At 42.9% G+C, this 72,089-nt stretch overlaps 2 protein-coding genes across 3 annotated transcripts in view; both read right to left on the bottom strand.

Moving 5' to 3' along the window:
* Positions 1–6,141, bottom strand: part of tgoln2 (trans-golgi network protein 2) — an 11,684-nt gene extending 5,543 nt beyond the window's left edge. The window contains exons 1-4 of one of the 2 annotated variants that reach the window (XM_072682463.1): positions 5,997–6,141; positions 2,440–2,987; positions 1,900–2,406; positions 561–644 (exon numbers count right to left, since the gene is read on the bottom strand). In XM_072682463.1, coding sequence (XP_072538564.1) covers positions 561–644; positions 1,900–2,406; positions 2,440–2,987; positions 5,997–6,048 — 1,191 coding nt within the window. In that variant the 5' untranslated portion in view covers positions 6,049–6,141. Of the gene's footprint in view, positions 1–560; positions 645–1,899; positions 2,988–5,996 lie in introns of both variants that reach the window. The other variant, XM_072682462.1, reaches the window with a different exon arrangement.
* A 16,441-nt stretch (positions 6,142–22,582) lies between these two features.
* On the bottom strand, positions 22,583–70,060 carry tcf7l1b (transcription factor 7 like 1b). Its single transcript, XM_072682461.1, has 12 exons — positions 68,961–70,060; positions 68,733–68,805; positions 68,482–68,609; positions 36,664–36,747; positions 29,538–29,670; positions 29,321–29,423; positions 28,824–28,907; positions 26,538–26,678; positions 25,939–26,098; positions 25,729–25,836; positions 25,476–25,527; positions 22,583–23,548 (listed from the first exon to the last, which is right to left on the bottom strand). The coding sequence occupies exons 1-12, from the start codon at positions 69,144–69,146 to the stop codon at positions 23,034–23,036; spliced, it is 1,767 nt and encodes a 588-aa protein (XP_072538562.1). The 5' UTR covers positions 69,147–70,060; the 3' UTR covers positions 22,583–23,033.
* Positions 70,061–72,089: the final 2,029 nt, after the last annotated feature.

Here is a 72,089-nt window from a genome sequence, read left to right as displayed (position 1 = left end):
GAAGGCTAGCATGTGCAACAGCTACACTGAGGGATGGGGGAGAGGGAGGGCCCGGCTACGGACGGCTGTGGCATCACCAGGAACCCAACCTGCCAAGAGCACATTTTAATACCATGTATACTGCATGTCCAAATGTTTGTGGTCAGACACACACAGCTTGTTTAGACCCTGTAAATAGGAAGTAAATAGGACTTTCAGGAGCAGATAAATAAACATGAGCCTATTTGCACCATGCTTCCTAATGCCAGGGGTGGGCTAGAGGGGTATAAAGCCCCCCAGCATTGGAAGTGTGTTCTCTGTAATGATGGTTGCTGCTCCATTCAATACTTTTGGAAAGAGCTGGGGAGTTACAGACAAGGTGGGGTGGTAATGATCCAACATCCTGACATCAGGAATGTTCTTGTCACTGAATGCAATCAAATTATCACAGCAATGCTCCTCCAAAATCTAGTAGAAAGCCTTCTTCCCTGGACAGGGTATAAACTTTAGCTGAAACAAGAGACAAGCAGGTGTCCCAATACTTTTGTCCATATAGTGTATTTCGTACATTTCGTACTTACATGCTGCTCAAGTTTCTGATAGTCTCCTGATTTCGGTCTCCGTGTGCCTCTTGATCTCTTGCCCTCAAGCACATAAGCAATGATCTGAGAGAGAGAGAGAGAGAGAGAGAGAGAGAGAGAGAGAGAGAGAGAGAGAGAGACTCCAGGTTTCTATGTGCAAGGAAATACAGCCAAATACAGCCAGGCCAGAAGTCACAGAAGGCCTTAGTCCAGTACAGGTTATTACACGGCTGCTCGATAGGTCATTCGCTAACCGCTGTTGTGGTGTTGGATTTCACAATACTGAGCTCACAGATTTAGGGTCTACAGTAGGGTCAGATATGTTGCCTGTGCTGGTATTGAAACCAAGATAATTAACATTTACAGCATTTAGCAGACGCTCTTCTCCAGAGCGACTTACACGGTTACTCGTATTACAGAGGCGGGCCAACCTAGTGTTAGGAGTCTTGCCCAAGGACTCTTATTGGTGTAGCACAGCACCACAGTCACCCAGACCAGGGGAATCGAACCCCAGTCTCCCACATGGTGGAACATTCAAGATACCACACCCTTAAAGCAGCGTCCCTGTCACTAACAGTTCAAACCTAGCAGTAGGTGGTAGGGGTATCTCGATCTGATCCAGTGACTCGCTTTCGAGGGTCAATCCAGGCTGTAGCAGAGTGCCATCTGGCGTCCTCTTGGCGTCTTCTGATTTTTTCTAAAACTACCCCAGTCAGTTTTAATGCTAACTCCCCATTCCACCTTAAATAGTGCCACAGATTTCAACAGCAGAGCGGAACTGCTGTGTTATTTAAGGTGGAACGAAAAGTTTGGGGAGGAGGAGAACTTTAGCTTAGCGTTAGCTCAGAGCCTCATCACAGCATCAGCAGACGGCCACAGAGCAGCAGGTAAAGAGTGCGTTAGCTAATCAGTGATCAGACTGCAGAGCTGTAAAGGAGCTGGGAGCTGTATGGTCAGGGTGGGTCAGTCAGACTGGACTGTGAGATATGAAACGCTACAGAGTTTAAAACAGTCGCTTAAAAAGTTGCTCTAAACAAAGTAGATCGGATTAGAATTTAGTCTGATTTTAGAAACTGGTGCTAAAATAGTGATTTTACTGCTGTTTACTGCTGAGGATTAGCACAGCTTACCTAAATTGTGGTGCTGTATTATTATTTATAGAAACCCAAAGATTAGATCGGATCGGATCAGAGTGAAAAAGCTTGTTCGGGACATCACCAGTTTGTAAGCAGGAAAATTATCAGTCAGTGCTGGACTCTGACCCTCTGTGAGTACAACTGGTAACCCTTTGGTCTACAGGCAAGGCAGAAACTGCACCAATATACATAAGGAGTCCCACCTTGCGCTTGTTATGGTATCCGATGTAGAGGACGGCCACCAGTAGAGCGGTGGAGACGAGGTAGGCAAAGAAGTGGCTGCTCTCGTCCTGCTCTTCCTGAGGGTTAAACATCACCGACTGATCCTTGTTTCGATTGATTGGACTCTTGTGAGTAACATCAGCTGCTAGTTCATCATCACCACCATCTTCATCACCACCATCTTCATCATCAAAACCGTTGTCTTCGGTCTTGACCTTACCGTCCTGGTCTTTCTCCTCCGCCTTCTTCTGCTGTTCGTCTTTCTTCTCCGTTTCCTTCACCTGCTGGCTGTCTTCGGTCATCGTGTCCGTTGTCTGCTGGCTGTCTTCACCCTCTGCTTTGTTCCCCTGCTGCTTGTCCTTGTCCTGTCCTTCCTCCGTCGCCGGCTTCTTGCCGGTGTCCTGTCCTTCCTCCGTCGCCGGCTTCTTGCCGGTGTCCTGTCCTTCCTCCGTCGGCTTTATGCCGGTGTCCTGTCCTTCCTCCGTCGGCTTTATGCCGGTGTCCTGTCCTTCCTCCGTCGCCGGCTTCTTGCCGGTGTCCTGTCCTCCCTCCGTTGGCTTTATGCCGGTGTCCTGTCCTCCCTCCGTTGGCTTTATGCCGGTGTCCTGTCCTTCCTCTGTCGTCTTCTTCTTGTCTTCGTCCTTTTCTTCCTCCGTCGTCTTCTTCTTGTCTTTGTCCTTTCCTTCCTCTGTCGTCGTCTTCTTCTTGTCTTTGTCCTTTCCTTCCTCTGTCGTCGTCTTCTTCTTGTCTTCGTCCTTTCCTTCCTCTGTTGTCGTCTTCTTCTTGTCTTCGTCCTTTCCTTCCTCTGTTGTCGTCTTCTTCTTGTCTTCGTCCTTTCCTTCCTCTGTCGTCGTCTTCTTGTCTTCGTCCTTTACTTCCTCCGTCGGCTTTTCATTTCCGTCCTCCTGCTGGCTGATTGGAATCTGGGCCTCACTTGTCATTCCTTGCCCTTGATCTGGCTCCGATACTGTGGCAACCTGACCCACTTTCTGGTCATTTTGGTTTTGCTTTCCTTCAGCTGTCGCTGTAGCGACGTCTTCTCGTTTCGTCATTGAAGAGTGGGGGCGACCTGGGAAATGAAAAGCAGAAGCATACAGAGGCTCAGCCACACAGAGCTACATATAGGAGTGATTTAAAGTGCGGAGGTCTTCTTCTTCTTCAAGACGTGTGCTTCCGGTATGGAGTCAGGCTTCAGATCCAGATGTTTATTATTTAGCTTTCTATTACAGTGAAAGTGACTGGAGCAAGGAAACGCGAAGGGCGGAAACTACTGTTGCTTCAACCTTCTGACTCACATTAAAATAAGAGACCTGTGCATCAGGAGCGATCCTAAGACCACATTTTCCCTAAACAGTGGCAGAAACAAGCCTAAAAGGGCAGAGGTTGAAGTGGTTTGGAGGTTTGAAGTCAAAAGTATTGCTGAAAATTTGCTTTGCAGTGATTCAGGTTGTAGACAACCAGAACACTAACTAATGGATACCATATTTTTATTTTTAATTAAAAAAAAAAAAGTCATACTAGAAATATCGATATCAGCAATATTAACCCTGGCTTAGAAAAACACAGTGGTATCGCCCAGCTCTGATTATTTATCCAGCACTCTGATTTAGTGTACCTTCAAAACACACGTTTCCAGCCCAATTTCTAGACCTTAAAACGGAGACCCCTTAATGAAGAAACATCTGTGTCATCTATGTAACTATGACGATATGGTAAAATATAAAAATACTATATCACGATACATGTAATCACAGACTAAACAGTCTCACTAATCAGTAACGACAGATTCTTATAAGCTACTATTCAGATCCTCTCCCAGACTGAATACAGTGATTTATACTGTACACCTAATTAACCCAGTCTATACTCAACATCTATACTCAACATCTAATTAACCCAGTCTATACTCAACATCTATACTCAACACCTAATTAACCCAGTCTATACTCAACATCTATACTCAACATCTAATTAACCCAGTCTATACTCAACATCTATACTCAACACCTAATTAACCCAGTCTATACTCAACATCTAATTAACCCAGTCTATACTCAACATCTATACTCAACATCTAATTAACCCAGTCTATACTCAACATCTATACTCAACATCTAATTAACCCAGTCTATACTCAACATCTATACTCAACACCTAATTAACCCAGTCTATACTCAACATCTATACTCAACATCTAATTAACCCAGTCTATACTCAACATCTAATTAACCCAGTCTATACTCAACATCTAATTAACCCAGTCTATACTCAACATCTATACTCAACATCTAATTAACCCAGTCTATACTCAACATCTAATTAACCCAGTCTATACTCAACATCTAATTAACCCAGTCTATACTCAACACCTAATTAACCCAGTCTATACTCAACATCTATACTCAACACCTAATTAACCCAGTCTATACTCAACATCTATACTCAACATCTAATTAACCCAGTCTATACTCAACATCTATACTCAACATCTAATTAACCCAGTCTATACTCAACATCTATACTCAACATCTAATTAACCCAGTCTATACTCAACATCTATACTCAACACCTAATTAACCCAGTCTATACTCAACACCTAATTAACCCAGTCTATACTCAACATCTATACTCAACATCTAATTAACCCAGTCTATACTCAACATCTAATTAACCCAGTCTATACGCAACATCTAATTAACCCAGTCTATACTCAACATCTATACTCAACATCTAATTAACCCAGTCTATACTCAACATCTAATTAACCCAGTCTATACTCAACATCTAATTAACCCAGTCTATACTCAACATCTAATTAACCCAGTCTATACTCAACATCTATACTCAACATCTAATTAACCCAGTCTATACTCAACATCTATACTCAACATCTAATTAACCCAGTCTATACTCAACATCTAATTAACCCAGTCTATACTCAACATCTATACTCAACATCTAATTAACCCAGTCTATACTCAACATCTAATTAACCCAGTCTATACTCAACACCTAATTAACCCAGTCTATACTCAACATCTATACTCAACACCTAATTAACCCAGTCTATACTCAACATCTATACTCATCACCTAATTAACCCAGGCTATACTCAACACCTAATTAACCCAGTCTATACTCAACATCTATACTCAACATCTAATTAACCCAGTCTATACTCAACATCTAATTAACCCAGTCTATACTCAACATCTAATTAACCCAGTCTATACTCAACACCTAATTAACCCAGTCTATACTCAACATCTATACTCAACACCTAATTAACCCAGTCTATACTCAACATCTATACTCAACATCTAATTAACCCAGTCTATACTCAACATCTATACTCAACATCTAATTAACCCAGTCTATACTCAACATCTATACTCAACACCTAATTAACCCAGTCTATACTCAACACCTAATTAACCCAGTCTATACTCAACACCTAATTAACCCAGTCTATACTCAACATCTAATTAACCCAGTCTATACTCAACATCTAATTAACCCAGTCTATACTCAACATCTAATTAACCCAGTCTATACTCAACATCTAATTAACCCAGTCTATACTCAACATCTATACTCAACATCTAATTAACCCAGTCTATACTCAACATCTATACTCAACATCTAATTAACCCAGTCTATACTCAACATCTAATTAACCCAGTCTATACTCAACATCTAATTAACCCAGTCTAATCACACTGTCTGTAATGAAGCCTGCAGTCTCCTCCATATGTGTAGAAAAGCATATTGTGCATCACGATACTATATAATATATTTCACCACCCCTGAATCACAGCGGCCCATTAACACACTGTACAGGGAAGTGAAAGTAATCGTGGCCTGCTGACAGGAGAGCAGTCCCTACCCACTTCCCCCTTTCTCACCATGACCCTTCATTTCGTAACACTGGTAACCCAGCTGCTGAGAGCACACACACACACAGTGAGCTCGACAGTAGCAGATATGAGCCGAGAGGAGAGGAGACCCTCAGACACCCCTCGGTCCCAGCGGCTCTGCTGGCTGTCTGCTCGCGGGCGGGCTAACCGCCTCTACTCACCCCGGCAGCTGTAGAGGCAGAGCAGCAGCAGGAACAGCGCTGATAACCGCATGCTGAGACCAGACCTGCGGCCGAAACACGTTCAGTACAGAAACTGCGGAGCAAACCAGGCCACGAATATCCGCTTCTGTCAACGACGCAACGTCGCCCACACCGCCGTGTGTTTATGTAAATAAAAGAAAGGTGCCTCCGTGACGTTCCGTCTTCTGATTGGACGCCTGTGTGCCACGACTTTTATTCTATAATTATTTTTTCTATTTTATCTATCTGTCTATCTATCTATCTATCTATCTATCTATCTATCTATAATGCATTTATATTATAGGTAATTATATATTGTCTGTATATATTGTCTCACTCAGCGTGTTCTCTTACTTTTTATTCCATAATTTTATATATATATAGATAGATAGATATATAGATAGATAGATAGATAGTCAGACAGATAGATACAAAAAATGATTATAGAATAAAAGTCGTGCAGCACAGCGTCCAATCATTTTTTGTATATACGGAGTATATATTTTATACAATGTACATTTTATACAATATTTTATACAATGTACAGACAATATATAATTACCTATAGTATAAATGCATTTTAATGATTTTAATAATTATATTAATTATATTAAAAATAATTTGAATCTGGGTGGTTTTTTTATTATTTTTTTTATTATTATTTTATTATTATTTATTTATTATGACGAACGGACCAATAGAAATGCTCCAAATTGACTTGAAATAAAGTTACACCGATGTCTATTGTAAGTTAAAAATAAAGAAAGAAAGAAATAATTTATATATATATATATATATATAAAAGATCAGACCCTACACTATATATATATATATTCTAATTCGTTTTAACCCAACCTCCTCCCGTAGGTCTCTCTCTGTACTTATAATTCTCATTCTCTCTCTCTCTCTCTCTCTCTCTCTCTCTCTCTCTTTCTCTCTCTCTTTCTCTCTCTCTCTCTCTCTCTCACACACACACAGCTGCTCCTCTCTTAGCTCTGTCATGAATAAATAAATAATATAGAAAATGATAAAAAATATATTCATATTATTTTTCTTAAATATAATAATTAAAATAATTATGTAATGTTTTATTATAGATAAGTATATATTGTCTATACATTGTATAAATGATAAACTTGTGTATAAGGTACCTGGCGAAAAACACGTCACTCAGCGTGTTCTCTTAAGCACTGGCCAACCTCAGTGATGTTTACAGCTCCCTCTCTCTGTGCCTTATTCATTAAACTACCCTTCACTGAATGAAATGAAATCAGGCAAGGAGGTGAAGCAGAGGCAGACATTTCAATACCTTTACTCATAAAACAACATATAATCATTTTATTAATGACCACTGACCACTGCACCGGTGTTTATAATAATGATCCACAGGCAAAAGCACACTTACTTACCATGATAGAGCTCAACTGTATTAGGACATATACTGTACCTAGGTTACATGGGAGTAGCTTTATCCAGAACTCACTTAAAGATGGTCAGAAAGAGGGATGGTCATCCAGGAGGGGGCGACAGAGGCCAGTGTAAATGTGAATGCTGCTGCACTGTGTTGCTGTAGTGGCACTGAAGGCAACTTTCAGGCCCATCACTGCTGTTGCTGTGGCTTTTTTTTAGTTAGGGCAGCTGAACCAAACCTCTGACTGCCTCCAGGCCCGCAACTGTGACCCGTCTGTAAAACAACATCTTTCAACAACAGTCAAAATTACACACATGAAGCTCATCATGCCTGTCTGTGAGACGGAGCAAAATGTAGGCCCCGCCACACGGAAATAGAACCCTCTATTATGTCTTTAGTTCAGTCTAAGTATACACACACATACACACACACATAACGTTTTGTATTTGTGACCTTAAGGGGAATTACCTACTCCAATATTTGGTCGGTTTCAGGATTAAGGTGCAGAGTGATATTTTACATACGTACAAAATGTATATGCAGAAAAAATAGAATGTATAGAACATGCTGGAAGAGACAGAAAAGGCTGTAGGTCGGTTTAATTAAGGTCTATCTACAGCCCTTTGTCTCTTCCAGGCCTCTATAATTAAACTCTACCTTGAAAAAAATAAGATAAGATAAGATAAGATAAGATAGTCCTTTATTAGTCCCGCAGTGGGGAAATTCCCAGTGTAACAGCAGAAAGGGATAGCAAGACACTCAGTTACAAAAATTTGGATAAATAATTTACACTATATACACAATATAAATAAGAATTAAAAATTAAAAGAGCAATAACAATATTATTTGGCTGTAAAATTTTGCATTAATGTATGAAGCTATTTTGCATCTCCATATGCTGAAACATCCTTTCGTGAGCCTTTCTTCATTATACTGTAGGTTCTAAAAAAGTGGACCAGTTACCTACTTGGGCCCTTGAGCAAGGCCTTTAACCCTCCTTCTGCTCCAGGGGCTCCGTAGCATGGCAGACCCTGCTCTCCGACCCTGACCGGGATAAAAAAGAGGAGAGTTTCACTGTACTGTGTGAGTGTTCAGAGTGTAATGACCATAAAAACACTTAATCCTAATTAAATACAGTGGCTCAGTGGTCTAATGCGCTGCCACTGTGGCACTATGACGGGGTCACAGGTTCAAATCCAGAGCCATGCCGCTTTTGCTGTCAGCAGCCCGAGTCTGAGAGGGCACAATTGGCCGTGCTCTCTCCAGGTGGGTAGATGGCGCTCTCTCCCTTCATCACTCATAAAGCGATGTTAGCCAGCACAGGCGTCTGGCAGGTGGTGCGGTGGAGCTGGGGTCCCGGCGCTCTCATCAGAGCGTGTTGGCTGCCCGGCGATGCCACAACAGCAGCATTTCGAAAAGAGGAGGTGTCTGGCTTTGCATGTGTCGGAGGAGACGTGTGTTAAATCCTTACCCTCCTAGTGTTAGAAGCATTACTAGTGTTAGAGGGAGCTATTAACGGGTGAGTTAATTAATTCATTAATTAATTAAATAAATACACAAACACATTTCCGTAGCCCCAATACATACACACTCATTCCTATTTCTCTCATTTCTATTTTCACTTATTTATAGTGATGTTGTAACTGACCGCCACTTAACCGTCACTCAAATACGACCCCATTACCTAAATTACAGGATAAAAGTAAACTATTCTTTTAAAACATGTAATTTAAGTAAATTGTTAGAATGTAAATGATAGGTGGATAGCTCAGGTTTGTTCAGCAGCTATAATTATATGAACAAAACAGACTGAACCTAAACTGCTGTATTTAGTTCCCTTCCAAACCCACTAGGGGGCGCTAGTGCTGTCATGAGTACAGACCTACCACGTCTGAGGTGTAAAATGAGCTGTAAAAGCTGCATGTATGCCAACTGATACCACTTAAACACTGGCTAAAATGTTTACTGGTGTTTCAGTTGTACTAGGAGGGGTTTTGGTTGTCAAATGTGTTTACACTACTATACAATGTGGCTCAAATGTGGCTCAGACCACCTTCTGAAGTGGTTTAAGTGATCAGGGTTTTATCTGTTTTTTTTTGTTACTTTCCACCTGGTGACATTCAGTCCTGTTACATTTGACCTTTTTACATTCAATCCTGTTACATTCAATTCTGTTACTTTCAACTCTGTTACTTTCAACCATGTTATTTTCAACCCTTTTACATTCAGCCCTGTTACATTCAATCCTGTTACATTCCATCCTGTTACTTTCAGCCCCGTTATTTTCTACCCTTTTACATTCAACCCTGTTACTTTCAACCCTGTTACATTCAATCCTGTTACTTTCAGCCCCGTTACTTTCAATCCTTTTACATTCAACCCTGTTACTTTCAACCCTGTTACATTCAATCTTGTTACTTTCAACCCTTTTACATTCAACCCTGTTACTTTCAACCCTGTTACATTCAATCTTGTTACTTTCAACCCTTTTACATTCAGCCCAGTTACATTCAATCCTGTTACTTTCAGCCCTGTTACTTTCAGCCCAGTTACTTTCAGCCCCGTTACTTTCAATCCTTTTTTACATTTAGCCCTGTTACATTCAATCCTGTTACTTTCAGCCCCGTTACTTTCAGCCCCGTTACTTTCAACCCTTTTACATTCAACCCTGTTACTTTCAACCTTGTTACATTCAATCATGTTACTTTCAACCCTTTTACATTCAGCCCAGTTACATTCAATCCTGTTACTTTCAGCCCCGTTACTTTCAACCCTGTTACTTTCAGCCCTGTTTTTGATTCAATGTTTAAAATTTGATACAAAATAAAGAATGAAGACCTTTAGAGCTAAGAGAGGGATTTTATAGCTAAATGCTACCTCCTGACCTCAGAATTACAAATCCAACAATTGAGCTTTTTTTCTTTTAATAAAAGCTACTTTAAAACAGGGTGTAGGGAACAGCCAAATGTCCCCACAACTACAAAATATTCCTGTTTTCATCATCCTGGATACATTTAGTCCTCACACCACACTTCTTAAGTAGACCCAGTTGACGCAGCGTCCAAGTACATTTATAATGCTGTGTGGAGACTTCGGGACAGCAGATGTCTTCTTCAATTTTAATCACAAAAGATTCATGAGCGCTTCATGTATCTCCAGTTCTTCAAGCTGCTGCATCGAGCTTTCCACTTCCCACATGTGTCTCATCCAGGGGAAGGAGGAGTCACAAAATGATGAAGGGGGGTGCGGGGGGGGGGGTGATATCATAGAGGTAACCTGATATATAATTAGCTACAGAAATGCACTCTCTAAAAGATCTACATTCTTGAATAAGGTCCTGGTTAAGAGTTACATTTAATAAATGTTTATTATTATGTTTGAATTATGATCTTAACTTTTACTAAATGTTACATTTATGATCTTTATTTTTTGCTGTGTTGAGAGTTTAAACTTTAATTTCGCTAAATGTTAAAAGTATTATTTGTAGTTGCTACATATTAAAAATAGGATTTTTACTAAATGCTGGGTTTTAGTCCTTATTTCACTAAAGCATTATGTTAATGCTGCTTAATGCTAAGTTATGGTCTAATTTTGCTAAATGTTAAGTTTTGATTTTAATATTTGCTTCATGTTATGTTTATCATTTTTACATTTTCCTAAATATTCAGTTTATTATCTTCACTTTTTACAAAATATTGAGTTTTCATCTTTTCTTTTACTTTATATTTAATTTTCACTTCATGTCAAAAATCTTTACTTTTGCTAAATGTTGTTATTATTTTGATTACCTCTGCTAAATGTTGCGTCTGTTAGGATCATTGCTTTTGTTAGACATTATCTGTTGTGGCCTTTGTGTTTACTAAACATTATGGGACGGTTTCACGGACAGAGGTTAATCCTAGTCATAAACTATAGAGTATTCTTAATGGACATTCTTTACTGAAAGAAAAATATGACTACGCGTATTCTCTCTCCGGGAAACCAACAGTAAGTCTGTGATAATCTTTACTTTTGCTAAATGTTATGTCTGTCCTGATCAGAGGTGGGAGTAGTCTAAACATACACCCAAAGAAAATCTTTTAAAACTTATTTTATGTTGCATTGTTTTTAGGCAGCTGTGAAACCGCCTGTCACTGCAGTTGTATTACTGTATATATTAGCACATACTTCAGAATATCATGTTTTGACTTTAAACAAAGAATAGGATGAAGTATAAGGCAAAGTAGCGTTTCAGTTGGGCTTTAAAGTGGACCCATGGGGTTTGTTTGCCATAGAAACAAAACATATGTTGATGTTAAATACTTATTCAATTTTACTTTAATTCAATTTTACTAAATATTTACTTCACTTTACTTTTTTTACTTTATTTTTATTAAATATTATGTTTAAAATGTCAAGTTTGTGATTTTAGTTTTACTAAATGTAAAGGTTAGGATCTTTAGGTTTTACTAAATGTTACGTTTATTCATTTTTATTCTATCAAAATGAAATGTGTTAAATATTAAGCTTATATATTTATTTCTTTGGTGTTTTTTTTAAACTAATGTTATGTTTAGGCTGTTTGGTTTTACTAAATCTGAAGTTCAGCATTTTTAGTGTAACTGAATGTAAAGTTTTTAATTTCAAGTTTAAGATCATTAGTTTTACTAAATGTTAAGTTTAGGATATTTGTTTTTTAATAAATGTTAAGTTTATTCATTTTCTCTCTATTAAAATGAAATGTATCACATAATTCTTTAGTTTTTATAATCTATAATTTTAGTTTAATTTACTTTTACTAAATGTCAAGTGTAGGATCTTTAATTTTACTAAATGTTAAGTTTATTAATTTTCTCTCTATTGAAATGAAATGTGTAGCATAATTCAATTTAAATAATAACATCTTTATATAGCATAATATAGGTAACATATCATTTATAACTTTAAGTTTATAATCTTTACTTTTACTAAATATTAAGTTTATAATTTTAGGTTTATGATCTTTATTTTCACTGAATGTTAAGTCTATGATCTTTTCTGGTCTTTTTATTTTTATTTTTATACTAATGTTATGTATAGGATGTTTGGTTTTTGTAACTGAATGTAAAGTTTCATTAGTTTTACTAAATGTTAAGTTTAGGATATTTGGTTTTTAATAAATGTTAAGTTTATACATTTTCTCTTTATTAAAATGAAATGTGTTGCATAATTCAATTGAAATAATAACATCTTTACTCATTATATATCATAATATACATAATATATTGTTTATAATTTTACGTTTATAATCTTTACTTTTACTAAATTTTACGTTTATAATTTTAGTTTTACTAAGTGATAAGTCTATGGTCTTTTCTGTATTGAAAGGAATGGGGTGCATAATTCGATTTAAATAATGATTACACATTGAGTCCTTGTTGGATTGAGACCACAGGTTTTAGTGATTTTAGGAACCACATGCAAAAGCCTGTGTAGAGCTGCACCTTTTCCCCGAATGCTTCAGCAGTAAGAGCAACATTGCTTGAAACGACCTTTCTTAAGATTGTGGAAGTGAGTGAATGTACGAGGTTCTACGCTCCCCCTCTCCCCTCCCTGTCCTGCTTGTGAATAACCTGTTCGGCAGGTAGGCCCACTTACGGCCAGAACAGGATCTTACACAACACCTTAATTATCGAAATGTTAATCGTAGATAACTGTTGGAGGCCAAACGACCTGCAGTGTCTGAACACTAATATGGCCTAATTATAGTTCCTGACATTTAGTCCAGAAACCGATCCATCTTCTTCCTCATGTACATTTCCTTCCTTAAGGTCAAACGGGTATAAATAAAACATTAAGGAGGATTCTCGGGCCCGGAGCCAGGTGTTACCTGCCTTCGCGCAGGCTGCATGCTGGGGCACAGCCAAGCGGCGCGAGGACGTCGAGGAAACGATCAATTAACCTCACACAAACACGCCTTTCTTCTCGACCCTAGTGGAGGTCAGCGCTCACGTCAGCCTGCGGAACCAAAATGCCTTATCGGAGTCCGTCCAATCCCATTTTTGCTAAACTAAAGATTGACAGATTAGCTGAGAAAGCTGAGAAAGCACAGTAAACCTGTCTAGTCCCTGTAGAGAAGTACTGCCAATAGAATAGGACTCATTGGCACCATGCTGCCTAATACCAGACGTGGCCTAGAGGATGTATAAAGCCCCCCCTCCCAGTATTGAATAAAGGTTGTTGCACCATCCAGTACTTTTGGGATGAGTTTAGGAGTTGGGCATAATGAGGTGGGGTGGTGATCATCATCCAACATCCTGACCTCACTAACGCTCTTGACGCTGAATGCAATCAAATTCTCACAGCAATGCTCCTCTAAAATCTAGCAGATAGCCTTGGACAGCCCTGGACAGTAGAGACAGTCACTGCAACAGAAGCAGCATCTGCTCTGTTTAACACCTTTAATTTCCGAAGAAGCATGCACATATGAGCAGGTGTCCAAATACTTTCGTCCATACGGTGTATCCGCACAGTAGAGCAGTGCACCATCACTCCAGAGTCTGCTTCATGTTCCTCAAGATCTTTTACAGTCTCTCTTGGATCGTGTCTTGGTCTACCAGACCTCAAATTGACCTCCACGGGTGGAGGACTCAGAGTGTATCTGGTGCCAGATACCATAGACACCTTCGGAGGTCTTCTGGAGTCCATGCCTCTGTAGGTCAGGGCTGTTCTGGTGGGACGAGGGGGACCTGCTCAGGATTAGATTGGTGCATCGGCCTTTAGACTCTAAACATGTCTCGGTTCATGTCTCGGCTAAACGGTTCTAGGCGGAATAGGTGGATATATGCAAATGCCTTAGGTTTTTGTGACATCCCAAACCAACACATTTAAAACTGGCTTAGATTTTGTATATGTAAATGAGCTCTGTTTTCATTGGCTGCCCTGTTTTCTGTCGTTCCAACAGCAGCCTGAGCTGAAACATTTCTTGCAATGAGTGGGCGGGGCTAAACTGATCTACACTGGATAAATTGACAGGTCTAAAAACATGGCTATTTTGAAAGCTTGTTTCCAAACATGTAAATGAGATATGTTGTCATTGGCTGCCTTGCACTGCATTGCATTGCCCCATTCTAAAAGTAGTCTGGCTTGAAACACTCCTTATAATGAGTAGTGTGGGCGGGGCTAAACTGCTGCAGGCTGAATAAATAGATAGGGGTAAATGCTTCGTCTTTTTCTGACGTCACAAAACTGATTACTTAAAAACAGGCTGATTGATCTCGTATAAGATAAAAGAGATAAAACCGGTGTCGATATGATTGACAGCAGAGGCAGTTTTATTTATCACGTGCATGATTCATCATTTTTTCAGGTGCTCTCTCTCTCTCTCTCTCTCTCGTGTTAATATTAATAGGAATACTGCAGGAATGTATAGACAATGTGAAGCGTTTGAGGAACATCAAAGGCAGAACCTGGCAAGAGTTCCAGATCAAAGGGAAGCCCGGGAGCAGAAGCTTGGCCGTGGCCCAGCAGCCTCTAATGAGCAAAATTAACATGTATTAATTCTGACCTTGCATCAAGCAGACAGATGTCTCGTACTGGGCTAAAAAAACAGACCCATAACAAAGCTATAGTCTGGATCATCACGTTACTGGGTGAGGGTTCGTATCCAGCACATCTGTCACTGGGATGTACGGTTCAGTCAAATGATCTCTAATGAAGGGTCGAACCCGCACATCCTCTCCATCATCACCATCATCAACCTGTTTATGTTACTGTGCCTTTAAGGGTTGCTATATGTAAATGAGCTCAGTTCTCATTAGCTGCCCTGTTTTGTGCCCAATTCTAAAAGTAACACTCCTTATAATGAATAGAGTGGGCGGGGCTAAACCGCTGCAGGCTGAATAAATGGATAGGGGTAAATGCTTTGTTTTTGTGATGTCACAAAAACAGTGAATTCAAAATAGGCTGTTTTTACAGCTCAATTCTGTAAATGTAAATGAGCTCTGTTCTTATTGGCTGCCCTGTTTTGTGCCCCATTCTAAAAGCAGTCTGGCTTCAAATATGCATCACAATGAGTGGGCGGGGCTAAACCGTTCTAGGCGGAATAGGTGGATATATGCAAATGCCTTGGTTTTTGTGACATCACAAAGCAACGCATTTAAAACAGGCTTAGATTTTGTATATGTAAATGAGCTCTGTTTTCATTGGCTGCCCTGTATTGTGCCTCGTTCCAACAGCAGCTTGAGCTGAAACATTTCTTGCAAGGAGTGGGCGGGGCTGAAGGAGTAAAAACAGGGAGGTCAAAATGGGCTAGTTTGAAAGCTTTGTTTCCTTACATGTAAATGAGATATGTTGTCATTGGCTGCCTTGCATTGTGCCCCATTCCAAAAGTAGTCCGGCTTAAACCGCTCCTTATAATGAGTAGAGTGGGCGGGGCTAAACTGCTGCAGGCTGAATAAATGGATAGGGGTAAATGCTTCGTTTTTTTGTGTCAGTTTTTGTATATGTAAATGACCTCTGTTCCTATTGGCTGCCCTGTATTGTTGCCCATTCTGAATGCAGTCTGAGCTGTAACACTCCTTTCAGCAAGTGGGCGGGGCTAAACTGTTGTAGGCTAAAAAAAAGGTGGATGTATGTAAGTGCTTTGGTTTGATCACAAAAACAATGAATTTGAAATTAACTGTGCTATTTAGCTATTAGTTCCATATATGTAAATGAGCTCTGTTCCCATTGGCTGCCCTGTATTTTGCCCTTATTTTAAAAGCAGGCTCAGTACAATGAGTGGAGTGGGACGTGTATGTCATTTGTTTGACACTGAAGCAAACAGAACGAGTCAGACTAGAACGTGTCGACACAGACAGTACATAGACTAGACTCAGAGTAATTTATTATTTAATTATGTAATTAATTTTGGAATTACATGTAATTAATGTGCAACAAAAGAAATGAGGATTACTTTCGAGTCAACAGGAAGTCAAAACAGGCCTCTCTAGTTTAAGCCTTATACCCAGACGAGGAGCTCCAGGTCTAGACAAGCTAAGATGCTACTGAAGATCACCGCACCCTGTGGTTAAGCTCAAACGGTCCAACCCTGACATATTTTGTCCTGCGGATGTTTTTCCTCCGATTGTCACTGGATCTTTTGAATTACGAGGCTGGTGTGGGTGTCCGCAAACATTTGGACATATAGTGATCATAGCATAGCATAGTGATGTAAAGTACAGCCTGTAAAAGAGGAAAACAGCGTGTTTCATTCTGAGGCCTAATAACAGGGTGGTAAATCGGCTTCGTCTGAGCTTTTTCCATCCCAACCAAAGTCACACACTGACTGTTTCTACTTCAAATAATCTGAAATATTTTCAGCTCATTGCTGGGGGGGCTTTATACCCCCCACTCTAGCCCTTACCTGGCATTAGGCAGCATGGTGCCAACAGCTCCATGTTTATTTAGCTGCTCCAGGGAGAGTCCTATTCTATTGGTGGCAGTACTTCTCTACAAGGACTAGACACGCTGTGTGCATTTGCACTTCTGTGTCAACAATGAATGCAACTTTAAGTAACTTAATGCATTCATTTAAAGGGGTGTCCGCAAACATTTGGACATATAGTGATCATAGCATAGCATAGTGATGTAAAGTACAGCCTGTAAAAGAGGAAAACAGCGTGTTTCATTCGGGGGCCTAATAACAGGGTGGTAAATCGGCTTCGTCTGAGCTTTTTCCATCCCAACCAAGGTCACACACTGACTGTTTCTACTTCAAATAATCTAAAATACCCAGTAAATGCACCCTATTAAAACTGGTCCCTCGCCCTCACCCGTCTGTGGCTTTTTAACCCGTCGCAAGTTGCAGGAAAAGTTTGTGAAAACGCAGGCGATCGTTTCCTAAGTGGAACGTAATACAGGTGTCACACATCTCAGCGCTGCTGAGGGCCAAAAGCTGCCTGAAAAACGGGTAATAAAGCCTGAAGAAGAGTGAAATGGTGAAATGTGAGCGCGGGCTAATGAAGCCGAGTGCGAAAGCAGGACTTAGCCTACAGCAAGCAGCACAGAGGCTAACTAGCGACTCTCTCAAAGAAAAATGCCGGGGAAAAAAAAAACAAGGGGGTAGAAAACAGGCCGGGGGAAAATAATCACAGCTAGGCCTCTCTCCAGCCAGCCTCTTCAACACACCGAGCATATTAAAGTCACTCAGCCACACGTTCGTTCCCCTGCTCGCTGTGCGGTTGCGTGTGTGTGTGTGTGTTGTGGTGTATGGAGAATAGGCCAGTGTTTCTGCACCCTAGCCTTTCTCAAGCCCGTCTCTGACAACTCATTAGCTTTAATTTGGGTGATGGATCTGGATGTGGAGCTCAGGGCACTCGCAGACACCAGCGAAGCCCCAGAGAGAGCGGCCCGGCCTGGGATGATGCAAGGCATATTCCTGCCCTTCCTAATGACTGCCGAGCAAAATAAAACACAAGCCCTGTGTGTGTGTGTGTGTGTGCATGTGTGTATCTGTGTGACTGACAGGTTTGTACCTCACCCCAGGGCAGAGAGGGAAATGAGCACTCACTGTGTGTCAGCCTGTCTGTCTGGTCCCACACACACACACACACACACACACACATACAAACGCTCCCAAATCATATGGATAGCATGACTGAAAAAGCAGCCCAATTATCGATAGCAAGGAAATGCCCACATGAATGATTTGGGAAGCTCCACACAATGCAAAACAAAAAGTGCTTGCTGATGATGATGATGATGGACAGACAACGTCCGCAAACGTGGCTGGATTAGAAACCGTGGGCCGAGGTGAGCCTGGATTTCGTTACCGTCGCTGTTGCATCACATACTGGCTGTAAAGTCTATAGCTAGATGTCCAGAGTTCGTCTTTAGTCGCTGTGCCGCTCTTTACGAGTCGTTACGCAATTTATTACATGGTTACGAAAATAATTTAGACCTTCTGTGGCGGCCAATGACTGTTGGGAGCATGGGCAGTGCGACGTCTCAGGTCTAGCACCTCTGCTCGCTGGTTGCAGTATGACGTGTTGCTCCGCCCAGGGGAGTCCCAATTATAAGACCCAATTTACTGAGGCACGTGTCCCCAGTAAAACTGTGCAATCCTGGATTGCTACTGGTTACTGCAGGGACTACATTACCCACAATGCCCTAGCTTCTTTCCAAAAGCTTGAGGAGCTAACGCCTTTAGTCCGAGCCAGTTTACTTGGGTCAATTGCAGTAATAGACATTCGTAAACGACGGTCAGCCGCGCAACAGAGAAGTTAGCGATAGCTCATAGCTATGTGTTTTGGTTAAGGCCTCTTCTAACCGTATAACTCACCGACAAAACCGATTAGGCCACTGAAGCCAAGTCTTTAATTAAACTAGCAAAGGCATCAGTTATGCTATGCTAGCTCATCCCATCTAGTCCCTGTAGAGTACAGTAAAGTACTGCCAATAGAATAGGACTCTCTGGAGCAGATAAGCAGTTGTTATATGTTGTGCCTGTTTGCAAAAGCTATATTTATCCAAAATAAAAACCTTATTTTTTTGTACAAATTGTGTGATGTATGTGTCTTACCACCCCGTCACACTGCCTTGTTTTGTCTATAAATTGTGTTCTGTTGCTTTAAATGACACCACAAGGAGGAAGTGCCACCATTTGTGCCTTTGGAGCAGCCAGAAATTCTGATGTTCTTTGACATTGTTTAAGTCTTTTTTTGTTTTTGTTTAAGCCAACCACCCCGTCACACAAAACACTTTATTACACTGCGATAAGCTGTGTGTCGGGGGATCTTGACCACAGAAAGAACTGCTGCGAAATGAAATGTACCACCCTGTCACATTGGCTCCCGTGTCTGATTAAAACTTTATGGTATTATAAGGATTTTATTTATTTATTTATTTTAACGGTTTGTTGAATTTTTACTAGCACTAGCAGTGCTAGCGCTGATGGCAAAGCATCAAGGCTCGGGATTCGAACCCGCGACCCCGGCTAATAAGGATTTCATGCCTGAGGTGGTAAAATATGTTTATCGGAGGACGATTCCAACGCCCGGTATTGTTCACACAGCTAAACACACAGGGTCTGTGTCCAGTGTAAGTCTGTGTCCAGTTTGGGCACATTCTGTGCTAATCCAGCTTTGAAGCCTAAAACACACATCTGCCGACGCCTGAAGAGACCTGAAAGAGGTGTAAGCCCTCACAGGACAAAAGACAGGCCAGTGTGGGTCACTAAGATCAGCGCTCCTCTTTCGATGCTGGGGGTGGGAGGAGGGGGAGGAGGGAATGGATGGGGGGAGGGGGGCGGGTATTGGGACCATCCTTGGCACTTCTCCCCATCTCAAAAGTCCCTTAAAAACGAAGGACCGCACCTTGTGCGTTTTTCATTAATTGAAAAGCCTAATGAGGTCCCCCGAGCTCCATCCTATTACCACGCAGTTAATTACAGGGGTAGCAGTGAGCCAAAGCCACAAATAAAGATGCAGTAAAAGAGAGAGCGAGAGTGTGAGAGAGAGAGAGAGAGAGAGAGAGAGAGAGAGAGAAAGAGAGAGAGAGAGGGAGAGAGAGGCAGGCAGAGACTGACCTGCTTTTTTTTTTGCTGTTGTTTTGGGACTTCGCATTCCAGGAAGGAACAGATGTCTATTATTTTTTTTATTTGTGTTTATTTTTGGCAGTAAATTTTGTTGCTCTGGCACAGCTGTTTATTTTCCAGTGTGGTTTGCCCAAATCCAGACTATTAAAGATTTAGATCGCCTCAAATATCAAGATATTCATAAAATGTAGGCTGTTTTTTAAAGCAGTTTAAAAAAAACAGTTGAAATAAAAGCACAGTGTGAACAGACAGTCCGGACCTGCACTGTTTACTACCAGCTAATTATCAGCGACACGCAAAAACCTTCTAGGCCTCAATTTGTGCTATTTTTACTCTTTGACATAATGTGAGTCTGGAAGTTGTTCTGTACGTTGTGTCCAAATTTCATGATTTATGTGACTTACCACCCCGTCACACTAACTGGTTTTGCTTATAAACAACATTCTGACATTCTTTATTTGTTTATTTGTTGCTTTTTCATGTTAGTCAGGGTCAATCAAGCTCGACCCAACCACCCCGTCACACAAAACATGCAAGGAAAACTCCTTTATTAAGATTTTACACTATTAGCATGTGTGCTAAGTCAGGATCGTAACCATATGAAGAACTGCTGCTATTTTATAGTGATTTAAAATAATATTTACCACCCCATCACGTTGTGTTGTGAATATGGCTCCTATGTCTGATTAATAATGATAATAATACAATGTTTTTATTTATTGTTGAATTTTTCGTTTCACTGCCAATGAACCCGGCTTTTCGTAGCTCCCCGTAACACGAGCAACTTTGTTAACACTCTCAAAAATGCCTGGACAATCATGCTCTGGACAGACGTTATTTCACATTATCGTCACATTATTTTAAATCCTTTCTCTCAGCAATAGGAGAGTTTCTACAGTAGGAGCTCCAGATCTCATCAGAACAGATAAAGCAGGTCAACATGAATCCAGTAAAAAGGAGGAACAAGAGCTTCTCATTCTGAAGAAAGAAAGTAGTGAGATCTTGTCGGTGAGCTAGTCTGAAGAACAGAGCTCGGTTCCTCCAGGTTTCTCCTGGACGCCCCCCAGTCCAGCCAGCACAGCGTGGAGGATGTGTTCAACTCCATCATCATCATCATCATCAGCAGCAGCAGCTCACCTGATTTACCATCATTAAGCCCTGATTTACCACCAAACCAGGTGTTGATCTGAGGAGAACTCTAAATAATACTGGACTCCATGAGAGAGGAGAACTTTGGAGATGTTCTAATGATGAACACAGTGATGGAGAACCACCACTCCTTTCTGTAGAAGTGTTAATATTAGTGTTTATTCTAATATCAGTGTTTTACTGCCCAGATAAGCAGCTGTTCCCTCTGATTTTAGAGTCCTAGAACTTTAGCACAGTACTGTACCTAATACACAGAGGAAGATATTCCCCTATTCTATAGTTACTATCATGGATATGAACCTGAACTTTTACCAGCGTGTATACGGTGTTAAAAATGCTAAATTTGGGTGTTTCTCAACCCTGGTCCTGGAGCCACCATGCCCTGCACGTTAGTGGTTTCTTCGCAACTCTGAAAGGACATGATAATGAACTGATTGGTTGAACCGGGTGCGTTGGGTGAAGGCAACCAATAAATGTGCCAGACAGGACGCCTCCAGGACCAGGGTTAAGACACACTGCTCCAGAGGACATCAACATTAAATATTTATAATATATAAAAAAATGTAACATGTTACTTACTCTTTATGTTGACATTATTTTTAATGATTTCTATATTTAGATATTTATTATTATTATACATTATTTATTTTCATCATTTCCACACTGCACTGCCAAATACCTCAAGCTTTCAAATCCACAGTGTCCCCCTCTCATTATATAAAAGCAGATATGAGAAGATGATGATGGAGCTGGGCAGTATGATGATAATTATCAATATTGTGATTAATGACAACACCGTTGATTTTTTAATCGTTGATACCCTCAGTACTCCCAGACCCCTGACCATCTACATGTTTGATTTCAGAGGATCCTCATTAGTCAGGGTTAATTAGATGCAGAGCAGTGCACTGATCTTGGTTTTGAAAACGGGCCACCAATGGGACAACCAAAGTCCTTATAGGCAAGTCTGTTTACTCTGTGGCTCTCTTTGCAAAGCTGCCGGGCAGTTACTTCCAGTCATACGAGACCAGGCTTCTATGAACGGGGAGAGCAGAAAACACTGGAAACTGAAGATCAGATTAGAGCTTCAAACCCATTCTTTAAATCATTGACCAAATCTGACAGAAACCTCATGCATGCAATTTTTCAGCTTGTTCTGGCTACTAGATCTCCACACTAAAGGGGAGGGGGGGAGGGGGGGTCCTCTGCTCGTGGCTCATTATGGGTGGGACTTTACCCGTAAACAGACGCCGCATTGAGCGCTAAAACTCCCGTTCATAGTCTCCTCATTTATGACATCTCTTTTCTAACTCATCAGCTGTCAGCAAAAATAAGTACTACGATATATTGTGTAGTGTGTGAAATATCGTATAAATCGCCCACCCCTACATGATGACCCCCAGCACTGTGCTCCATATCCATTAGCAGTGTAGAAGATGCAGATGAAAAGAACCAGGACAGGCATCTATATTCTAGAAACAATTTACAAGTTTTATTTATCAAGTTCACACACTTCAAAACTGGAGGGGTAGTTGCAAAGGATTCTAATAAATTGCTTGTACTATGAATTAAAATTCAAAAACTACCATTAATTACATGTAAGCTTTAAGAATTCTTTTTTTGTTCCTTCTTATCTTATTAAAGAAGTTTTCAATACATGTTTACTTTATACAAGTAGTTTGCTGGATAACTGTATCAAATAAGAAACCAGTTCCAAAGTAGACTTTACAAAAAAATACACTGTTTCATAGAGAGACACAGAAAAAGCGGGTGGTCAAATATTGACCAATAATATTCATTTCCTTTTCACTTATCAAAAAAGTTAACCTGACATCTATTTGAAAAAGGTAAAAAGCAATGTACAGCACGTTTAAAAGGGCAGCGGGGAAGCGAGGGAGGATTTTTTCCGCTTCCCGCCGGTTCAGTCGGCCGATTTGGTTACCAAGGAGAGAGGCTGCGACTGGAACAGGGCGTGATGGGAGTGTAGGGCGGCCTGGTGGAACGGGGAGGGCGGGGACAGGAGGGAGTGGTGCAGGGAGGTGAAGGGGATTGGCCGAGAGAGAAGGGGCGGGGTCGAATGGCTGCCCGAGGAGCCAGTGGGAAGAGAGATGCTGGGGTGAGAGGAGGAAGAGGAGGATGCTGAAGAAGACGAAGAGGAGGAAGAGGAGGAGATGGAGGAGGATGAGGAGGATGAGGATGCTGCGGAGGGTTTGGAGATCAGAGAGAAGTGAGGGTGATGGCGATCGGGTTTGGTGGTGAGGGACAGCGGCTGGGCCTGCTCGGAGTGTGTCGGCGCCGGGGCGGCGGGAGAGGCCAGCGCGGCGGAGGGCGTGGCCGGGGAGTCCAGCATGCTGCCGTGAGACGAGGCAGGGCTGTCGATCATCTTCTCCTGAGGGAGGTACTGCACACAAGGCTTCTTGTTCCGTGCAGAGAAATCTGGAGCAAAGCAGAGAAAAAGAACAGATTTAATACAGAAAACAAAACGTTAATAAAAACGTCAAAACATAGAGAAGATGTCAGAAGTGTGCTTCTTTAGTTTTCCTGCAAGGATAATTTATATCACGGTTTCTATGTTAGCAACAGTATAAAACCAGTATGGTGGCAAATTCAAATATATACTCTGCTAATCAGAATTACATAGTTGATCTTCTAAGCTCATATCGACTTTCTAAAATGTAACTACTACATTTACCTTTATTTGCATGTTTCTATTTGAATGTATTTATAATGTATAACCTAATACAATGTATATATATATTTTTTTAAACAGGACAAATAAGTAATATCACATGAAATATTATTTATAAAAAAATCTGAAAATAATAAGGAATTGTGCCCCAACATTTTATATTCCAGTTTGTGTCATGTGTAGGACACGCTACATCATTTGACCAGAGGTGCCCTTGCATGAGACTGCTAACAAGATTTAAACCAGATGCAATAAATACTAATGAATTATTACACACAATTTGTCCAAATGTTTGTGGACACCCCTTCTAATGAATGCATTCAGCTACTTTAAGTTGCACCCATTGCTGACACAGATGTGCAAATGCACACATCCTAACCTCATTAATGCCTTTGTTGCTAAATGCAATCAAATTCACACAGCAATGCTTTTTAAAAAAATCTAGTAGAAAGCCTTCTTCCCTGGACAGTAGAGACAGTTACTCCAGCAGAAGCAGGACAGCTTTTTGAACAGCTTTGAAGAGCAAGTGTCCCAATACTTTTGTCCATATAGTTTTTGTGTGTGTGTGTGTGTGTGTGTGTGTGTGTGTGTGTGTGTGTGTGTGTATGTGTGTGTGTGTATTATATATATATATATATATATATATATATATAGAGGCACCTACATTAGCACAAAACTATAGAAGCAACACTCAGCCACTCTTTAAACTCATGTAAACTCTTGAACACATTTCTCTGACAATGGAAAACTTGGACAGGTAACAGACAGAGATGAGGAAAGCTCTGTGAGAATAACCTGTGATTCAGCTACAGCCTGTAAAGTCAAGCTCATACCAACCACCTCCATATAATAAGACAAACAGCGACACTTAATGAAGATGACCAGTCAGTCATGATGTTCAAGTACTACTCATGGTCAAAATACATATGGACACCTAGAACTGCAATCATGACCAGGGAGACGGACCAGGGCGAGAGAGAGAGAGACGTTGCAGTCCCAGGCTGACAGGACAGCATGACGATGGAGGAAGCTGATGGAGGTGGAGTGGGTGTGATTCGACCGTACCTGCCTGTGCTAGCACTGCACTTCATAGGCTGCATGTCAAGGGAGTGTGGGGAGGGGAGAGTAGGTTAGTATGGGACACAGCCATGCAGAGTGAGCTTTCATTAGTGCTGAGAGGAGGCAAATTCAGGTCCAGAACAAGAGCTTCATGTCCACCAAAGCTTAGAAGACCAGAAAGAGTTGAACTGTATGGAAGCCATCTTTGGATGACCGCTAATTTGACAAATCTAACCCATCTGTGAAATGGTCCTACAGACTAGATAAGGGGTATTCAGGGCATGCACCTTTTAGCCTACTTCTAGATTAGCTTCTAGGAATGGAAGTTAATGTGAACAGATTTTATTCCAATCATTTTGGACCATTCATCATGAAATTGGGACACAATGTAAAGAACAATGGTCAGATTCACATTATGTAAAAACAAAATAAAGTTTTTGTTTGACAGCAACAATATGAAGGCATCTTTTTGATTCTGAGAAAACATTATTGAGGTGGTCTAATGGATAGCTTGCATAAACACACTTAAGGAAAAGCTACTTTCTGTGTGTGTGTTTGTCTCAGTAAAGGAAACCAACTAGTCTCCAGAAAGAATGAGTGAAACGGCTCCCTCACCCTCTGCTGTTGAGTCTGCTTTATTATCTCTCTTCCTCTTCTTCCGCTTGCCCTAGAGAGAGAAAAAGAGAGAGAGTGAGGGTGAGAAAAAACAATGAGCGAACATGAAAAATATCACTGACCAAAACATTAATGAGAGGCAATATTGCATAATTTTTAACTGCACAGTATGTGCACACACGTGTGTGTGTGTGTATAGAAGTGTGAGTGTGTGAAGTGTGTGTAAGTGTATCTCCCGGATTGTTGCACTTACATAGTTATCTCGTGCGGACCAGCCGGGGTAGAGCTGTGAGTGCAGCTGCCGCTCTTTCCTGGCCAGCTCGTAGTATTTGGCCTGCTCCTCTCGAGACAGAGAGTGCCACTGCAAACACACACACAAATCAGTCAGGCCAAAGTTACACACACCAACTTGTACACACTCGCTGCCTCCCTTGCTTGCTCACTCACTCACTAATACACTCACCCTCCTGCCCAGGATCTGGTTGATGGCGGCGCTCTCTTTAAGCGTGCACTCGGCCACCACTTTAGCCCTCATCTCCTTCATGTAGAGCATGAAGGCGTTCAGGGGCTTCTTAATGTGAGGCTTCTTCTCCTCCTCCTTCTTAGCCGGCCCGGGAGACTTCCTGCACCAAAACAAAACACATGACAGATGTGTCACTCCGTGTCTGTGTGTGGGGACGGTAGACACAACAAAATGATAAAACCGGGGAAAACTCAAAGATGTGTCATAAAGGTGTTCGAAATGACATAGCAGACAGAAAGAATAAATAACCGAGAGAAAAAGAGAGACGCTCACAGAAAAGAAAAAAGGACAAATGAACAAAAGAAAGACTGAAAAAAAAGCAAAAAAGCAGCCAAAATAAACAATAAAAATAAAGGACACAAAAGCAGACCAATATTTTTTTCCCAAAAAAGAAAAAGAAAAAAAAAACAAGACTGACCAAAAGAACAAAGAAAAATAAAACTAAGGATCAAAAGAAGGGAAAAGACCAAAAGAAAAGACAAAGAAAGGAAAAGGTCAGTCAAACGGCAGAGAGAGATAGAGCACGAGAGAAAACCCACGTGTGTGCTGCAGGGCTCAGGTCTCCATTGGGCTCCTGTTTGATGGCAGGTGAGACAATGGCAGGGTGAGGAATTCCTGTCTGATGAAGACTGTGAGGATGATGAGGCACCATGTGAGGAGAAAAACGACTGGACACCAGACTGCAGAGAGAGCAAGCGAGCAGAGAGAGAAACATTAAGATAATGTTTTAGGACATACATAATCACACACACACACACACACACACACATCTAAAAGCAATCATGTCCTAAACACACACAAACTTTCACTTTCTCTAACCCTAGTCTCCGTTCGTTTTGACACACAGGCTTTTTGTCTGAGACTCTTAATGACCCGTCTAGACTCAAAAACACACACTTACAGCACATGCGCGCACACACACACCTTCTCATTCATATTTCACATGTAGCCCAAATAAAGACACTCTCAAAGGCACCATTATGAGCCCTGCTACAGGCAAAGAGCAGAGTGTGCAGTTACCGTGGAAACCAAGGAGAACACGACACCTGAGACCACTCTTTCCACACACACACACACACACACACACACACACCTTTCCAAAAAAACCACGGAAACCACTTCCTACAGTGGCCTGAATGGGACACCTTTCAGATAGCAGCACTGTGTGGGTTCACAGTGGAGCACAATGGAGCATTATCATCCTCCAGCAGCGGAAAGAATGAGACTGTGTCACTCACTCGCTCTCCTTCCCCTCTACCCTATGCTTTCCCATCCATCTTCACCCCTCCCTCTCTCCTTTCAAACCTTGCTCCTTCCCCCTCTTCTCTCTTTCTTTGGTAAAAACTCTTCCTCAGACGCCCACACTACTCGCCGCAGTCTAGAGCCGTCAGTTCTGATTATATAATCAATTGAGAGATCTACAGATTACTCCATTAACCCCGTACACCCGAAGGGCCTACAAGTTTAATACCACTTTAATTCAGTTCATTAGTCCTAATGCACAAACTGTTCGGAATTATTTGGTAGCCGTTTAGTTTTAGCACATAGCGTGGAGTCCCACAGGGTTCAGTTTTAGGGCTGATGAAACTGACGCCAATTCTGGCAATAAAGCAGTTATGAGATTGAAGAACTGGAGTGGAGGGTTTAAGCTCAGCATGCTTGGAGAACACTAGCCGCCAGTTCTACATCAGCTAGCAGAGGTCATTTTGCTACCATACTAGAGCTAAGAGGCTAACATACACTATAATAGGGGTTTGTAGGATCAAGCTGTGCCAAAACCTCTCTCAATGGTAGACGGATGAGGTGACATATAACAAAATGATTGGTTAATCATAATTTTGCTCCACCCACTGATTATATGGGGATGCAGTAAAAGGTTGTGAGGTGTTTATTGGGACTTCCCGATCACATGCAATGCTACCAGCTTCCTTGGAGTTGCTGCATCTTTTCACACTTCCACTAAAGCACCAGCGCTCAACAAGCTTCGATTAGTGGACCAATTGCCAACTCTGCATGGGACATTATATCACAAATATATTTATGTTAAATATTTAACAATTAAAAAAAAAAATCTAGCCAGCCTTGCTATAATAAATATAAGAGCTTATACAGCAGATAGCGGAGCCTCGTGGTGTACCAGTTTTAGACAGAAGGCTAGTTAAAAGCCTTGGGTACACCTCTAGCCAACAAACACATACACACACACACACCTCATAACACACACTGTCGGCCCGTGTGTGAAAAGGGGTCATGCAGTTCAGAGCAGTCTGAAAGAAGCAGGCTGGATTTGGGACCAAGCCGCAAGCGCTTCAGTGTTTAACTACTCACACACTGTGCCTAATACAGCACCAGCAGTTTAAAGAAAATGTTGTGTAGAGGATGGAAAGCATCAAAGACTCCTCTTATAAATTTAGGAACTTGGCAGAACACTTTTAAAAACTCCTTTAAAAAAAAAAAAAACACAAACAGTTTATATGAGTTTAAAGGAGGCTGCAATGGCGCTATTGAACTCGCTATGAATATTTCATATCACAAGCATTCATGCACGTGTACACGCAAGTGTTCGAGTGCAAATCTCTCTCATTTAATCCAGCAGAGAATGAGAGATCAGGTGGGAGCTGTCAGGTTCGGAGATCAAATCAGCAGCCTTTCATCTGTGGGTGGTGTGTTTTGTGTGCGTGTGTGGTAAGGATGGAGGTAAATGTGTTGAATTCTGAAGGCAAAATCAGCACAGAGTCTCAGAGAACTACACTTTTGCCCCCCTATAAACAGGAGAATCTGTAAAGGATAACTGACTGATGCACACAAACACACTACACACACACCTGGACATGGATGCGTTCATAGCAAGCGCTGGGTAAGGGTGTCGAAAACCTCCAGGGGGGATGGAGTACATGGGCTGCCCTTGCCTAAAAGCGAAAGAACAAGACAGAGAAAGAGAACCAGAATTATAATACAGAACTTGATATATATATATAGGAGAACATGTACTGCACTGTGCAAACATTTTAGAAGAAGCTCCTTACCTGGTCAGTAAGTGTTTAATTTATCCGTAAAACATTAATATTAGAATACATTCTACAGTAAACACTTACTAGTTATTGCTGAGAGAAATAATTACTGCAACAGTCAGTCCACTATTTATTCATTAAATATAAATACTCCTGATTTTGGATGAAACATTAAACAAGCAGGTGTCCCAATAAATTTGTCCATACAGTGTATGAAGCACTAAATGACGAATAAATCTGTCATTAAATTAATGCATTAATAAATGTATGATTAGACTTTTGGGGAGGGTGTGGATGTGTGTTGTACTCACTGTGGGACAAGCCAGCCCAGTGGATGAGGGATCTGTCCTACGGCCCCCGGAGAGAGGGGGTAATAAGGTGAGAGCTCGGATGGATGGGGGGTCCGTGGAATACCTGCATCAGACAACCATCAGACAACAGCCATCAGACAACAGCCAGAAAGAATGATTACAGATACAAAACTTGTGTGCATGCATGGAGGCATGTGTGTGTGCGCTCGTGTGTTACCTGTCTTTGGGTCCAGAATCTCTGGGGAGAGGTGTGCAGGCGGTGTAGTCGGGGAGAAGTGATCATTACTGTAGGTGATGAGGGGGGTCAGAGGGTGCATGTGAGCATGCTGCACAACCGGCACCTTATTAGACTGAGAAAGAGGGAGAAAAAAAGGGGGGGAAGAGAGTGAGTGAAAGACATTTAGATTATGATGCACATAAATAACTACACAATGCATTACTTTCTCAACAGATAATGACCTGTCATAGCTCTTCTATTTATAGTTATGTAATTTAGTAATACATGGAGGATGTTTTTGGGTGGATGTGCATGTCTAACACACAGCATACACAAATCATACACCAACCTGTGTGCGTATAAGCAGCAGTCTCAGTTATACAGCACTACAGCCTGTGTGAGAGCGATACAAAACCCCATGATGCAATCTGGCTTAACCCCACAGAACACTGAGAGTATAAGTGAGTGCCAAACAAGCTCACGCCCATCACTACACACACACACAAATTTGTTTTACTACATGTTGTGAGGACTGCCATTGATTATTTTTGTATTTTTGAAGCCAAATATAGCTTCACCTACACATCAACCTAAGCTCAAATCGAACCCTAATGCTAACCTTAACCCCAACCTAAACCTCAACATTATCCACCTAGCCCTGACCCAAACATTAAACGCAACCTTCCTTAATCATAGCTTCGTAATTAGATTAATTAATCGTAATTAATCTAATCTTAAATCTTAATATCCAAAACATGAGCTTACTGTTCTTTCACCTACAACCCTAAAGTTGAACAGCATGCTTCCAAGTGAGGACCTGAACATCTTTTCATGTTGTCCCATCAAATGTGAGAACTAAGATGGTAGTACTCACAATGATAGTAGTACAAGAACACACACACACACACACACACACACACACACACACACACACACACACACACACACACACACACACACACACACAAGCACCTGAAACAAAGTACACCAACATGCTGGAGATTGCACAATACATAAGTAAGAAAGCTCGAACCTCCTACAGGAATTACTTGAACTTTCCAAAGCTTTACGTTCTGACTTCTAAGACCGAGTCACGCATCGTCTAAAGGAACACTAGGAGCAAACGTCTTAGACAGCTCAACAAGTTTGTTTTAAAATTTGGAGAAACCATTCATGCACATATTCAAAAGCCTGTTGCTGCTTTGTCAACAGGGGGCAGTCTAGCGTGGCTGCAGAGGGCCATGCAGCTTTGAGTGTTGTGCATGCCTTCAGGGCCAGCTAACAAAGTGTGAACAGTGTCCAGAGCAGCTCTGCCAAGCTGGTTGTGCTTCAGTGGGCCTATCTGATGTCTCCTTAACACATGAGGGACAGAACAGTGAAGTGTACTTAGGAAACCAAACCCAAAACCCTCCTCTAAAGAACTTTACAATATACACAATATGGACAAAAGTATTGGGACACCTGCTCATTCAGGTTTCTTCCACAATTAAGGGTATTTATAAACAAAAAAAAAAATGATATTTATTATATAATATATTGTATTATATAAATAAAAGACTTGGAATAATTTGTTGGAATAACTGCCTCTACTGTCCATGGCAGATTTCTAGTACATTTTGCAGCACTGCTGTGAGGATTTGTGGGATGTCACTAGAAAGTTGGATCATCACCACCCCTCCTCACCCCCAACTCATTCCAAAAGTACTGGATGGAGCTCCAACAATCACCTTGACACCTTGTGGACTGTGATTGACCAAGAGGCTCATATCACTCAGTACAAACCACAGTAACTGGTTTAAGGCCAATATTGTGATGGCGGTTATTAAGCGATACACATCGCACAGCTGTAATGTACTGTGGAAAGCGGCAGCGACTGGACTGCATGGCTTGCCGTGGGGTCTTCTTGTTGGGCCAGGCTGAACCTCAGGAAGCCCTGCAGCTTTCAGTGAAGCGTGGAGCAGGACAGAACAGGCAGTGATGAAGGAGGGGAGGGTTACTTTCAGCCACACGGCTCCGAATAGTCCACATCTGAAATGAATTACTAGGCAAATAGCCTCTGGGTACCAGACTCACCAAGCAAACTCTCAGTTTAGAGAGAGAGTGAGAGAGTAAGCGGAGTGTGTGTGTGTGTGTGTGTGTGTGTGTGTGGTGGGCTGCTCTCTGTGTGCATGTGTGTGTGCTTTGTATTCATTTGCTAGGTGGGAGGTTCTCGGTCCTTTCACAAACTCCAGAGGGGGAAAAAAAGAGGCAAGAAAGGGAAGAGAAAGGGAGAACGCACTGCATGCTGGGATTGCACAGCTTTGTTTGTCGGCCATGCAGGAAGTAGATGTCAGAGTGGCCTGACCATGACATCAGCATTCGGAATGAGCACAAACGGACATGGACACACACACACACACAAAAAACACACTGATTAATCTGGCTGGTGACATGTCTGTGGTTGCGGAGCAGACCTATGGAGAGGACAAGTAAAGAAAAACGATAAAGCGGGAAAAAACAGACTTCTGGGGGGGTGGAGGTGGGGGGTCTTAAAGACACCCACACAAAACGCAGTCAGGAGACCTGGCTGTTAATTGCTGCAAAAATAACTACAATTGTACAGTCTCTTTTTTGATCACTTAGCGGCCCCTCCAAGAGTTTGCAATCAACACACACAAATCTAACCAATCCTGGTTGTTCTCTACTGGGGCTCGCTATTTTTGTCCAATCACTGCACTGAACATATTAGTCTGTGAAGCACTTTCACCTTTAAACACTAGGAATGCCAGCTATTGGCCAAAAAAAGATACAAAAGCATAGAATATATGGATATGGGAAAGTATTCGGACACCTAATTACAAAAACAACAACAACAACAACAACAACAAATTGTTTAACCTGCCTTTATTGCAGTAACTGTCTACTGTCCAGGGAGGAAGGCTTTTCTGCTAGATTCTGCAGAAGCACTGCTTTGTGGAGGTTATTGCATTCAGCGACAAGAGCGTTAGTGAGGTCGGGATGTTGGATGATCACCACTTCACCTCATCCCAAAGAAATTGGATGGAGCACCAACCATAATTCCAGAGTTCCTCCACTGCTCCACAGCTCAATGACTCCCTCTAGCCCACGCCTGGCACTGGGCATGGTGCCACTAGATTTATGTTATACTATCTGCTCCAGACAGTCTTATTCCATTGTCAGTACTTCTCTACAGTCTAGACAAGCTGTCTGTGAGCATTTGCACATCTGTGTTAGCAATGGGTGCAACTCGAAGTAGCAGAATGCATGCAGTCGAGGTTTCGGTCATTGGGGTATGAACAGTAGCTCCCAACTGATGACAGAAACAGCTCAAGCTCAAACAAACAAACAATACTCATCAATGCTCTAGTCCTCTAAAGGCACTACAGCAAAAGCCACAAGCAAGAAACCAGTTGATATAACATGGACTGACTCCAGCCCAGTCCATGAAACATGCAACCAGCTCACATCCGGAGTGCTGCAACAAACAAATTACTGTGAAAGCTCATCATTACAATCAGCTTAAATAATTAGCAACATGTGATTATGTAATAAAGCAACAGGCCTAGCAGACATCCGTCAGAAAGGTCTTTCAGAGACATCAGAATTACCGGGGAGAAACAAGAGAGAATCTCACAACCCAAAACCCTCAGTCCTTTGTTCCCATGTCAAAGACAATATAGATCAATAATAATAGCATTAAGGAGCCCTGTGCAGTCAGCAGTGGGTCATGTGTACGGCATTCAAACTCCATCGCTAACAAAGCCTCACGCCATCTTAACCTCTGCCAGGAAACAAAGGCAACGGCCATGACCTCGGTCTACTATCTCCATTATCCTGAGACGAACACGCTCACACACGGATACAGAGAAGCTTAAGTTGACCCATGGACAAAGGCATCCTAATTCGATAAAGAGAAAATATTCCCACACGCACACACTGCATCCACTATGTCTACACACTGGAACAGCAGCAAAGCTTAAACAGTTAAGGGTGTGCAATCAGCAATCACAGACACTGAAAGACCCATCTGCAAGGCTGGTCTGCGAGCAAGTTTCAACAAACAAAAATCAGCAAAACAGCTGTGTTCTGAAGACTATGGAAAACTTACAAAAAAAAATAAAGTTATTTAAGAAGGAAAAATCAAAACTTTGGTAAATATAAACAGCAAAAGAGGTCGACTTCCAATCTAAATCTGATCAGTTGTTTGAAAATGACTAAACAAATCTGTAATACTAAAAAAAAAAAAAAAAAAAAAAAAAAAAAAAAAAAAAAAAGCACACTGGGACAACTTATCCTGATGACAAAGTTGAACACTGTAGATGCTAGGCTAATGCTGCTAACAATAATATATTTATTATACGCTTCAATACCTTATGCTATTAAATGCTGGGTAAGTTTTACAGCAGCTCTTGGAATGCGACATCAAGGGTACTACATTTCCCATAATGCATCATTAAGGCCTTTAATGTAAAAACGCTATCAAACAGGCCACAGACAGAAGAACATGGCAAGGAGACAGAAGCAGAAAAGCAGATGGATATGCCAGCCAGATTCTCTCCCCCCTAGATTTCTTTAGTGTGTACACACACACACACACACACATATATACACACACACAGGGTACCCCTGAGCAGCAGAATACTAAGCAAACCTGTCTACTGAATTATTGAGCATCTCGGACTGAGCAGAAAAACTCATTAGCATACAGACCTTATGGGCTCAATCTGACAGACAGCCCAATCTCAATGCATCTGTGTGTGCGTGCACATGCAAGTGTGTGTGTGCGTGTGTGTGTTCATATACACCAGCACACAAATAAACTAATAACAGATTTAATCACTAGTTAAATCAGGCTTAATAACCACAAAATGCAGCTCAGTCTGTAGATGAAAAGGCCATTTCAATCATAATCATAGTCATCCTCACCTTCATCATGTTCAAACCGGTGCTTCAGCACCAATACAATCTGTCTACACCAACCGATCATAAATATTCAACATCCTTCCTAATGCAATCCATATCATTGGCTGAATAGGTAATGGGACTATTCTGAATGAGTAAGGCCCGTGTGCCCCTGTGGTCATGTCTCCAAGCGATTTCCACAGTTCTCTCCATGTGTGTATGCACATGAGTGTGTGTGCAGGCACACATGTCCACCTCTCATTAGAGCACAGCTTAAACAAAAGGCCTGGAGAAACAGCCAGCAGCTTCCTCAGATTTTCATTGTCCATCCCTGGTTCACTGACTGCAGTTCTGTTTGTAACCAAGTGATCTTTCCCTTTAGATCATGAATCTTCAGATGATTAAACAAACGTCTAGAAACAGTCTGACTGAGCTGAGAGGCAATTTTGGGGCGGGTATTTACAGGGGTGAAACTGATGACAGTCCCAAGTCCAGGGGTGGCGGAAAACATGGGTGTCAATCAGAGAGAAGCACCATGAAAACATCCACAACTAATTTGAACCAGTTTAACTGGCGCTCAGGTGCTGAACTCTGATGGCCTTTCTGTTGACACCATGGCTAAAGCAAATGGGAGAACCCCCCCACCCAGAGAGAGGGAGGAACAGACCTAAAGCCTTCGCATCAAAACCATCAACATACAGCTCTCATCTGCATGTACGTAGCAGGACTGCCTTTAAGTCGCCTGCATGCTCATGTTTTCTCCCACGCCTGTAATGCACGGACACACACTTCATAAAGTTAGATATGAATTAAAGACAATAAAAGCTCAGTAGCAGAACGGCAGCGCTGAACAAAGCCTGCAGTGTCTTCACAGACCATTGCATGAGCGCGGCCTGGAGGTCAACAGCAGGTCAGCAGTTGTTGTAATAAAATAAGGCAGAACCAGGTTTGAGAGAGCGAGAGTACGACTGAGCATAGAAAAGTTGCTGTGGAGAGTGAGAGACAAAAAGAGAGAGCACGCGAAAGAGAGAAAGAAAGAGAAAGAGCATGAGCGCAAAAGAAAGTTGCAAGAGTAAGACAGATGAGCGAGAGAGTGGGTGAGGCGCAAAAGAAAATTGCAGAGGGAGCGAGACAACGTGAGTGCGCAAAAGAAAGTTGCAATAATAGCGCAAGAGACTGAGAAAGCACCAGACAGACAGACTGAGAGCAAGAGAAAGTTATGGTGGGAAAGCAAAAAAAAAAAAAGTGATGAGAATGAGAGAGTGGTTTTTACAGACAGAAATCAACTTCCTAAGTATCTCTACTGACTCTTAATGAATACCAACACGTAAAGGCTTAAATATGATCATTACCCGATACATGACCCACACACACACTCACCCCACCAGGTCTGGAATGTAATCCTCCAATGCCATTTGCTGTCTCTCTTATTGACTGACTTTATCACAGCACAGCGTTCCCGATAAGCACCTGTCTGTTATCTCCCACTGCCCTCATCTCCAAACCAGTCCAACCACTCAGCGCCACACACACCCCACCTATAACCCTCATACACTCCACCTGTCTGGCCTGGTGGAGCGTTCAAGTGGAGAGTCAGAGCCCACCCCTTTAGCCTGCACGGTGCCACACTATCAGATTCATCAGGTTTCTAGTCAGACAGTCCTTCAGTCAGCAGTTCACTTAAACAAGAATCACTGGTTAGCTCATCAGTCAGCCGAAAAACAGAGAGGGCGAGAGCAAACGGGAGCTACCATGGTTTCTTTGGTACTATCTGGATAGATGTTATCAACTGTTTGTAGGTTTTGCATAGAAGCGATGAGAGGGGGTGGGCGATTAGGCAAAAAAATAAAATAAAATAAATCACAAGCTTGATCATATGATACTAATATATTTTTATAATTGGTGATATGCATCATTTATTGTCAACAACAAAATACACGAGTAGAGCCTATGTTCTATGTCTGGGCTTTTTTTTTAACACTAATTCTGCACTCTGTGACGATGCGTCCAACTGGTCAGTTTTCAGAACTGCATCCTAAAATCTACGGCTAAATTTAGGGATTAGAGAATGTGATGTCTTGTCTTTAGAAGATACAGCTTCATCCCCGTAGCCGTATCAATTAGTAGAAGCAATTAGTGGAATCTTAAAGAACGAGAGGATAAATCACTGGGGTCATTTAACACACAGATCAACATGTGTAAATATATATGCTTGCATGCTTACCAAGTGTCCTGGTGTGGGCGATCTGGAGTCTTTCAGGGCTGCAGAGCTTGGCACATCCAGCAGAGGCCATTTCATCTGCAGATACTGTTAGAAAGAGAAACAGAACAAAGAAGAGTTAACACACACATACAAAATCACACACAAATATATAACCAAGTCAAATAATTCTATGACCTGTAATTTATACTGAATTATTGACCATGCACAGCGTGTGTCAGGTGTAACTGCATTTTCTCCAACACAGGACATTCTTAACATAACAGGTGCAACAAGTGCCTTCCCTCTCCTGAAGGACCTCACAATGCCATATCACACAGGGACGTGTCTGTCTTGGTGTGTGTGTATATAGACACGCGTAAGTGTGTGCATGCGGGTATAAATGACTAAAATTAAATGAGAAAGTGACACATACTCAATGCAATGCGTGTGCAGATGCGATGGAATGCTCTGCCCACAAGCATACGGAGGGGAAAACTCGTAAATAATAAGCCTACGGTCAACAGAGAGCAGTTACAGACACCTGTGTGTGTGCGAGAGAGACTGCATTTGTGAGTGTGTGTGTGTGTCAGCACCAGTGAGCATGAGGAATGGAGAGAGAGTGGAGTGTGAAATCGGCGTTTGTCGGGGAATGTGTTCCTACAAGAGCCCAGCTGTGGGATCCCATCGAGGGAGAGAAAGACAGAGCGCGAGAGTTTGAGAGTGTGTGCGCACGAGTGTATGTTTGTGTGTGTGAGACAGCTGGGAGGACGTCCCACCGAGAGCGCTGGGAAAGCAGTACTGTGGTAAAAGCTCAGCCCAAAACGATGATGCCCTTGTGAATAGCGCTGGCCTTTTGACCTTCCCCTGTGGCACTGTTTAACCTGGGAGCATCTTTAACTTATCATCCTCATGATTATTGGAGATTCACCAAACCAACCTTTTGCTTATAACATCTAAACTTCCAAAATCACAACTTTCCAGAAGAATGAAAATCCTACTTGACTTTTAATGGAAGTCAAAGTAAACTAAAAAAAGTGGTTCCAGTCAATTTCTAGTGGTGTATAAAGTTGCACGGTCACAATCCTGTACCAAAAATGACCACCAAACATCTGACCCACTTAATAAATTCCGTATCAATGGTGAAACCATTTCAGCGCATCACTGATAATAACCATCGTCTTGCTCATCATCCATCTTCTCCATGAACATCACCGCCTTCTTTTGTGTGGCCTGGCCAGGTGTCCACATCTCCAGAACTTCTCTGACAAGCGCAATGATCGGCTAAAGCCCCCTGAGAGGAGGGGGTTCCCCCCCACCCCACCCCACTTCCTCTCTGGGCCGTGGTGGACGCGGCCTCTCCGGAGCTACGGCTCTGGGGCTCAGCTCGAACATCTGGTTTGCGGATCATTTTAACGGCCGGATACAGCAGATTTTCATGTGCGCGGACATTTTCTCCGCGCTGCTCCCCAGATTTAAAACTAATGAAAAGCTGTTGTGTGGGAGCCCCCCGTATATTTCAGCTCGGACCTGAAACTGGATTACCGCAGGCTGAGGGTGGGCAATATGGACATCACATCATATGGAATATCTTGAGACGATACACAAATGTCATACTTCGTTTTTTTAGTTCGCAAACAAGCAGAAAAGGACTAAGCGTGCCAGGGCTTTGAAACCCCCTAGTAGTTGGACTGTGTCGAGTAGTTGGACTGTGGAGAGTTCCCTGGTGTGATTGAGCGCCATCCGATAATTTAAGATGAGCTGAAGTGGCGTTGAGATCCAGAATGGATCATCTAACATCACTACCAGACATCAGTAATACTCTTGTGGCTGAATGCAATCAAATTCTCATAGCACGGTTCCAGAACCTAATGGAAAACCTTCCCTGAAGAGTCGTGACAGTGTGTTTATAATAGTCGGTATCTGGTATTCACAATTAGCCATATCATTAGCACCACCTTCTTGAGTAGCCCCAGCCCCTTGTGCCACCCCAACAGATGTGACCATTCGACACCTCTGAAGGCATCTTGTAAGTTGCCTTCACGGATGACCGGATCAATGGTTGTCCTTCCTTATAGCACTTTTGGTAGGTACTGACCACTGCTTATACAGATTTCACCCACTGACAGAAATAGGCCACTGTAGAGGTTCTGCACTTCACCTTTCAGTGGTAGTAATGTTATGGCTGATCAGCGTGCACACACACACACAGAGTTTGGGACACCTGCTTTTTTTATTACAGTATTAAAGGAGCATGTCCATCTGCTGCTGCAGTAACTGTCACGACTCTCCAGGGAAGGTTTTCCATTAGGTTCTGGAACCGTGCTATGAGAATTTGATTGCATTCAGCCACAAGAGTATTACTGATGTCTGGTAGTGATGTTAGATGATCCATTCTGGATCTCAACGCCACTTCAGCTCATCTTAAATTATCGGATGGCGCTCAATCACACCAGGGAACTCTCCACAGTCCAACTACTCGACACAGTCCAACTACTAGGGGGTTTCAAAGCCCTGTAGCCCACACTTGACTTCAGAGAGTGCCTATCTATTGACAATGCTTTTCTATGACTACACAAGCTGCCTGGGTACACAACTCAACATCTGTGTCAATGAAGTCAGTCCTGTCCAAAACAGACCTGTCCAAGCACCAAGCCTGGTCCAGAATTTCCAACTGTACACATCTAAACACAAAAGTACTTTGGAGAACTTTGTTTTTAATCTGATCATGTGATAAGGCTGCTAAACAATCCTTATTCATGAGAAACTGAGCTTCTGGCTCAGACCTGTTCCTCCAGTCTCAAATATAGACCATGTACTACCCTTCTTAGGAAAATCCATTTGAGCAACTGTTTTCTTTGCGCTCTGCCGCAAAATGATAGCTAGTGTTCAAGGTCATTCACAGTTAAGGGACTTAAATGGAAAAGACTAATCAAATAGAACGTGAAGAGGGACATTCAGAGGTAAACGTTTTTCTGTTCTGCTCAGAAAACTATATTATATATATATATATATATATATATATATAAAAATAAAAAAATAAAAAGAATCAACCCCATGAATGTAAATGAAATTTGAGTGTTATTCAAGTGCGTCAGATTAAATCTTCTCAAATTAATGTGGGTGGGCTTCATTGGAGCACATGATAAAGTGCGAGCAGGGTCACTGAGGGCCTCTGGATTAGGCCGGGGTCAGCCCCAATCAGGACCTGTCCGGCACTCCATCCATTCCGACACTGGACGCGGAGGAAGGAAGTTTACATGGTCACGGGTTTAAAAATGGAAAAGACATTACAGTGCAAAGGGAAGAGCAGACCAAGAGGGACGGCAGAGGAGGAGAGGGGGAGGGAGAAGAAAAACATTTTCAGGAATGAGTTTTGTCGGAGCAGGCACAGGGTATTGTTTCCTGACAGCTGGGGGGGGGGTCGAAGAGGGGGGAAAGGGGGAAGAGAGCGTACGAGATGGGCCCCTCATTCCCATCCATAAGGGAGGAAATTCTTGGGGTTGACATCAGAACTGAATGGCAGAGAAAGAGAGGGAGAGAGAGAAGGCTACAAGGCTTTAGTCAAACTAGTCACAAAACATCAAACATCTGCAGCTGAAGAAACACACACACACTACATGTCCAAATGTTTGTGGACACCCACACTTCTAATGAATGCATTCATCTACTTTAAGTTGCATCCATTGACAAAGATGTGCACACAAACAGCTTGCCTAGTTCCTGTAGAGAAGTACTCCAATAGAATAGGACTCTCTGGAGCAGATAAATATGAACCTACTGGCACCATGCTGCCTAATGCCAGGCATGGGCTAGAGGAACCTTTTTGTTGGGATGAGTTGGAGACGTGCTTTTTTCCCCCCTCATTCTGTAAAGTTGCCTAAAATAGCCCAGTTTTGGTCTTTACTACAAAGTCAGTACGTCTTTTTCTTGTCAAACTACAGGAAAATGCACGTGTCCACGCGCACACACAAACACAGGACCAACAGATCAGTCATCATCTGCCCATGTTCCACAATCTGAGCCTTTTCAGACTTTCTCTTGCGCCACAGGCAACTGCAAACACTCCCTGTTGTTACAGGCCGAGTGGAAGCGGGGAGGCAGGGCCGCGGCTCAGTCCTGCAGAGGCGCTCACTGCTGCCTTCCCAGCTTCGCACTAAACAAGCTAAATATGCTCACAGAGCTGGACACACGACACTGCTACCCTGGCAGTATTTTTTCCTCTTCTCCAACGTCCGGAACATGGTGTTTTTGCGATTTTCTGACAATTTTCAATGCCACAGCCTAAAGCGCATGCCCTGGACTGCTGTGTTCTCTAGCATCCTGTCCACTTAGCACTTCAGCCCCTGTCTAAACAGAGTGGCTGGGCCAGGACTAGCTCCACTAAAACTGTCCTCAAGCTGGGACACACGGCCAGACTCCAACAAAACTAACAAAAACCGAACGCTGGTCAGCAGAATCCATTTCCGAGGGGGGGTGGGGGAGAAAGAGAGAAAGTGAGCAGCAGTTCTTCAGTCTTATATTAAGTGTTTATACTGAGGGGGTTTGGAAGGACGCGTATAAACTCAATTCAGCAATTACGTTTTACAGTACACTTCAGGCACTGCACTAATGCTTTGCAGGTGCACTCAAGTTCAGTTTAAACAATGCAGACAAGAGCTGGCATGAAACACAGGCCCAGGAGTGGTGAAGAGGGGGGTCCACACACCACCACGGAGGTGGGCTCATCACCCTTTATTACACATTACAAACCAGCATCAATAAAAGCCAGGAAATTGAGAACATTCTCCTGCACAGTCATTTGTTAGCTACCAGACTGACGTCAAACTGAAGATGTAGAGATGTTAACACCTCAGTTTGTGTGCTGCTTCTCTGCGAGCTGATTAGAAATCATCTTTATCACATAATGATATGCCTTAAAACAATTTTAGGTCATAACACCCACTCTCCACTCAGTACCACAACCCATCTCCACCTAACTAAAGCTTTGCTACCAACAGCTAGAGAGCATTGCTGTCCGTTGTGCCTCGTTAATCCTATGTGCGCTAGCTTAGGTGCCTCCTCCCTCAACTTTAAAAAAAGTAGGCCTTGGACAAACTAGTACTCTCCAGTGCAGTCTGATTATTCTCTCCCCCTCTCTCTCTCTTCTCTAATTGTCTTCCAGCACTCCATCTTGGCCTTCAGCACCCAGAACCGACATCAGTCGAACCCTCATGCTCATAATGAGGGTGGCGACGGGGGGAGGGAACGCGACAAAAGGTGGCGAAGGGTTTTTCCAGAGGAACGCCAAGCGGCGGCAGGCAGGCCCCTTTGGTTTGCTGAACAGAGAGAATATGGCATATGCTCTAGGGCTCGGTGGGTGCCAGCAGCCTGGGTCTAATTGTTCGGCCTCTTTCATGGAGCAAGAGAAGAGACGGGGGAGAGCAGCCAGGAAGCTTTGTCAGCGCCGAAGAGGGAGCGACAGGCCTGCCAGGGATGCAGGGAGGCAGATGTGTGGGACATTTGTTAGTGAGGGAAAAGCCAAATGCAGCCAGCGGCACCCAAATAGATCGGCCTAACTAACTTTCAAACTGAGGCTTCCCGGGGGGGTGACATGCTTTCCATTGGACTGACTTGATCTGGGACGCTCTCTATAGAAATGGCTGGTTTTTGGGGTAAATGAGTTTGTTGAGGAACTTGAAGAGCAGTTTGGAGAAGTTCAAATTAGTGGGGATGCAGGTCAATTTACTGTCAGTTCGGAAGGTACTTGTCAACTCGTAAAGTCGTAAATAATGGTTACGTCACCAAATTGTACCGACCAGTTGTTTTCACTTGGGTGGTCATCAGGAGAATGTGTCCTTTGAACAATATGTAGATCTGCTGTGATGGAGCAATGACAATATTGGCAAAAACAGAGTCTGGCAATTCTTTGCAGGTTACAACCATTTATGTTTGAAGGTTAGCCATTGGTGCATTGCTCTCCAGCTTGGTCCACTGTATTCACATACTTCTCAGGTTATCTAGAATTTCTCAGAGTTTACCACTTGTTTTAAAGCTCTCAGTCATTCAAGTGCAACTTCCTTGTGGTACTCAATAATTCAGGGGTTTAAGAGGACAGCCCAAACATACCACAAAAATACACTCAACGCTGGGAAGCAACAAACCCAAACAAAAAATTCTTTAAGTCCATACACAGCCAGACCACCATACCCTGCCAGACAAACACACCCAGAAGATAATGTCAATCACCTGATGTGTGCCCTGTGCTTATTTAAGCCCCCCTGCTGGAGCCAAATGGCCCCCCTGCAGGCCCTGTGTTAAGGTGCTAATCACCACTGATAAAGCTACTGCTGCCCCGCATGACTGCCTATTGTCACAGTCCATCACCTGCCTAATACTGCTCATTTACACCTACTGTTAGTCCAGCCAGCATACACAATCAGTCCTTACTGCAGACAGCACACAATAGAGGTGAGGAGGGACCCGCCTGGTCTCAGTTTGGTTCCATTGTTCAGGGCCTGTGGCTAATTAAATAATTACAGAATCAATTGTTAGGCAAACGAAAGGCACAAGCAATGCTAACAGGGCTTTAACTTGTGGAATAGGCAACCAACCCTCCAACCAAGCTAAGGAGAACCAACCCTGACAAAGTGTCATGAAGACAATTCAGCTAAACAGGTAAACTGAGCCTGAGCTACACTTATTTCGTTCCGGCGGCTTTGTAATAACGTAAAGTGAAACCCCGTTTTTACAGTGAACTGTAATAAAGCACCTGACCCTGAAACCAACTTGGCTCCAACTTCTCAGGTAGATCTACGTCAAGGTTGTCCACACATCCACATGCCAGTGCGAGTTCGCCCGGGGCTGCAGGGCCGTCACAGCCTGACGACGGCGAGCTCCCGTTAGCAAACCCTGCTGCATTAGCAAGTCTGCTCAAGGCGCAGGTATGTTTGTTTTGGCTGGGGAGCTGTTTACAGTGAGGCTAGACAAAATTTTCAATAAGACGTTTTATTTGCTCTCTCGGCACCAGCACTGCGTCCACGTCTGTATCAACGCCCTCGCACCGTGAAGCGTTAGGCTCAGCAAAAAAATAAAATAAATCAAAATAATAAATAAAATCATCGACAGCCTTTTAACAACATTTAAGGCTACTCTAGAAATGCCTTCCAGTTCGTTTGTCAACACACAAACTCATGCTTTACCATTTAACAAGCCTACAACTGGGAACATGGAATCTCAGCAAGCTATGATCCATCTAATGGCGGTCGTATCTGAAGTATGTGGCCACAGCTAGGCTAATGGGCGCTGTATCTGAAGTATGCGGCCACTGCTGCTGCGAGCGGCTTAAGTGTTCGCCGGTGTGCGGCCAGAGCCAAGTGAAGTGGCTACGACAGGACTCTCCCACTCACAGGGCTTCGATTGTGACCCCGCGGCCTCCCAGCTTGCCCATTCACTGGCTGACAGCACTAAAAACTGAGTCAAAGGTCAACCTGCCAGAGTGCACCAATCGCCATGGCAACCAAGCCCTTTTTAGGCCAGAATCGTAGGCCCCTTAACATGCTCTTGTGCACAAAAGGACTATTAGTGGAGAGGGGATAGGGGAGAGAGCTGGAGAGCGAAGTGTGTGTGTGTGCGTGTGTTTGAGAGAGAGCGCGAACATGTGCAAGAGATGGAAACATTGGTTTTTAAAGACTTGACAACTTTTCCAAGTCTTTTGACCAATCGGGTGTACACTCGAGGTTCTGACAGGCCATCAGTCCAAAGTCTGAATGAAGTGGCTCCACTTGTTCCCCTTACTCGTTCTTCTGCAAGGCCCCACAACCCCTCAACGCAGATGCTTTAAAAACCACGCATGAAATTGTTCCTTATAGCTTCCTTTCTGTCAACTGAGCTCATTTTGTATTCTGTTTCTATACACATTTGTATGCATCTATGCATATATACACAAAAATCTTTACAGATCCATCTGTGAGTGTATATACACAAATGTAAATACAATGTAGATCTCCGCGTATATACAAAATAATTGCACACAAAATGTATATATACAAAAATGTATTTCTATTTATATACATGCAAATCTGTACATCACAATCTATGTATATACACAGAAGACATATCCATCTGTGTATATTCAAAGAAATGTCCATGTATATACCAATTTGTTCATATATTTGTGTATTTACAACTTTTTATGGCTATCTATGCACATACATTTTTGTATAGAGCTCTATATATAAAAAAAACAAATATATATAATAAATGGTATGTATATAAAATCATGTACCTATGTACAAACAAAAGTGTACATCTATAGGTATATACCCGTTAAGAAATCTATCTAGCTTGCTATCTAACTACTGCTCATAGATATTTATATTTACTGCACATTTAGCATGTTCTGGTTTTGCACAACGCCACTATTTGCAATTCCGGTACATACTAACTTCATTTGCTTGCCTCGTACTTGTACTAAACAATGACCATAAATTTGTAGATTTGATCTTTCTTTATGAAAACAGAGACAGCTTTCAGTCCTGCTAAAAGCACACAGGTTTGTACCTGACCTGAAATGTAAGTGTTTGCTTAGGCTTAAAAAGGTTTACACTGCAAAACGTCTTCTAATATTGCTGTGAAAAGTCCTGCCTTCAACAAACTTTCACTGGAGGAACAATAAAGAGCTTTTTGTGTCCATTGTATAAAAAAAAAGAAAGAGAAAAAAAAGAGAATGCATTACATTGCAAATCCCTGCAACCTGATCATGTGTTTTATAAGCACTCGTCTGTTTTTATCGCATTAACCTGCCCCAATTCACTTACAGCCATACAGCCGACACGACTAATAACTACATCTACACTCCTCTTATCGGCACAGTTATATCTCCTCCTGGACTCGCCGGGACAACAGCGGCCAGACGGACGTGCCCTTCCCCAAAACAGGGCCGGACGCTTTTGTCACAGCTGTCACGCTCATCGAAGTCACGGCTGAAATCTGGCCATGACATGATCCTGATCTATGACTTCCTCTAGAGTGGACGTCGAGAGGCCCGCTGACTGAGGCCTTTTAAATAGAGCACAGTGCTCTTCTAATAATCCTGTTTCAGTAGAAGGGCATTTCTTTCACACAGAGGAGAGAGAAAGCGCGCGCAAGAGAGAATGAAGACGACGGACTAAGAAAGAGAGAGAGAATGAATAAGAGTAGGAAAATGAGAGAATGAAGAAAGATAGGGGAGAGAGAGCAAGAGAGGGGGGGAGAGAGAGAGAGAGAGAGAGAGAGAGAGAGAGAGAGAGAGAGAGAGGGCGCAACTGTGCAGTTAGCACAGTTGAGCTAAAAAGTAGGATCTACAGAATAAGTGCGCTATTGTGTTCCAGAAAACAACGAAGGGTCAAGCGAAACCTTGCACATAATTAGAACCACAAGAAAATAATCGGGGCGTCTGGCAAGAGGCAGCTTTCTCCCGAGGCCGAGGAAAGGTAGCCATATTGTTTAAGTCAATTACCAGCCCGTTCTGAGGTTTCTCAGTACCTGGGGAGATCCAGTTACACGCCTTTCCCCTTAGCATGGACTGTGCAATCCTGCAGTGTTGAAAAATGTCAATAACAGACATATTTAAAGGGTCCAAACCATGGAAAAACAGATTTTCTTCAGTTTTTGGAACTTTCAAACAGTACTGTTTACCAGTTGCTACATATGAAAATATAATAAACAGCCTGAATTAAAATCAGTGAAGTCATAAAAACCAACACATTTACATATATCTACCAATTTAACCTACAGCAGTCCATCCCAGCCTATTTAGCAATCAGCAGTTTAGCCCCACCCCTGTGACATTAAAGAGTACATCCACCCTACAACTACAACACTACACTATCATTTGAGGCAGCGTTCCAGATGAAGCAATAGGGGGCGCACTAGAGATAACTGAAGTGTAAATAAGCAGCATAAAATGGTTATGGTCAGACAAACTTGCGTTAAGACTTATCAAATTATGTTATGTTATCAGTTAGGAGAATGTACAGTTAAAAGTCTTGCCCAAGGACTCTTATTGGCTTGCCTGAGAAAAAAAATAAAAGGAAGAAAATAATAAAGAAATGGACCAGGGGGAAGTAATGGAATGAGCAGTGAGGCAACCAATCAGGCCAGTGCTCTCTTAAAATACATAATAAAAACAGCAAAGGGCCAAAATATTATCCATCATGTTAAAATGAATTATGACTGATTTTAGTGCTCAAAACCGCACAAATGTCATTAAGTAGGCCGCATGGTGAAGGAACAACATGCATAAAAAATGTAGGCCCTTTAAAACTGCATCGATTCTAATCATCCAGGCCAGATTCTGTTCACTTTGTTTTTCAGTGCCGAGTCTTTTACAGTCAGAGGGGGTAGAGAAAAAAAGCTCATTCAAATTCACAGCAATTAGCCCCAAACTTTTTTATAATCTACTCCAGATACTGTGGCTAGCTGTGAAATGGCTGACTGAGATGTTTGCTGTAAAACCTCAACAGAGGGATACCATTAGGTTGCATATGTGTGCGTGTGTGTGTGTGTGTGAGCAAGCAAGAGTAAATTCACTGCTCCAGCTAGGCCATCATAAAGAACCAGCCAACATATATACTGGTGGCGGTGGTGGAGAAAGGAAAGGGGAGAAAATGCAGCACCTTTAAAACCCTGGAACGCTCATTTACAACCCAGCGAAATGTGACCAGATGTGACCACGTGACGCAACCACTCCTGATTATTATGGGCTGCGTTGCTTATAAGGGTTACCCTTGGCAACTAAGCGACCGGCCTTACTCCTTGGCATAATAATCACTTGTAAACTTCGGCTCCAAATAAAATAAAAAAAAAAAAGTCGTCGCCACCCCCCTAGCCCCACCAGCATCTCCACCACCACCACCCCCACTCCTCCGGCCGTGGCTGAAAAAGAGAAAATAAATATTTGCCTGAGAGTAAATTTGATCTCACAGGGCTGAGCGAGTGCCAGGGCTTCAATAAGAGCTTGTGCTAAGAGAGGCTCTACTCACTGCCACCATTTAAACTAGCCCCTTTCAGCAGAGAGAGAGAGAGAGAGAGAGAGCGGGAGCAAGCCAGAGAGAGGGAGAGAGAGGGAGAAAGAGCGAGAGAGAGAGGGTGGAGGGGTGGAAAGGAACAGAAAAGAGGGCTAAATTAAACACATTTGTTTCTGCTCACACATACCACAAGTCTTATGAAAACAGAGCAGTGATTGTGTTCACTCTACGGCCCCCACTGACAGAAACCCACCCACTCCTACTCTCTCACACACACATGGCCCTTCCCCCCCAGCCCACAGCTGTCTATAGATGGCTTAGTGTGCGCAGAAGCACAGAAAGAGGCCTCCTGCCTGGCCTGCTAAAACTCACTTTCTTAGTATAAACTAATATCCCTCTCTTCGATTAGAGCCCCTCACACAGAGCAATATGTACATACGACATCTGTGACTATGGATTTTATTAGCAATCAAACGCTCTACCAACTATTTTTACTAGTTTTTAAAGAGGCAAAACAGTTAAAAAGGAACAAACAAACCAAGAACAGTTGTTCAAAGACTGATAAACAACTTTACTGGAGAACAGAAACTGGAAAGCCTTTAAAAAGACCTTCTAGGAGAAACTACATAAACAAAAATGCGTCTCCATTAGGCTCTGTTCCTTTCTGTTTACTTCCTTAGTTTAGAACAGGAGATGCAAAGCTAATGCTGCTAACAAACACTGGACCTGGACTGTCACCAATTTCATCTGTGTAAATACACACCAACAACCGTCTCAACCTTCCCAAAACGCATCCAGATCTCCATTTGTTTTCAGTGGACAAATAGACGTGGTTTAGGACACAGCTTTTCCCCCCTAGTTGATTTTTTGTGTTTATAGACTTTATAGAAGTAAATGACCAAGATGAGATTGGAGATAGTCCAAGTCCAGTGTTTGTTAGCAAAATTAGCCTAGCTCAACACACTCTGGAGCACATAAACATGAACCTGTTGGCACCATGCTGCCCAACACCAGGCGTGGGCTAGAGGGGTATAAAGCCCAACAGCATTGAGCTGTGGAGCAGTGGAAGAACGGTGTTCTCCAGAATGATGGTTGGTGCTCCATCCAGTACTTCTGGGATGGGTTGGTGAACATACTGACCTCACTAATGCTCTTGTTGCTGAATGCAATCAAATCCTAAGAGCAAATGCTTAAAAATATAGTCTTCTTATTTTCCCTGGACAGTAGAGACAGTTACTCCAAGAAAATCAAGATAAAAGTTTATACCCTTGATTTCAGAAGAAACAATGAATGAGAGTAGGTGTCTCAATACTTTTGTCCAAATGACATTTTATTCGAGCTGAACTGTTTAATCAAGACAGCCCCAGTACTCAAACAGGCACTAGCACATGTACAGAGACATGCACACTCCAGCAATGCTAGAGGACATTCACTCCCACAGTGAATCACCCACCACCAAACAGGATTGAGAAGCTCACGGCTGCTCAAGAACCCACAGGCGTTTCCATAAAGCTGCTACAACCAGCGCCTTACAAACATCCTCTGCTCACACACAGGGTGCTACATTTTCCACATAAAAATCCCAAAGGGATGTATAAAACTCTGCTAATAACAATTAACCACCAATTAATCACACAGATACCCACCCAAACCACTCTTCACATTCCTGTGAGCCATGTATTCAGCCAAACAGTTCACAGTAGGCTCAGTCAGGGCCATCAGAAATACTTGATAAAGTTCAAAGCTCTTAAAAACAAAGAATAATTGATGAATCTCTCCATTTTTAATAGATCAGCACTGATAAGCTTGTAATTTACATGGCGAGAAATCATAAACTCACCTGCAGAACCTGACAAGGAAAAACCTTAACTTTTAATGGAAGTCAATGTAAACAGATTTTTTTCAAGCCATTTTAGAGCATTTCTATTGGTCCATTCATCATGTAATCTGGACACAATGTAAAGAACACTTGATTCACATTATGTCAAAGTGAAAAACATATGTGACAGTTTTTGTAGATTCTGTGAAAACGTGCCTTCCTACCTTTTATTTTTTAGTATTTTAGTTTTTTGCAGTTTTCATTTAAAGCCCATTTTTATTGTCTGGCATTTAACTAAAGTCATTATTATTTGATTAATTGTTAAAACAATCAGTAGATAACCTGATATGCATATATGGCCTACATGTAAGCTCTAATACACACGACTGCACCTCCTTAACTTCACGCTTTAGGTCCTGAGCTAAATCCTCCCAGCCGAGCAGAGCAAACAGGAAAGCTCCGGAGCACAATGGATGGAGTAAACAGGAGCTAATACTCTGTGTATATATATATATATATGCGTGTGTGTGTGTCTCTCCGTGGGCAGCAGGATGGTTCCTGCCTGACCAAGGCCACACCTGGACAGCACTACACGGGTCACAGAAAGAGTCTCAGAGACACAGACAATAGGGAAGAAGCGACACAAAAGAGGCCTTCACTGCACAGGCCTTGCAGCTAGACCTCCTGTGTCTGCGGCAGGTAGGAGTTTGGGATCATTTGCAAAGGTCAAAGAGAAAGAAAGTCTGAAAGTGGGGGGTTAGTCTTAAAAGACAATTAGGACTCTTGATTACATTCATTCATGACTGAATCATTTCACTGAATCATTTTAAAACAAATTTAAAAAGCTATAAATTGCTTTAAATAAGAGTGCAAAAATGAAACTAACTTTTACCGCAATTTAAATGTGCAAAATCGCATAAAAAATGTAATAATTCAGTTTATAATCAATTATAACAATCACAGTCAAACTGCAACATGGAATATGTGGTGTAGGCATTCTTGAGCATTTGGTGCAATTTCACACCTCTAAAATAAATCAAAACGTCTCTACAATCTTGCACTACTGTGTAAATCACTGGGAAGCAGAGCAGCAGATTCTTACGAGTCGTGAAGGAACGACACAAATCCACGTCAAAGCAGTAAATGGCCATAAAAATATGGTGACGTAAGCTGGCTGGCGGGCTGATCGGCTCGTAAAGACAACCAGGACTCTACTTTGGCCGCTGACTGACGCAGACTGGGATCAGCACCAAAATCCTGTCACAAGACAAAGGACGGAGGCTTCGGACTATTTCTGATGACATCACTAATTAACGGTCTGCACTGCCACTCACCTGCTGACATGCTAAGCCCAGTTTAGATCCTGTGCTGTCTCCAGGTTTAAATGGCGCGATGGGTTGCAATAAAATGACAACTATGACCATGAAACTATCAAAAGTGGACTGGGCCACATCTGACCCATCTGATCCATTCTGATACTGGTGTTGCTCGCAAGCCAAAGGATCGATACTTTCAAAGAGGTGCTACAAAGAGTTTTAAAAACAAGCCTATAGAATTAGCATTAAAATTATACCTCTTGAGGATCAGTCGTAATTGGACCTGATCCTTTAAACACTATGTTGGCATTCAGCAGACCCATTTCGACATCTGAACACTCTTAAAAATAAAGGTGCTACAAAGAGTTCTTTGAGCAATGCCATCGAAAACACACTTTTGGAAGTGTGAAGAACATTTCAAGGTTTAAAGAAAAACATGGATGTAAAAGGTTCTTTATCAACTTATTGAAAGTTTGAGGAACCTCCTAAACTGGTAAAGAACCTTTGCAGCCACTTCTTTAAACCTTTTAATGGTTATTCACACACGTCTTTTACCAAAAAAATGGTTCTCATACGACGCTGCTTAAAAAACCTTTTGTAGCATCTTTATTTTTAAGAGTGTACACACGCCAAATTGGGTCTGCAGAATGGCAACATACTGTTAAAAGGGCCAGGTCCAATTACTACTGCTCCTCAAGAGGTATCATTTCAGGGTAAACAATGAGAGGACATGGTCTTCATGTAGTTACGTTCATTACTATAGGAGTGGCAAAAGCAGACCAAACCCCAGGTAAGCTTTAAAAAGTCCCAAATCCCCACAGTCAACACCAACCACAGCCACACTACAACCTGCCTGCAAGTAGTACTTTGTGCACCAGAAAGTTTGAGGAAGAACACGATGAAGATGAATGAAAAGCGCTTAGGCAGTGTGTTACACAAGGGCAGAGAGAAATAAGAGAAGCAGTGAGAAAGAAAGAGAAGGGAAACAGAAAGAAAGAATATGGTAAGCAATTACAGTAAGGATTTACAGCCTGAGAGAGGCTTTATAAATCAAGAGTTCTGCACTAATATGAAGCAGACAGAGCCACACTCTCTCTCTCTCTCTCTCTCACACACACACACACACACACACACACACACACACACACACACACACACACAGCAAAGAGTGAGTGAGCACCAACAGCTTCGAACCAGCCTCAGTAGGGGCTGTACTGGCTTAAAGGGTTTCAGTTTTCCTTGTTTGAATTCAGAACACTGGAAGACTGTTCTTTCATTTTAGACCTTCAGTCCTATAATCAATAACAATATTGATTATGAACTCGCTGGTTAAAGCTTAACTTCAGTACGTTTCACACAATTAATAACATTTTTCATTTGTTCAACATCATAGGTTTTAGTCCCAACTCCTACATTCGTGCTGCACGCACACAAAAGACGCTGAAATCGCATTGAAATCGGGAAGGTCAACGCTCTGAATACCGCTGTTAAAAACGAGGTAAGCGTCCAGTAGCATGCAAAGGAAAACGTGACAATCAAATATCATCCAAAGCCTTTGTTAAACGCACACAATGGATTTGTTCTGCATGCATCGGAAAACTTCGAAGCACACTAATTTTTAAGAGTGAATAGAGCCAAGGTCTTTGTTGTGTGTGTGTGTAACAATGTTCTCAAATGCAGGCAGAACCATCAGTGACTTTAGAAGAATCTCTCAAATCCTGGGTCATGCTGTTTGCCATCAGCAGCCGGAGTCAGAGAGAGCACAATTGGCCTTGCTGTCTCAGGGGTGGGTTGATGGTGCACAGACGTCTGTTAGCTGTTGCATCAGAGCTGGGGAGCCACGCTTTCCTCAGAGCAGAGGATCAATTTAATAAAGAACCATTTCTGTAAAAGAGGTGAGACTGAAGAACCTTTTAAAATTGGTCAAGAACCTTTCGAGAACTTTTAAAAACCTTCACTTACACATCACATCACATACATTTTTACAGAAATGGTTCTTTATGAAGCCAAGAGTAAATTCTCCCATTGCATCGCTCAAAGAACCCTTTGTAGGACCTTGAATTTTTAGGAGACAGACACTGTGGTCTTTGTTATAAGAACACTTTAAACTGGTTCTGCCTGCTCTTGAGAACACAAGTGACAATTAAAAGAATCTCTCAAAAGTGCAATTTTGCTTAAGTGAGAAACAGGAAGAGTGAGCGATGAGTCACAAGTCACAAAATAAAGGTGCAAAATTAAGTGATTAAAGAACCTTTTGGAACATAGACTTCTTTTAACCTTAAAAAAAAGGCTTCACTCACATCTCTTGTACAGAAACTGTTCTTTATGACACCAAAAGTGGTTCTTCTATGACATTACTCAGGTCTCCTAAAAATAAAGGTGCTATAAAGGGTTCTTTAAGTGATGCCAGAGAAGAACCACTTTAGCACAAGATGCAAGCGTAAGAAACCTGTACATTAACTTTCTAAAATCTAAAAGGTTCTTTAAACACATCTTTTGTAGAAATGGTCCTTTATGAAACCAAAAACATTCTTCTATCGCTCAGAGAACCCTTCATTGCATCTTTATTTTTAAGAGTATACAGATGCCATATTGGGTCTGCAGAATGGCAAGATACAGTTAAAAGGGTCAGGTCCAATTACGACTAATCCTTAGGGGTATAATGTCAGGGTAAACGATAAATGCAACTACCTGAAGATCACTTGCGCTCATTACTGTGTTTGGTCACAAAAAGCTTAAAACGTCCCCAAATCCCCTCGAAAGCCTCTTTTTGTTTGAGTGAAAAATGAGATGAAGGACCATTGAGACACGAGTCAAAGCTCACAAGAAAACACTGAGTCACAACAGCAGAAGCCCAATAAGAGAGAAATGCTTATACCATTTTCATGTTAAAGGTAGTGATATTAAAAATGTACATCCAGGGCCAAGGCCGGCTTTTCATGTTTTTATGTAAATTAGAAGTGGAAAAAAGCCAAGCAAAGACATTGCAGCACCTTCTTATAAGCCAGTTTTGCAAGGCAACACATAGGGGGTCCTATTTTCCTCTGAGAGCAGAAATAAGCAGAGATGCACGTCATCAAATATTGATGTGGATTCTCTTATGTGCAAATAGTAGATAGGTGTAAATATTCAACATGCCTGCACAGTGAACCTCTGTGTGTGTGTCTCACCACACACACACACACACACACACACACACACACACACACACACACACACACACACACACACACACACACACACACACACAGGTCCTCAAGAATCCCACTCAGTCCGATGACCCTCAGCCTCGGCCTTTCACCCTTAACCCCAGGGGCAAACAAAGCAATGAGTGACATCTAACCAGGAGGGGCTTTTAGAACAGGGTGTGTGTGTGTGTGGGGTGTAGTGTGGATGTGTGTCGAAGAGCGAGTTTGAGCCATGTGTGGTGTTGCGATTAGCCTCTCTGCCCTGGTGCTGAATACTCACTCTGTGAGACTAATTCGGGGTCAAAGTCTCTCTGTCATTTAATCGCATTTGTTTGCCAACACCTCCGCATTACCTACAGCCAACCAAACACACTGAACCACAGCTTATCACAGACACAGAGAAAATATAAGAGAGAGAGAGAGAGAGAGAGAGAGAGAGAGAGAGAGAGAGAGAGAGAGAGAGAGAGAGCGCAAAATAGAGATACAGGAATAGCTGTTGTTGTAGCGCTAATACACTGTAATACAGTTTTAAGAGGGTTTTTTTTTACTAAGCTCAAGCTAATATATGCAATTCCACCAAATGGGAGTGAATGGAAAATCTATAAAGCAGCAAATACAGAACTTGCCCAACAACTGGACTGATCCTCTCACACACACACACACACATACGTACACTCGTACACACCTCTCTAAGCATCATGAAGGACATAGAGTACTCCATACAGCCCCCCCCCCGTTTACAGATAGACGCTACAACACTAATTCCTGAAAGTCTTGAACCCAGTCCAGAGGAATCAGGACACATAAACCACATTACCCAGCTCTACTGCAGCCAAAGCCCAACCCCAGCGAGCTCCTGAGGACATTATACGTTATCATTACTGTGATAACCTGCTTATCATAGGAATCATCAGTACTTATGGAGCTCCGAATGAGCAACCGAATGAGCCGCGCAGACACATTCAGATCAGTTGGAGAACGTGTGAACAATGAATCGGTGTACAGTTACTCCATAAACTGCACAGCAACAAGCCAGCTCATGGTCTTCTCTTACCATTTTTAAGTTGCACCCATCGCTCTGGAGCAGATTTACATGAGCCTATTGGCACCACGCATAACGCCAGCACTGAGCTGTGGAGCAGTGAAACAAACCGTGTTCTCTGGAATGATGGTTGGTGCTCCATCCAATATTTTTGAGATGAGCTGGGGTGGTGATCATCCAAAATTCTGACCTCACTAGTGCTTTCATCTCTGAAAGCACAGCAATGCTCCAAAATCTAGTAAAAAGCCTTCATTTCAGAACAGTAGAGACAGTAACAAAGGCAGGACCAACTATTTAATACCCCTAATTTAGAAGAAACAAAAAGAAAGAAATAAAGGAGCAGGTGTCCAAATATTTTTGTCCATTTAGTGTAGTTCTTATTTGCAAAAAAAAAAAAACTTACACTTACACTAGAGCACTACAAATGTACTTGATCCTCATGACATCCCACACAAGGCCTGTGGCAATGGCTCCATGAAAAGCATGTGTAAGTGCAAATGTCTGTGTGTGTGTGTGTGTGTGGAGGGCATAAGTTCTCAGCTTCAGTGATGGTGCCTAAATCAATGCAAAGTGTGTGTGTGAGAGAGAGTGAGAGTGTGTGTAGAGGGCTCAGCTGTGGGGTGAAGCTGCTGCTTTGAGGCCTTTGTCCTGCCACACATCGCAGTCTGAACCACTCAAAGAGCCCATTCACTGCCAGCACTAGTCCTGCCAACACACACACATACACACATATACACTCTTCTGCCCTGCACAGTGCAATCTCACACACTCCATTTTTTCCCCCGCCGTGCAGACTGAAATAACAGCCGCTCAGACTGTTCAGAATGTTACACGTTATAATGATCCTCCAAATCAAACTAAAGTTAATTATGTAAAGCTAACTGCAGCTCCAGTGACTCTGAAAGGGGTAAATACCGGAGTCACATGTACGCGGGGCTTGTGATGACAGCTGGCATAACACAGCAGTTCAACACACACCGAAGCAGTCCAAACCTATTACACAGGTCAGCAGTGACGAGCACGCGCGCCTGAGTGAGTGTGTGCGTGTCGGTAAATGTGTGTCTCTCTTCTAGTCAAAGGCAACATTCAAGAGCCTCTAATAGATTTAAAGCAGAGCCGCCCCACAGTCGTACGGGGAGCGTAAACGCCTCGGTCAGCATCGGACAAACGCCCGCGCTTCCCTCTCACATGGTGGAGGCGGATGTCCTAGGGCTGCAGCGATTAGGCAAGAACCTCAATTGGTCATCAATGACGCTGACTACGGAAATTATAAAGCGCTTGCGACATCTATGATATTACACATTGCTGTGAGCCGAAAACCCGTATCTCATTTTGTCATCTGTTACTTTTTGTTATGATGTCAATCTGGCAATGACCAATTTAAATCACCACTAAAAAGACTGCTTTCTATTAAAGCCTCGTATTAAGAGACAAGGCTTTTGAGTGACAGCAACAATGTGCTATACATTACATACAGAACACTGCAAGAAAGCAATACCCTACAAAAAGTGTACGAGGCAATACAACCCACAAAAGAAGAAACCACTTGTCGCACAGACCAACCCTGGCCTCCTTGCAGAGCCGAAGAGAGAGGTATAACCATCTGATTCTCTGACCAACCAACCAAACAATCTAACAGATTAATCGATTACAGAAATGGCTGCTACCCGCTGCCCTGATCTGCCACGCCTCTAATCCAATCAGACGGCAGCCTGAGCATGGCGTGCTTCCCTAACGAGCGCAATTGGTTAGGCTGAGGTTAAGAAGCGGTTAGGCTGAGGTTACACTGAGGCTAGGCCTGGGTTTTCCCCGGAGGTGATGCCAGCGTGAATAGCAGCATGCAGGAGTTAATAACAGACGGCCCCGGCTGACGACGGCAGACGCACTGAGGCCTCTTTATGGACTCTCAACAGGCTCTCTATGCCCACACGGCACAATGGAAACGGTGACTAGCGCCATTCAGTCCACGGGACCGACTCGGCTTTGCCTCCGACAAACTTTGTTTGGGACTGTTGTTGTTGCAGAGGCTCGCCTGGAGCTGCCTTATTACAACAGCTAATCACTCACATCTGGAGTTCTGCAAAAAAAAAAATGGGGGGGGGGGGGTAAGGGGGTGGGGCTGGAGCAAGGAGCGAGATTAGAGAATGAGCAAGAGAGCTGTATATACAAAGAGTGAGAAAGGAGTGGAGAATAATATATATTTAAAAAAAACAAAAACAAAACAACAGGACAGCAAGTTAAAAGAAGAAAAGCAGAGCAGAAAGAGTGCATGTGAGTGAAAGAACGAGAAACACTCAAAGATGTTGGACATATTTCCTGAAGTTTGACAGTTAACACCACAGAGTGTTCATCAATATGGCTCTGGCTCTGGTTGTTAATTCTGCTGACGGCTGCGTTTTCCTAGCCTTACTGTGACCCACAGCTTGAAGCGGACTCCTTGGGTAAATACGATATCCATCACACCCTACGACCTGCTGGACAAGGCGATGTCCAGTGGATCAGGGACGGAGGCCTGGGGTTCGGCACGCTTTTCTAACCCGGTGAAGAGCTACTTTGGCTAAGGCAGAGTGGCGGGCCCTGGTGAGGGTGAGCCTGGAGGTTTGAATCTAGCTAGAAAAACACTGGAGGAAAAACACAGACTAGAGCAGAGTTAGCTCTACAAGCATGAGTGCTGACCTGGCATCAGTCCTGCCTTTCATAGCCTACATCCTTCATATCCTCTGTAGCTTATCCTACATTAGCTCCCTTCACACGGAGACACAAGAACGGGTTCTGATCTCTTGATGCGTTACACTGATTGTGATTATGTTGCTTCACATTGCAATAACATCAGTCTCAAACAAACAATATATTGTGCAAGCCCATCATTTACACGCTTAGTAGTCTATCGACTGCACTGGGTAGTACAGCAGTATACTAGAAGCATCACAGCAGTGCCCCTTTCATTCATGCAGTACTGCCGTATAATATACTTCTCTGTTAGTCTGTTATGTTTCTTGTATGCATGCCAGTGGTTCCTTGTCTCAGTCAGGCTGCTGGGCGCTTAAAGCCAGTAATGTAAACCACTACTCTATGCAACCACAAGCCTGTGCAATTTCACAAGTCCTGCTTAGTCTAGTCTTTAAACTAGGGCTGTTGGAATGACTCGATTAAACTCTATTTTGTAAGCTCTTACTAAAATATTGAAATAAAAAAAGAATATTAGTCCTATCATCTAATATTTCTCATTTTGAGACATTGTAGCAAATTACAAAGATTATTTTTTACTTGTTTGAGTGACTTTTCTTTATCTAAAAAGTGCCAATAAATAAAGCTTAAACCAAGCCAAATCTGCTAGCGGAAAACAAAAACCCTTCAGTAGATAAAATGACTTAAACCTAGTAAAAATAAGTTTGTATTCAGTTGAATAATCATAATATTCTTACGACAGTGTAAAAATAGCAAATGTAGATATTTAGCCTAGAATAAAGAAGAGTTTAGATCTAGTTCTTTGCACTACACAATAGGAATCCAGGATTGCTTTCTAGTTTGCATGATGATAACGATGATGAATAATCACTGAACAATCACACCACCTCATATCTCCTAACAGGAGGACTTCTTGAAAGGCTTTGCAGGACTTGTTACTGTTCATGGGTTGACCTTACTAAAGTACTCCATTACAAACTCAAAAACAACATGACAAACAGACTTTATGACTCTCTTTCTCTCGCTCACTTCGGTCTGCTATTTGTCCTTCTCCTGCTCTTTTATCAGCGCTGTCACCTCTGTGTCCATTTGTCTGCCTTCCATCATTTGCTATCTACCAGAACCTACAAAACGGGTTCCTATCACTCCGAAAATCTTTCCTTCTTCCACCCAACCTCCCTCTCTTCCTCTCCCAATCACCAACTCTGTCCCTCACTCTTGCTACTTCTCTCTCTCTCCCTCTTTCACTGCTAAGCTTTAACTGAAACCATCTGGTTGGAATACCAGACTGATGAAGCTCTGTTTGGGAGTTGCACCCCTCCTTTCTCCCGCTCTCTCTCTCCCTCACCCTCACCCTCCCACCCACCTCCCTCGGAACAATCCGGTTTTATTAGCCTGGAGTCTAGCACTTAGTGCCCTGGTTTTAAGAGCCTAGATGCCTCGACATGTGAAATAAAACCCTGGGCTCGGAGCGAGGGGGCCACACGTCATCCCCAGGGGCCCCCCGTGCAGCTGGAAGGGGGGGGGTGACGGCGTATGCAGGGCTGCTATCAATCAGCCTGAGAGGCCTTATCGCCCGCAGAGAGCCGGGATGGATTGCGCAACCCTCCCCCCTCCCCCAATTCTGCTGCCCTCAGGGGGCTAACCTGAAGGCCTGGGGGCTTATAGGGCTGGGGGGGAAACTGCCACAGGAGAAAAGCTGGTACTCGACACTCGATCCCTGCCAAAACACACATCCCTATACGCTTACACGGGACATGGACACTTGACCAGTTGGTGTTAGTATCACATAGTATAAGAATGTGGGTCTTCTTGCGCGCGCGCACACACACACATGCACGCACGCACGCATGAGCATACACACTTAATTTCCTCATCGGCCCTCGACGTTCTTTATTTTTGACCTGCAGGCAGCTGTGCAGTCTTGCTCCAGTGCCAAACTCCACTGTTTCCCATTACGCAGTACATAGTGCTAGAGCTTAGGATTAGACTGTGCAACCTACGCACTCGCACACACATACATTCGATGCAACACTTTACAAATGCCTTAACTTGCGTGTGGGTGTACAAGCAGTTCTGCCCATTGAGCAGAGTGAAGATTCAGTCCATATGTCTCAATAGGGCCATTTACTGGTCCTTCACACTTATTGGTATTATTCATTTTTTTATAGAACATACCAAAAAAAAGGCATGCTACGGTAAGGAATGGACGGCACTCATAATACTGGTGCAATGATTCTTAAACCTGATACACACCGATCAGCCACAACATTAGTGCCACAACAAATCTGACGAGGAATTTACTCCACAAGACCTCTAAAAGTGTCCTGAGGTATCTGGCACTAAGAAGTTAGCAGCAGATCCTTTAAGTACTACAAGTTGGGAGGGTGGGCCTTGCACTGTTCAGCCTGAACATTATTTGGGAGCTTAGCTTTCAAAAATTTGTTCACCAACAAAAGTCTAGGTCAGATTATTGATGCTATTTTTGTATTTTTTTACCTGCAGAATACTTCTCAGCTAAGCGAACAGCTGGCGAATAAGGCCTAACATGTTTAGCACTGTGGACTTCAAATCTTCACTACAGCTGCTGGGGTTTGAGGCCTTATTTGCTAAGCTAACGTTGATTTTAGCCAGCTCCTACTAATTGAGCGGGGGCTAAGCCAACAGAAAGACTCATTTGCACAGTTAAATACTGCTCTGGTTGACTGGGTTGGTAGGGGGGGGATTTAGCAAACACACCTTACACCCTCTTTCATTCATAACACACACAGCCTTACACACATACACACAATCAAGCACAATCCCACACTACATTCAGCAGATTCAAAAGCCCTTACACTGCTAATGTTGGAAATGAGTCGAGTTGCTCAGTTGCTTGTTCTGAATTAGCCCCATATAAAAAAACTCCCCTCAAGATAGTGCATTAGCCCTGCCCATAGAGACCCGTGAGGAATCTTGACAGGCAGTTTTCAAGCAGCTCTGTCGCGCTGGGCGCGTCCCAGCGTGCAGCAGAAGCGGGCAGCATTTCTGTCAGAACCTGGCTAACTCCAAAACGCCCGCCTCAGATTAATAAATTGATGAAGAAATAAATTTATACGCATGCTCTCTCTCCTCCAGTACTTCCAGTACTTCAAAGGCCTTCCATTGATGTCACAGAACGCAGGGAGTCGCTGGCGTGTGTGTGTGTGTGCTCAAGACAGCGAGAGAAAGGAGGAGTGTGTTGGTGTGTGTCGATGTGTATGTGTGTAGGGAATGGTTGGTTCGCCAGTCCTCAAAGGGTGCCGAGTCTCTCCTGAAGGGCCTTGCTCTTGAAAAGCCGGAGAGAGCTATAAACAGAATATCTAATGGCAGAGAGGGAACGGAGAGAAGGAGGGAGGGCAGGAGAGAGAGAGGGAGAGGAAACAGAAAAAATTGAGAGACAGAGCAATGATGGGAAGGCTACGGGTGACACAAGTGCATGCCAGCTTTAGCGCTCCTCAGAGAAAGCAGGAGAAGAGATGAGGGGAGGAAGGCCAATGCTGGCAATGTTTCACACAATTCAAACACACACACACACACGGTTAGGGATAGTGTTTTTCTGGGGCAAGACTAGCAAGGAAACATCATAGCAGTCATAATTCTACTCTCCTGCTCTACCTGTGCCTTAAAATTCATTCAGTCTGACTTTCAGTTGTAACGTAGGGGTAGTTTTCTCAAATAAACCTCACATTATTTAAACTATATATCCAATATAAGTCACTTCAGACCATATATTACTGTGATTTTTACCACAAAAGATCAGATTTTACACCTGGAACTGCTGGTTTTATCAACAGATGTTTCAGATACTTCCTATCCAATCGGGCAGATTAGATTTTTGCGAACCATACCAAACCATTCTTTTACTTTCACAATTTTTATCTGAACTACAAGGAAGTGTTCAACAATAACAAAAAAAATCATAAAAAATGTCTTCTAACTATTCAAACTCATTTAAGGCACGGCCAAGTGAAGAACTGACTGTCCAAACCTGTCCTAAGTCAGATGAGATGAGCTGAGCTCTACAGTGAATGCAGCACTGTCAGTTTGGCTTTATCTGCCCTTACGTTTCCGCTCCTGGAACGGCATGGAGGGCAGTTTGTGTGTCTCTGTACAAAAGATAACACAGATGGGGGTGGAGTATACAGCTTAGAAGCCACTATTAACCTTTCACTTGATCAAATCCTCTTAAAGCATCGATTCAAGGATATACCTTAATTACCGAAGTGTCTCCGGCATGCAAAAATACCCATCTCTAATTTTCACTTCGACACAATACGAATCTGGCAGGTGTTCTTTACACTGCATACATTACTTATAAAGAATAGACCAATATAAAAGCTTCAAAATAGAATAAAATGGAATCAATTATTTTTACTTTGACTTCCATTGAAAGTTAAAAAGGTTTTTGCCCTCTCCTGTAAAGTTGACGTTTTGGAGATACAAGGTTTCTCCATGACAGCGATGACAGGATTATGCTTCCTCCTCACTTGTGCAGGGAGGTCAACATACCAGCACATGTTTAATAATACTCACAACGCAGCTCACAAAAGTTCCACCGTGAATTTGGCCCAGTGGCGGAAAAGTACTACAAGTGCTACAAGTAAGCATGCTGGGAGGAAGAAGAGGAAGAGGAAGATGACTAAACGAGAGGCAGAGGGGATGAAGGGGGCGGAGGGATTTGCCCCCCGTGCGGCTGCTGAGTCGGACAGCGCCGCAGACAAGACTAAACACTTCGCCCAGCATTTCCACCAAGCCGCGTTTGTTTGCCAGTGTGGGCGCCAGCACACAAAAGCTGCAGTTACAGGGTTTTGGCGAGCCACCTCCCTTCAGTGGCCGAGCGTTTGTGCGAGTCAGGAGTAAGGGTGGGCGATATGTGGAACATCACAATGCTTCAAGACATTCACTGTGTGGACAAAAGTATTGGGACACGGCTCATTCACTGCTTCTTCTGAAATCAAGGGTATTTTAAAAAATAAACTACTACTAGATTTTGAAGCATTGCTGTGAGGATTTGATTGCATTCAGCGACAAGCGCATTAGTGAGCCCTGGATGGAGCATCATCATCCTAGAGAACACAGTCCCAACTGCTTCACAGCTCAATTCTGAAGGGCTTTATACCCCTTTTGCCACGTCTGGCATCAGGCATGGTGCCAATAAGTTCATGTTTATCTGCTCCGGAGTGTCCTATTTTATTGGCAACACTTCTCTACAGGGACTAGACAAGCAAGCTGTGTGTGCATTTGCACATCTGTGTCAGCAGCTGAACGCATTTATTAGAAGGGGTGTCCACAAACAAATTTTCTGAAGCTGGAACAGGCTAAATAAACCGATGAAACAGAAGACCCACTTAAAAAAAATGGGTCCAAATCTGTCTTTTTTTTTTATGCATCCAGTAGCACTGTCCGGCAGTGTCCTTTATGTACCGTAGATAGCCAAGATATGAAATTTTGACATTATGTATTATGATATAGATAACGCTACATTATATAGCACATCTCCAGAAAGGAGGGGACACAGATGAAGCCATGAAGAGGTTTATATAACAGCACCCCTTCTCCCAGTGACTCCAAGAGGACGTGAAGAGGGGAGGGGATTTGAGACAAGCAGCAAAAGAGTTGGGAAACAGAGTACTGCAACAGGGCTGACTTGATGGATTTACCAGGAGAGCGGAGGCTCTGTAATTTAATTTCTGGGTAGTAAATAACGATCACGATGCCGTAAACAACGTAGCATGTTGACACCACAGCTTCTCCAGATACAAGTAAGCCATCTACACTCTCAGTATTCTGACGTTCTGTTGTCTCATACAGCCCTAAAAAACCCACAGATCCTGATCTTACTGGATTATTGAAGAAATTCTGTTCTAGGCAGGCCCAAACTCAATTTTTTCAAAAGGTGCATTTCTCTACACCGTTACTCAAAGAAATCTCATAACTTAACACAGAGGAACACGTGTACAGCGTGGAGCATAAAAACAGTTGATCCACCATGACTTGAACGCTAAGAACAAGGAGAACAAGAGAATTACACTCAGCAATTTCTGAAATGTTACACTTCTAAAGGTCAGTTCAAAACAGTTTCCGCCTCCCATCTGAGGGAACAAATACGCCTTCCCACTAAATCACTGTTTTGGGACAAACCAGCTGCATTTGACGCATCCCTGGGCCCATATTTTATGAGTTTGAAGCATAAACTCCATAAAAGATGTTACAATGACCACCTGTCAAATTCTACAGCACTGTGGTGGACCCATCGAAAATCTACTAGAAGGTTCTGGCCTTGCTTGCTTACGTTACAGAGACACTACTTCACCACACCAACAGTGTCCAGATGCAACCATTATTAATTAGCTGCTGGCCAACTTGATTGGGATATTCCCGCAGTAAACAGATGTTCCACTTGTGCCGTCTCCTTTTAAAAGTGCAGGTGTATTCTTCTAAAAGTCTTTTATCAAGAAGTCTGAGAAAGTCTGAGAAATCAGGGAGAAATGCTGCTTTGCTTAAGCTCAGACCTGGATGAGGTGTGTTGCCTTTAGTTTAACAAGAAACCGCATGTTTAACAATGAGTTCAAGGTGCGAGCTTCAACATGAAACCCTCCAGTTCACCTCGCATTAAAAGATCATTTGTCCTCAGAGTAGAATACGTCTTCTACACGAACATGTGAATAAGACGGACGAGTTAAGAGCTTTAGCAGAACAGTTGGGGGGGGGACTTGACATTTGGCTTGGTGTTCTCACAGTTCTTAGAGACAGCTGAAGTTGACAGAAATTGTATAGTATTGAGAAACTAAAAATCTCCCCATGTCTGCACTAATATATATATATATATATATATATATATATATATATATATATATATATTTAAAAAAAAACTCAAGTTGAAAAGCCAAAGGAAAGTCCTCCAGCCTCCAAGAGAAGGCGTATTTCCACACATGCACACCTGCAAATATACACACACACACTCAATTACTATCCTTAAAGAATCCCAAAGCACCCCTATGTTTCCAGTCTCATGCAACAACAAACCCCCTCTAAAACAACTCATCGGCTGGCACAACGAGAGGCGAGAGGGTAATAATGGCCTTTTCTTTAACACCAATAATATTTACATTCCTGCTCAAACTCCCACAGGTATTCTAAACTTCGATTCTCTGCAGCAAGATCTCCCCCACCCCCTCCTTTTGTTTCATTTACTGCTGTATTTCTGGAACGGTCCAACTTGGATTTTCATGCCGTGAAGAAAAATGAAGCCTCATCGGCATTCGATAAGCCGAGAAACGCTACACAGCGTCCGAGATTTCCAACTTTTACACATGAGCAGAAAGCAGAAAGAACTCGACTCAATGACGGCAACATGAGGAGAAACCAGAATCCTCTCAGCATTTCTCTGCTATCCTGAGAACTTGAAAGAGATGTAATGTGTTATGTTGTGTCTTACAGCCTCCACCTCATATCTCCCTGCGGCTTTCCATTGATATTTGTGCTGCCTACAAATTGCCCTCAAAAAGTCTCAAAAAACCCACCTTGTATAAACACAGCCTTTTATAAAGCCTCGCCGTAGCAAAACCCCTCAGACTTCGGTGAAAAACCTCTACCTGTCCACTATCAAAAATCTCTCCCTGACATCTCTTAGGGCGATCTTTCAGAACAGCACAGACGTAGTTACTCGCATTCCAGCTGGGGAGGAAAAAGAAAAAGCACAGACTAGAGCTTATCTTTTGGGCAAACAGGCAAACACAGTGTAGGCTGTGTTTGGACGTTTGTTTCAAAAGTCAGCAGCTCAAATTTGAGTAAAAAGAGCAGATAATTGAGATTCTGATGGCCTCCTCCGGGGTTTGTTTGGAAAAGGTCCTGACGGGATTTTGACAGCTGTGGCCGTGTCGGTCCGAGGGGCAGCTTAAGATTAGTGTGTAAATATCTGAAGAATGCCGGCCAGTCAGCGTCTCAGTCACAGCTCAGACGGAAGGCGATGATTGACAGACTAAGCTCATCTGCCTCAATGACCCCCTTGATACACATACATCCCTTCACTTATACTGAGCTAAAACCGATAAGTTTAGGCACAAGAAACTCTGAGGCGACTCGCTCGCTCTAGGATTATCTGGAACGGCTCGATAAAAACAGGAATTTTCTGTGCCACACGAGCAGAAGAGGTCATGAACTTCAGCAAACTGTAATATGCCACAAGATTATGTGCAGAATTACTACTAGACAGTGACGCTGCCTTCTTTTTAAAACAGAACAATAAGAAAGATGAGAGAACGTTCATCTCGCAAGTACGGCAGTGTGGATTTGCAGAGGCATTTACAGTGGCTGGGAAAAGAAACGCTCGCTACTCTGTCCAATCATACTGTTAAACTTAATGAAAATGAGACCCAGATTGTGACCCAAAATGACACCATGTTAATGTTTGCAAGTAAGCCCATATTAGCCTCTGCCTCTTTAATGCGCATTACACTAGCAAGAACAGAGAGCTTCTGTATTCACGAGCTGCAGCTGACACAAATACCTTCAAACCAGGGTTTCAAATTCAGTGCAACTCAAACATGTCGAATCTTATCTGAGAACTTTGCAGAACAATAAATAAATTCAAAACTCAACTCAAAACTTTAGCAGGCAAAAGTGGAAAGGCATTAACGTCTGCAAATGAGGGAGGCGGGACCAACAGGGGAGGAGAGAGAAGCTTGCAGGCATGCTGTTAAAGATTATTTAAGCCAATTCCACCTTGTATAGGCTGAGAAACAAAAGAACATCTCTGCAATGGTATGCACCAAGAGCGTAAGGAGCGGCCATTACGCTAATGAGGGCCTATGGAGATCTCCAATGAAGCCATCAAGCACCCCCTCTGAATAACAATGCTGGCCTAACGCCTCAGTAATTGAATGGAGGGGACTGGGAAAGGAGGGAGAGCACGTCGGTAGGAGGGAGGAGACGGGGCAGGGAAGAAAAATGGGAGAAAAAGTTAGGGAATGGGGGTTGGAAGGGAGGGAGAGAGAGGCAGAGAGGGAGGGGGAGGTTGCTGCTTTTCAGTCAAATGCTTGGCTGGTTCCAATCAAATCGCATTGGGATTCAGGGCAAGGAGAGGGATTTGTGGGTTGGAATAAACAATAGTGGTGTAACCCAGAGATTTAGAGGAGATGGTTCACAGTTTAGGTAAAGAAAAAAAAAAAAGGAGGAGGGGGTGGAGGGGTGGACAGAAAAACTCTAAACGAAAAGCTTTTGCCTCAGTTTGTGGACACCCCAAACTTTCTTTCTCTCGCTCCCTTTTTAACAGCACTGACGTACACCACCTTGGCCAAAGCGGACATGAATGCCCGCTGAGTCCTTTGCAAAAGGAGCTGAAAGGAGCTGGTGCATGGGCTAAAAGGACAGTCAACTTTTTCCCAGAGCGGGACGCTAAAACTCAGAACAAAAATCAGGGTTGGAACAGGCAAGCAAGCCTCGACGGCCCTCGAGCTTTTACAGACATCCAGAAAGTGACGCCTTGGAGAAGAAGAAGAAAAAACAAAGCACACCCTGATAGACTTTCAGTGCAATACCACCCCCCCCCCTCCCTCCCTTCCCTTCGCCATACTAATCTAATTTTCACTCAGGCAAAACAAGCAAACTCAAAACACTTAATTACCGGCAAACGCTGGGCAGCTCTGAATTGAATTCACTGGGTGTTAGCTCCATTAGCCAAGCATTTCACAAGCAAACACAAAGATGACAGCCAGGCATAAGACATATTTAGACAAAGAGTGGCACCACAACACCATAAAATCTTTTTTAGATATATCATTTGCTCAAACACTCAAACACTACCCTACAAACATCATACACTAATTGGAGGTCTTCTAAATGATCAACGAACATACAAAAATAAATACGCCCACAATTTTAAACTTTAAAAAGTGCATAATAGCCGTGATAACAGAGGGCAGCCAGGCAAAAGACATATTTGGACCATAGCTGGCCCCACAAGAGTGAGGACCACTATGGCACAACACCATTAAATCTTATTTAGGTTTACAGTACAACATACGCACACTACAAAAATAAGTGTACGGTCTTCAAAAGTGTAGAATAATATAATAACCAGGTTCACAGCCTAAGCCTCCCAAATACAGCATGCATAACTGTATGAAAAAGCACTTAAAGCCACTACAGCCACCGCTGCGCAGTAGACAGGCTCGTCTGTGCACAAAACATCACGAGTCGTGTAGGGAAATCGCAAGTTAATGATAAGATTGTGCGCCCACACTGGAGCCATTTATAGTCTGCATGGTGAGATCATTTCCAACATATACATATCTCGCTGTCTGTGCGTATGTGTAGACACGCACGCGTGTTTTATTGTATACATGTGTGGGAACATTCTAGGTTCGTCCATCTCGACTGTTGTGTCGAACCATGAGTTTAAAACTTGAGGCCAGTTCGCTCTTCAAGACTCGAAACATACCGGGCCATATGTTACTGCTCAAGCTGCGTTGGCTCTCGGCTCTCGGAGGGGGTAAAAGAGGACCAGGAAAAACTGTTTGCTCAGCTTAAATCAACACAGGATGAACAAAAGAGGGGAGAGAGATACTCCTTGTCTGGTTCGGAAATATTGCGGTGTTCATACTGCCACTGTAATACTGGCCATCAAACTTGAAAATAAAAATAAATAAACCACAAAAAAAGTAGGTTGTAAGTTGTAACCTGATCAAAAACGCATCCTTGGTGGTGTTGTGAATATCATATCATATCATATCATATGTTCATGTCTTGGATGTATAGGTGATTTATGAGGGCTACTCACCGTCCTGGCGCTGGGAGACAAGGCGCCGTTGGATAAATACGGGCTGGCGAGATCCGGGATCATTAGAAATGGGTAGCCTGGATAGTGTGGGCTCTTAAAAAAGCCTCCGTCTTGCTGTCTTCTCAAAGCTTTGGGGGACAAGAAGACAGAAGAACACCGAGTGTTTAAGGTTTAAAAAGATAGAGCTCAACTATTAGATGCACACATAGAAAGAGAGAGAGAGAGAAAGGGGGTCACAGACTGGCTCCTACCTTCACTAAAGTACTCTCTGGCTTTCTCATAACTTTCAATGTCAGGTCTGGGCTGAGGGCGTCTCTCTGTTTGCTGGTGGGGTCCAAGCACACAAAAGCAGAGCATTAAAGAGCATTGCAGCAGAAACACAGCAGCACAGACAGCTCTCAAGTCCAACAAGTCCCACTGACAACCTGTTGAAGCTGCCTGCCCTCAACGCAGAGGCAGCAGGGGTGGGTGCCACTCACCTCAGAGTCCGAGGAGCTGCTGTTGTTTTCGGACTCGTTCACCAGCGACGACTTCACATCGTCCAGGTCCCTCTCGGCCGACACGTTCTCGGAGATCTTCTCCTCTTGCTCTCCTTCGTCTTTGAAGGAAATCATCTCATCGTTCGCCCCCAGGTCATCCCCACCGCCTCCGTTCAGCTGAGGCATGTTTAGAGCTAGCTGGTACTCTGCTCTCTAGCTAACTACTACCACCAACTACTACTTCCCCCACTAATAAAACGTGCCGAAGTTAGACAGCTAGCTACCCCTGTTCCCAAATACAGGGCTGTTTATACGGACTAAGGACTTTTTTTAGGACTTTTCGGAAAAAAAAAACAACAACAACAACTTCTTCTTCTTCGTCCCACGGCTCAGAAATAATCCTCGGCAAAGGAAGACAAATCCACGATGTCCATGACTAGCTAAAAACGTGTGTGTGTGTGTGTAGTTATCTCTAGCTACGTGACTTGAGCTCAAATCTCTCTCCAAGTGGGACAGCACTAGCACTGGGTGCTAGCTAGCAAACTCGGCCGCTAGCTAGCCGCACTTGTAGCGCTGTGACTAGCTATGCTATCAAAATCTGAGGAGAACAAAAGCGGCGAGCAGGAAAACTGAGGGAAAAACACAGAAGTCCGACCCCAACTCCGAAAGTTTCCTTCCCAATCCACTTTCTATAATCCACACTCGCACTCCGAGGCGATATCGTGTCGGGAAGAGGCACAGAGGTCCGCCGCCGCGTCTCCGCCGCCTCCCCGCCGCGTCTCCGCCGCCTCCTTCTCCAGCAGCCAAAGTTGCAACGGTCACGTCTCGCCCCTCTTCGCGCGTAACACTCGTAACGTTACACACGTCGCTCACACCGCTCTCGAAAGTGGAACAAAGTTAAGCGAAAACGTTCAAAACGTTGAAAAATGGTTTTTCTGACAGAAAAGTCATCTCTTCTGTCCAACCCGGGAGCAAAACAGGAGTTGGAAAGTCGCGGAAACCGTCGAAAACGACCGACTCCTTCTGTGGCTTCTCCTGCTGAACGGCCGTTGGGCTGAGGAGGAGGAGGAGGAGGAGAGGGAGGAGGGAGGAGGAGGAGGAGCGGGGGGGCGGGGGGGAGAGAGAGAGAGAGAGAGGGTGGGTGAGAGAGAGTGAGAGAGAGAGAGGAACCGAGAGGCAGGACGCTGCTCGCGCTGCCGGAGTGGCGGGAGCTCGGGCTCGCGCGGCCAGCGGGCTTCGTTTAGAACGCGGCGCGCGCGGAGAGGAGGAGCTCGAGCTCACGCGCTGAAAGACGACACTAGCTCAGCAGCTCGGAGCGCGCGGACACGGAGCTCTGAGAGAGAGAGAGAGAGAGAGAGAGAGAGAGAGAGAGAGAGAGCGCAGCTTAAAGGGCCAGAGACCTCCCTCACTCACTCCACCACAGGACACACACACACACACACACACACACACATCAATACAGGTATAAGAAAGTGGGCGGGGCTTGGCTGCTTACTTTCAGAACACAGAGTTTAATAAAACGTTGTTTTTAAAGACATTTAACTCTTTATTTGAACGTTAATCTCCCTTTTTTTCTGTTTATTTATTTATTATTTATCTTTTTATAAGTTCTGTCGTTTTATTTATTGCTATTTATTTATTTATTTTAATTACTGAATGGTTAGTTTTAAGTAAAAAATATTATTTATAAAGTTCTGTCGTTTTATATATTGCTATTTATTTATTTATTTTTATTATTGAATGGTTAGTTTTAAGTAAAAAATATTATTTATAACTGTTAGCTTTCTTTTTTCTTATTTTTTCTTTTATTTGTATTTTTTAACTTAATTTTGGGGGTCTGGCGAGCTAAGCCAAGTCTCATTTCTTATATTATTTTACATCATTATTTTTTTTTTGCATTTTATTACTTTATTTATTTGTATTTTTTAATGTATTTATTTACAGTTAATGATTTTTTTGGTAGCAAAATCATTTAAAAGTCCTATTTCTTATGTCCTCCGTTTTTCTTTTCTTTTCCCTGTTTCTTTCTCTTTAATTTGAATAAATTGTGAATGTTTTATTGTTGTTTTCCGTTTTTCTACTTTGTTATTTCCTCGCATTCACCTTTTCGTTTTTTCTTTTCCACACTGACTTATGTGTTTTGTTGTTGTTGTTGTTGTTGTTGTTGTTGTTTTGGCCTTGTTCCAAATAAGTTTACGGTTTTCTTTCTTCTCAAACTTTCTTGTTTTCCTTTCACGCTCCACTGCTCTGCTTGAGATTGATGATGTCATGCTTTCCCAGACAGTTGCTTCACGTGTCACGCCGCCCCCCCCCCTTCTTCACTCACCCCCCCCACCCCCACTCCAAATCACCACTCAGCACAAAAGAACAACTAGGGCATGACCATCGATGAAGAAGCCCAGACACCCCCTCTGCCACCCCCCACCAACCCCCAACCCCCTTTAACACCACTCCATTTTCAGTTAATAGTGGTTGCACAGGCCCATCTGCAGTGTCCAGTGGTGATCACTTGTATCAGACGGATTATTGATCACCACAATAATCCCACTGAAGTGGTGGCCTTCCTCCGAGTGCCTCTTTTCAGTGCCCATCCGTACCTCTTCCCTCCCTCGGCCCTGTCCATAAGGGTGTGATAATAGTATGCTGTATAAGTCTGTAATGACATGGTGCTGAAGTAATTGCAGGTCAGAGCGGTGTGTGCGCATATGAGAGAGTGTGTGTGTGTGTGTGTGTGTGTGTATATATATATATATGTGTGTGTGTGTGTGTGTGTGTGTGTCCATTACTAAGGTGGTGCTGCAGTATGGATAAGCAGGTTTGTTAGGGAAGGCTTTACTCATACTGGGTGACGGAATCCTCTGAAAGCAGCGTGATCCTCCAAACCTCCCACTGAGAAGCACCCAGAGGGCCACACACACACACACACACAAGTGTGTACTAAGGTGTGCGGTGCACTCTACCCTCAATAACTACTCTAATTTATTGATGTCTAATTCCACTCTGTTGGCTCACAAGTGTGCAGAGTAGCCTGAACCCAACACTCCAGTACAACCCATATGGAAATCTGATATATGGCAATATAGAGTTATATAAATAAATGTAGACATACATAGAATTCCCCTTTACCCA

The sequence above is a fragment of the Salminus brasiliensis genome, chromosome 6, assembly GCF_030463535.1.
Source record: "Salminus brasiliensis chromosome 6, fSalBra1.hap2, whole genome shotgun sequence".
NCBI classification, from domain to species: domain Eukaryota; kingdom Metazoa; phylum Chordata; class Actinopteri; order Characiformes; family Bryconidae; genus Salminus; species Salminus brasiliensis.
This window is presented reverse-complemented; position numbering and strand designations above follow the sequence as displayed.

Coding starts and splice junctions, on each gene's coding strand:
- tcf7l1b (XM_072682461.1), bottom strand. CDS start 69,146: ATGCCTCAGCTGAACGGAGGCGGTGGGGATGACCTGGGGGCGAACGAT. Junction 68,610..68,732: donor CAGAGAGTACTTTAGTGAAG/GTAGGAGCCAGT, acceptor TGTCCCCCAAAG/CTTTGAGAAGACAGCAAGAC. Junction 26,679..28,823: donor ATGAACGCATCCATGTCCAG/GTGTGTGTGTAG, acceptor CTCTCTCTGCAG/TCTGGTGTCCAGTCGTTTTT.